At 43.0% G+C, this 72,089-nt stretch overlaps 1 pseudogene; it reads right to left on the bottom strand.

Annotated features, from left to right (window-relative positions):
- Positions 1-53,798: 53,798 nt before the first annotated feature.
- Positions 53,799-53,916, bottom strand: LOC124557159 (annotated as a pseudogene).
- Positions 53,917-72,089: the final 18,173 nt, after the last annotated feature.

Below are 72,089 nucleotides of genomic sequence, written 5' to 3'. Positions count from 1 at the left end.
AGTGGTCAGTTTAAGGTATAGTTCTTGAAGAGAGCCAGCAGACTTTTCAGTAGTTGCAGGGATAATATTCTGGATGATTGACTGGTCTGGTCTTGTAACATAAGCCAGCATGGATTTGTCATGCTGATACTCAGAACGGCTAAAAGCAAGGTGAAACTACAGTCGTACTTTCCCCGAGGACATGTAACTCACTCTACTGTATGGTTAAAATGATGGTGGCATCGTGTTGGGGTATCAGTTCCAGAGTAAAAATAGACCACATTCATACCTCCGGGTGAGGACTACTGAGCAAGAAGTCATCATCGGGAAAAACAACACTACCTTTCTATAGATCGGAGTGTGGAATATTAGATCCATTAATCGGATAGGTAGGATAGAGAATTTAAAAACAGAAATGAATGGGCTGAAATTTTATAAATTGGAAATCAGTGAAGAACAGTGGCAGGGAGAACGGGACTTTTCGTCAGGTGAATACGGGGTTATAAGCTCAAAATCAAATAGGGGTAATGCAGGAGTAGGTCTTCTAAGGGATAAGAAAACAGGACTACGGGTAAGTCACTTTGAACAGCATAGTGAACGTATTACCATAGCCAAGAAAGACACGAAGCCAACACCCGTCACAGTAATAGATATTTATATGACAACTAGCCCCGCAGAATGATGAAGAGATTGAAAGAATGTATGATGAGATAAAAAAAATTATTGAGATAGTTAAGGGAGACAAAAATTTAGTTGTGATAAGGGACTGTAATTAGATGCTCGGAAAAGACGAGAAGGAAACTTAGTAGAACTTGGACGGAGAGAAACGAATGATAGAGAAACCCACCTGGTAGAATTTTAGACAGAGCGTAATTTAATTATAGCTAATAGTCGGTACAAAAATTATGAAAGAAATTTTTATACGTAGAAGAGACCTTAAGACAAAGGAAGGTTTCAAATGTATGACGTAATGGGAAGACACAATTTCAGAAACCAGATTATAAATGTCAGTCATTTCAAGGTGCAAATGTGGATCCTATCATAAATATTGATTATAAACTGCCGATTTTCTACTGATAAACACACATTTTAGTATTCCATACAGTATTTTGATTTTTCACATTAACAAGGACGAAATTGCATTGTTCGCACGTAGTATGCAAAAATCACGTAAGATACAATCTTACGACTCTCACACTCTGCGGAAATAATAAACATTTCAAAGGGCTTACAATTTTTCTTAACAAATGAATTCCTATTAGTTTTCGTTACATTATTAATTTCGCTTATTATTTCATAAATGAATCCAGAAATAAACAGTATAGGATTGCGTAATTAATAATAGAAATTTTAAGTGCGCAAATAATGCGTAATTTCAAATGTTTCTAAAAAAATTATTTTATCTGTACATTCAGAACTAATACTTATCGATTATAACATCGAAACTACAATATTTGATAAAGCACTTAATTTTCATATATTTTAGCTTAAAATATAACGTACTGTGTATAAAATTACATGAAAGTTCTCGGAAAAGCAAATGAGATGATAATGACCTGTCCAAAATTCGACCAATAATACTGGTATCAACAACTACTGGTGAGGAAAAGTAATGCTAGATGAGGATGTTCCGTTACAACAGTGAAGTACGCGTTACAGAACATGCAGAAGATGCGCATGTGCAGAAAAATGATAGAACCTGATTTGTGCATCGAAATCGTGGTTTCCTGTATTTCCTAAAATGAACAACTCTCCAGCTCATTAACAAGCGTCGTTATCACGCTAGTCTTATAAATATTTTCCGGGCCAGTTTTATTTTGCCCACCCTGTAGAAACCATCTCTTAAGATCCCTCTTTACACCGCGTCTACGAATCATTATTATGTAGGCAAAAAAGGAAATCAGTCGTTGATTTTAGTTTATTCATTTGTTGACCAGAAACTGGCAGGTCGAGTGCATACGGTGTCGTCGTCATCAGGTCTGTATCAGTGTATGTGGCCGGAGATGAAGAACTCTGTAATAGATAGTTGTTGATCTGCAGAGCAAAATGACTCTGAGCACCATGGGACTTAACTTATGAGGTCATCAGTCCCCTAGAACTTAGAACTACTTAAACCTAACTAACCTAAGGACATCACACACACCCATGCCCGAGGCAGGATTCGAACCTGCGACCGTAGCGGTAGCGCGGTTCCAGACTGTAGCACCTAGAATCGATCGGCCACCCCGGTCGGCGATCTGCAGAGCATCACACTTACAAAAAAAACTGACTGCACAGGAAGGCACACTTCTGCGGGTTGGTCTTGCATCTCGTGGTACTACAGCGTAGTCTGTTGACAGCCTTCCATGTTGTCCACTTCTCTGACGAATGACCTAGAGAGAGCTAAAACTTCGGAACTATTCATTTCTCCAAAAGCTGACATTAGCCCCGTCACTTTAAGATACTTGATTACTGCGATGTTCCTCCAAGAGCTTCAGTAGTAGCCAAGAAGCTCATTTTTGATTTCAGCCGAAGATGTTCTGGCTGACGGCCATATAAATGGTGGCATTCCGTAGTCATAGCCTTGATGCCTCTCGTGTAATTTCAGGAGATGCTGTGTCAGCAAGACGGGAGTTTATCTACGGGCGCAGGCCTTAAACAACCGGCGATAATACGACAGATCTCATTTAGCGCCGCATCCATATTTTTGGCATCTCTGGACTTGCACCATGCCGAACATTAATATTCAGCACAGGGGTTACACAGCGCTAGCGCGCTACTTTTCACGGTGCATAAGTGACCTCCTCATGTGGTAACTGCCGATTTCCGCACTACGTTGATTCTCGCAGTCACTTTCTGTTCCACGTTTCGATAGTGTTTCTTATATGTAAGCGTATGGTCCAGTGTCACTCCAAGATATTCCGAAGTCGGACAGTGTTCAAGAGCAGTTCCTTCCCGGATGATTTGAAGGGTCTTAGCTGCTTGTTTGTTCCTCAGATAGGATATACAAGTCTGAGTTTTGCCAGGACTCGGCTTTAGATGGTTTACATTACAGTAGGTGGTAAATTCTTCCAGACAAGGTTTGTTCCACCTTTACTGGCCTGCCGACCTGAGCAATCATTGCCCAGTCATCAGCAGAGACAACAAAACCCTGGGTTCCTGCAGGTACTTATGTTCAATATAAAAACATTTTTACTTTTGGCAAGGTATAAGCACACACACACACACACACACACAAACACACACACACACACACACACACACACACCACTCAACAACGGAAACTCCTAGTACCAACTAAAAATAGACGCAGTTAAAATTGCACTTAAAGATTCAAAAGTGCCCCAAGAAATGTAAAAGTGGGCGGGGAGAACGTGATTGGAAACAGTCCAGGCTGTAGCCAGTAATATGTGAAATATTCGCGTATATCTTCACTAAAGCGCAATTTCACTTCTGAAACGGCATCAATCTTGAGGAACTACATTAATCTTATATAATTCGTGACTGACATTAAATGAATGATCGTTTTACAGTGCCAGTTAATGTATTAACATTCGGCGCTCGTCAATGCTGATTATTTATTTATTTTCGAACGACTCTCGAATCCGATCGTATTAAAATACATAAATAATGATCTCCGGCACCATTTGCCGAATGTTAATACATTAACTTCCATTGATATATTGAATGAAGTTAGCAATCGCTGCGTTTGGGTCATTATTATTTAGTGGCATATGAAAGTTGTATGAATGACACTGCCCCCATAAAACGGGTCATCGTTAGTAGTTCAACGACTCTTCGCATGTTCCAGTGTGTCTGATGGTGACTAATTTACAAAGTTTAGTTTGAAATCTACTGGCCTCGTGTCCCTGCTACGTTATTTCATCGTATATTTAGACTTGTCGGTTTAAACTGTTGCAAATGAGACTTTAAACACCTGGGGATTTCTATTTTGCGCGCGTCCTTTGTGTACAAGGGCGAGTGTGATACGTTAATGACTGTTTTCGTGTGAAGTTAGTCGTTTTGTAGAATCCGTAATCACCCCAATACATTCATTGAGATAGCTGTAAATAATGCTACGATTAACCTTTTCGAATAGATATTAATTTTGAATAGAAATATTTTAAATCCACTGGTGTTTGTGAAAATCAGCTTCTCGATAATGCGAACGTAATACAATATGCCAGTTTTACAGAAACGTTATCATCATAATAAATAGTTGCTTATTTACTACGAACGTGGTAAGATAGCAGCGACATGGTGGGAATCTTCATTTGCTTTGACCTCAGCCTTTGATGGAAAAGAAGTGTAATACGGACACACTGCAGCTGTCATTTGCCATGCCATCAGCACTGCTGAAAGAGGACTGATTTTGAGCGAGTTCGTAATTTGAGCCTATTTGTGGGAGGTGGGGCGGAGTGCTACATATGGTCTTATGTATACCAGTGTACAGTAAAATCCAAATATTAACAGACCGAGTAATTAAATCAGTGACGAAGATGGCGTCTTTTCAATACCATAGTTCGAAATTGGCTGGCTCTGAGCACCATGGGACTTAACATCTTAGGTCATCAGTCCCCTAGAACTTAGAACTACTTAAACCTAACTAACCTAAGGACAGCACACAACACCCAGCCATCACGAGGCAGAAAAAATCCCTGACCCCGCCGGGAATCGAACCCGGGAACCCGGGCGTGGGAAGCGAGAACGCTACCGCACGACCACGAGATGCGGGCAGTTCGAAATTGCTGACACATTGCTGAATACAGCCACATACCTGTTTCATTCCTATTTGAGGGTCAACAAACACAAATATGACAACAGGAACATTGGCAAATAAGTCACAGTAATGTCCATTCACTGGTATACGCGCCATTAAATATGTCGATCAAATCCCATCAAAGTTATGTATTTCAAATGCGAAATTAACACTTCACTGATAGAAAAAAATGTGTGGCTGACATACACAGCATGCGGAGTATCATTCTTTCCACTTGACATGACGTATATGTCTCCGGGGGACGGTGAAGCCAGACTGTGCTGCAGAACCACAATCATGAATAAACACACTTTACCTCAGCCCCCTTTACGGACAACACAATAAACATGAAATAAATCTGAGCTGTCAGCACGGCTGACTGCCATGCGGAGCACATGGGTTCGGTTCTCGGAACTGCCAGGAGTTTTCCTTGGTGGGAGGACTGAAACGGGTACACTAAATCTCGTGAGGTCAACTGAGGAGGTACTAGAGCACTTATTAGCGGTTCCAAGGTTAAGAAAACCGACAACGACCGGGAGAGCGGTGTGCTCCTCATGCCCCTCCATACTGCATCCGATCAGGCCGTTGGCAGAGGATGACAGGGCGATGGGCCCGTCAGGGTGAGAACGCGAAATTTTGTGTGTCGTACCTTAGTTGACGGTCATTTAGTAAAATGATAGTGGTGGCTTTTTGTGTTAGTATAGGTAAGTAATTATCTAGCCAACACCCTTGCCGCAATTGTAACACCGGTCCCAGTAAGATCTCCGAAGTTAGGCGCTGTCGGGCTTGGCTAGCATTTGGATGGATCACCGTCCTGTCTGCCGAGCGCTGTTGACAAGCGGGATGCATTCAGCTCTTGTGAGGCAAATTGAGGAGCTGTTTCACTGAGAAGAAGCGCCTCTGGTCACGAAAACTGACAACGGCCGGGAGAGCGATGTGCTGACTTCACGCCCCTCCATATCCACATCCAATCTGACGATGACACGGCGGTCTGTCAGTACCGTTAAGTTTGTGATGAGGTTTAACAGGGCACTTGATAATGGCTTGGTTGATTGGTTAATTTCGGGGAAGGGACCAAACAGCGAGGTCATCGGTCCCATCGGATTAGGGAAGGATGTGGTAGGAAGTCGGCCGTGATCTATCAAAGGAATCATCCCGGCATTTGCCTGAAGTGATTTAGGAAAACCTCGGAAAACCTAAATCAGGATGGCCGGACGTCGTCCTCCCGAATGCGAGTCCAGTGCGCTAGCCACTGCGCTACCTCGCTCGGTTTGATAATGGCCATATGGTCCAAACTGGCTAGTACTGACGCCTAAAAGTTCTAATTGCAGTAACAGACAGGCTCAGTGGACCCATGACAGCTTTTAACTTGTAATAAATTTACTTGCGTTGGTGAGTTAAATCTTGTATCGGGCATAATACAGGGCTAGTAAATACTTCAGACATGACAGGCAATGTCGTCAGACTAGCTTCGTCTCATTAACTGAATTTCAGCTACTTTGTATTTTGCGCCTTTGTGTTCGCGGACCTGCGTGAGGGATGGGTGAAGAACATCCCAGCGTCAGACGTGAGTTGTCAGCGTTGAGGACGGTGGTCTATGGAAAATGGACTGTTCTCGATAGGTGAGAGGTCTGGACAACATGTTGGCCAGGGCAAAATTCGAACACTCTGTTTCAGGCAATATCAGAACAGCACAGGCAACATACAGTCTTGTATAATATTGCTTAAATATAAAGTCACAGGGATCACGAAGGTTGGGCACAGCCACGAGCTTAAGAGATCAGAATTGTAACAGCAGCTGTCCAAATTACCGGCTTATGCGAACCAAAGATGATCGTGTCTTGAACCATGCCAACTGTTGGGTACGCATGGCGATGACGAATGGGTTCTGACAGAGATCCTTCTCCTAGTAGCCTCCACAGTGATTCTGTACTCAGAGGCAGAACTCATCTGAAAAGACAACGTGGTGTCTCACATCTATCCACAGTCGTGGTTGCGTGTACGACTGTCAGCGAGCCCCTCTCTATAGCTGCGTCAAAGGAAGCCGCAACAGTAGTTTCCACACTGATAGGTGGCTACACTGAGCCACTGCGCCAGAGATTGCGCCAAAGAGTATTATTCTGCCGCCTCCACAGTGCTTGGAGAGAACTCGTAGAAGTCAGTGCTTGTTAAGAACTCGTAGCAGAGAGTGTTTGTTGAGATGTGCTAGTAGGCAGTGCTTGCTGAGATGTGATACTGAAGAGTCTTGTTGAGATGTGGTAGTAGAGAGTCGGTGTGGCGATATATTGTAAGGATTAGAGTGATTTTCATCAATATAAATGAGGTAACAAACTCCTTTTTCTTTTTTTCTCATTATTTCAGTGTTCTAAATAATGCGTCATTACAGGTTCAGTCAACAAAGCATCTGGCGTGTGTTCTTGCATTAGAGTGTAATTCTGCTTTCCTTACGCAATTATAGTATTTCTATTTTTTAATTACTTCAGTATAAATGATAGTTAAAATTTCTTGTCTTAGTGAAGAAGAACCGTGCCAGATGTGTACGTTGAATCACACTTCCACACACAGAACAGCTACACTTGAGCTTTGTTGGCTTCGTAGGTTTTATAGTTGCTGGGGACTTAATTAATTAATTGTGTTAACGAAAATTTTCATTTCATTCTTTGTTGTTGTTCCATGCAGTCAGATTGCGTAATAATACTAGTCAGGTCCAACCGTTTACGAGACATAGCGTAATCGGACATACAGCTAAACAAAATATTCTCATTTTAAATAATTAAGCCCCCATGCACGTGGCGACCGCTGCTTCGGATCGTCCCTTGGAATTCTTCTGATTGTAAAAATAGTAGACAGTAGTATTGTTGCAGTAATTTGTAGTTAGTAATTGTAGTCTATTTTGCATGTGTAGATTTGCTAATTGGCATTCTTCTAATGGTATTTTTCAAAATTTAATTTTTATTGCCTTGTATACGCGATTGACAATTTAGTGCAATTATTTCAATTGTTCGTTAATCGTGTTTGAAGGAAACATTTCGTGTGAATGGTATTGTTGGAGATAAAGTGTCATTGTGTGCAATTTTCATATAGTGACGAGTTTTGTAAATTTTGTAAATGATTACGCGATCAATGAAAAAGGCAAAAATGATGAATAGTGAGAATAACGAAATTGTTAACATGGCGAACTCGCCAACAGAGGAGAACAGTATGATGAATAATGAAGTGGAAAACAATTTAATAAGTCGGGAAAATAATCCGGAACCATTTCAAAATTTTTCTCAATCAGAAAATTCACAGAATACGAGATCAACGATAGAAGATTCTGAAATAGTATCGAACACAGATAGCTTTGTGGCTATGCAGAAGGAAGTTAGTTTTGCGGGAAATGTTAGGGGCGAAAAGAATTTCGAACCGGCTAATATGGAGCAGTTGATGGGTGCAATATTAAATCTGGGATCACAGTTGGAATCTAAGTTTAAAACAGAGATGGGAACTTTGCTATCTGAAATTAAAACTTATATAGGAACAATTAGAACTGAGATGGGAACAATGGAAACACGGTTAGACTCACTTGGATCACAGTTAGGATCTGAATTAGAAACAGAGATAGGGACAATTAAATCTGAGATGGGAACAATGGAAACACGGTTAGATTCACGAATAGGGACGTGTTTCAAAAATATGACAGATGAATTAAAGAAAGAAATCAGAGAAAAAGTACAACCGATTTTGAATGCTCACAATAATAGATTAATTGCAGTAGAGATTAGACAAAGGGAACAGGATAGAGAACAGGAGGAAAGAGATCGCGTGATAGTACAGAAATTTTCAGAGTTAAATTTACAACGTGCAAAAGACAAGGAAGAAATATTTGAGAGAATCGAGGTTCAAAATGGCTCTGAGCACTATGAGACTCAACATCTTAGGTCATAAGTCCCCTAGAACTTAGAACTACTTAAACCTAACTAACCTAAGGACATCACACACACCCATGCCCCAGGCAGGATTCGAACCTGCGACCGTAGCAGCCTCGCGGTTCCGGACTGCAGCGCCAGAACCGTACGGCCACCGCGGCCGGCGAGAATCGAGGAATCCGTACCAAATGACAGAATAAATAACCTAACACAACAATATGAACAGTTAACTACCAAATGTGTTAATACTGAAACTCGAGTCGCGACACTTACGGAAGACGTAAGTAAACAGAAAGAACAAATAGGTGATTTATCGGAAAGAGTTGAGGAGATTTCAGATAAACTGACAAGTCTTAGTTTAAGTGGGGACAGAGATTCAGATGATACAGCACCATTGCCATTTGCAGAAACCGAAGAGTATCAGAACATAAATAAACATGTTGAAAATCAGGGAAAATTTAATGAACGCGTTAAAAGGGAAGTTGAGGCATTACGAAAGCAAGTCAAACAAATTGAAGGCGAAATCGTAGGAAAAGACAGCAGAAGAAATTTAGAATCACGGATAGCAGAGGGCTTTGAAGAAAGTAATTTATTTCATTTACGAGAAGCAACAAGAGAGCGCCAGGCGCGTGAACTTGACAATAATCGACATTCGGACTGGAACAGTCGCGGTAGGTCTTTGTCGCCACGAGGCGAAAACTTTGACTATAAACACTATTTGACTGTTCGGAAATTTAAGATCTTCCGCAATTCTAAGAATGACATACATCCATGTGCATGGTTAGATCAATTTATGTACGCACTCCCACCAAATTGGCCACTAAGTCACAAACTGGAATTTATGTGTGGATATTTAGGAAACGAACCGGCGACGCGGATGCGCGCACTCATTAGAGATTGTAATAATCTAAACGATTTTTATCATGCATTTCTATCGGCATATTGGTCCGAAAACACGCAAGACAGAGTCAAGCATAGTCTGATTATGCAGCGTAATTTTAAACAGTCTGAGTTCCGCACGCCGGCAGAATACTTTGAAGACATGATTCGAAAGAATCAGTTCCTTTCCAACCCTTATAGCCCGACTGAATTAATTCGCATTTGTTTAACTAAGCTGCCACAATCCATAAGACAAATTGCTTTAGCTGGAAGATGTAAAGACGACATTGAGACTTTTAAGACTTTGCTACAAGAACTCGAGTATGACAACGATGACGGGACTTCCTGTAATTTTTTCAGTAACAGTAATTACAATAGATTTTCAGAGAAAAGGGATAGTGATCGGAACGGACGTTATAGCGGTAATTTTGAAAATGACAGACGAAACAGACAGGACAATAGATACCAGCCTTATGACAATAACAGACGTTCTAACAGAAATTACACAGACAGTTATAATAGCGGTAATTCGTACCGGAATGATCAATCATACGGAAACAGTAATCGGTATCATCAAGACAGAAATTATTCATACAGTAATAGAAATTCTTACTACAGAAATAACCAGGGTAGTAGATAAAACAATAATTTCAGAAGTGACAGTCGAAATTACACAAGAAGTAGTTATGCAGACAGACAGGAAAACAGAAATTTTAATAACAGACACAACCAAGAATTTGCATCTAACAGACAGGAAGGACCTAATTGGCATCCTCCACGTGACAGAACTTCAGAGAGACAAGTGCAAATCGTAGAAATTGATCCGCGAAATGACGCGAATACTCAAAGACGTGACGCAAACAATCGACAATGACTTGCAGCTTCGGCTTCTGGCAGCAATATAGACGGTTCAGAAAGTAATGACACTACGACTTTACACTACGTACGCCTGGAAGACATGAGAGACATTTTGCTAGACGAAAAGGAAAATAATGTAGACGCGTTTTTACATCCTGTTATTGAAGTATGTGTGGGTAAGAATAAGTTCACTGCAGTTTTAGATTCTGGGAGCCCATTGAACGTCATTAGTGAATCAGTTTTTCGTATATGTGACAGAACTATTGCCTGTCCTGTGTTACCTATTTCTAAAACTACAATTCGAGGAGCGATTTCTGGAAAAAGTGTGGAAGTCAAACAACAGACCAATTTAAATTTCATTTGTCAAGGATACGAATTTTCTGCTAATTTTATTATTGTTCCATTACTCAGTACACAAATTATATTAGGTATGGAGTTTCTTAACGCACATAAGGCAATTTTGAACTTTAAAGAAGGAAGTGTGAATTTGACTGTTGCCGGAATGCCGAAAAGTTTGAAATTTTTCGAGTGTTTAACAAGATCTGAGTCAGATACAAAATGTTTAAGGTTTCTTACTTCTGATGTTTTCGTTGAGCATTATGACGACAGTGTGTTTATTCATGACAATGACAATAGATACAGAGACGCGATGGATGATATAATTAATAGCGAAGATTTAATTACTGAAAAGGTTAAGAAAGCTGAAGTGCCAGATGACGTTGCAAGAGAAGAGCTGCACCACATTTTGACTTCACATGCTACAGTATTTAGTCATCACACAGGAACTATACAAGGCTTACAATATTTATTTAAAGTAAAAGAACACACACCATTTCGCGGGAAAACGTACGCTATTCCTTTGGCTTACAGAGACAAGGTTAAGAATGAACTTCAGTACATGTTAGATCAGGGCATTATTGAGCCTGCAGTCAGTCCTTATACTAGCCCATTACACGTTGTTCTTAAAAAGGATGGATCAATTCGTTTGGTTCTGGATTCCAGACAGATAAATAACATCATCATTCCTGAAACTGACCGCCCACAAAATTTAGATGAACTTCTTCAACATTTCCATGGAATTAAAGTTTTATCCACGATTGATATGCGCGCAAGTTTTTGGCAAATAGAACTCCACCCTGATTGTAGAAAATATACTGCCTTTTTAGCCTTTGGTAACTGTTACCAATTTCGGAAATTACCGTTTGGACTTACTGTATCTTCAGCAGCATTCATTCGTAGTTTAAATGAAATTTTACCTGTTTATCTTCGTGACAATATTACTTCATATGTTGACGACATTCTTATTGCTAAACATTCTTGGAGTGAGCACAACAAAATTTTGGATTCATTGTTACGTATCTTTGCAAGAGTTGGCATTACTGTGAACTTGGAGAAATCTGAATTTGGTCGTTCTCAGGTGAAATTTCTCGGTCACATTATTTCTACAGAAGGTATTCTTCCTGATCCAGAGAAATTAGACGCTATTCGTAACTATGCTGTTCCTACCACAAAACGTGATGTTCGTAGTTTCCTTGGTGTCTGTAATTTTCTTAGACGCTTTGTTAAATTGGACGATTTGGCCACACCTCGTTTATGTGAACTATCTGGAAAGAAATCTAATTGGTGTTGGGATGAGGAAGCTCAGTCAGAATTTGAACAGCTTCGTGATGCTTTAGTTGCTGCTCCACTTCTTTCACATCCGGATTTATCTAAAGATTTTTGTTTGCCGACGGACTCATCATACAAAGGCCTAGGTGCACATTTATTTCAAGAGATAGAAGATGACGGCGTTGTAGTCCAGAAAACTATTGCATTTGGAAGTCGTGTTCTCTCTAAATCAGAAAAGAATTATTCGATAACGGAACTTGAAGCTTTGGCGGTTGTTTGGGCTTTCACAAAATTTCGCACATTTTTGTTTGGCAGACATACTAAGGTTTACACCGATCATCGAGCTCTGGAATTTCTTATGTCAACAAAATTAACTCATGGCAGATTGTCACGATGGGCGTTGTACCTACAGGAATTTGACTTTAGTATTGTTTACATACAGGGTTCTTCAAATATTGTTGCCGATGCTTTATCACGTGCACCTATGGGTTTGAAACAAAGTGCTGAAGAGGACTGCATAGAAAACAATTATTGTTTGATGTATATTCAAGGTGTTGCGTTTGAGAACTTTATTTCGTCTTCGCTCCAGGACATCGCTAAGGAGCAAAATAAGGATCCAATCTGGAAGGACATTAAAGAGAAGTGGAGGAGAAAGGAAAGCGTAGCGATTAGACAGCATTATTTAGTTCGCAATGACATTCTTTTTAAACGAAAATCGGTGGACAACTCTGTTTGGTTAGTTTGTATTCCTGATGAGTGGGTTAATAAGCTGATTTGGTATACGCATTTCAGTTTTGCACACTTTGGTCCCAGAAAATGCTTTCATAAATTACGAGAAAATTGCTACTTCAGTAAAATGGAAAAACGTATTCGATCTGTTCTGGCCAAATGCAAATTATGTCAAAAGGCTAAGCCGCCAACAGTTTCTCACAGAGCACCGTTGTTTCCTATCATTCCAGCGAAATTAAAGGAGATGGCTGCAGTTGATTTGTTCGGTCCAGTGGTTCGTTCTACTAATGGTTTTGCGTACATTTTCGTAGCAGTGGAGTTGACATCAAAATATGTGTGTTTTACACCGTTACGCAAAGCAACAGCTCGTTCAGTATCTAACACTTTCATCAAACATTTTCTTAAAGAAGTTGGTCATGTTGATAAGGTTATATCAAATAATGGATCACAGTTTCGTTCTAAAATTTTGCTTCGTACTCTACAGCGTCGTAAAATTAAACCAATTTTCAAATCACTTTTTCACCCTCAATCTAACGCTTCAGAGAGATGGATGAAGGAAATCAATAAATTGTGTCGTCTTTATTGTCATCAGAATCACAGAACTTGGGATCAGTATCTTCATATTTTTCAAAACATTCTGAATGAACTCCCTAATGATTCAACTTCTTTACCGCATTTACTGATATTAAAAAACAAGGCACCGACAAATCGCATATCTGAAATCGTTCCTTTTCCGGCTTCAAGGAAACTGCGGCATTCTGAAGTTGTCAACCTGGCTCTACGAAATATTGAATCTGCGGCTGCTAGAAGAGAGAAATCAGCAAAACGTCCTGGTCGTTTAAAAACTTTGTCAGTTGGTCAAAAGGTATTAATTAAGTCTCATCGTTTGTCTCACAAAGGAAAAGGCTTGTGTCGCAAATTTTTTCTGCTTTATAACGGTCCATATAGAATTCGCAAAATTATACATGATAACACTGTTGAAGTAGAAACTCTTAAATCACGACGCTCTAAAGGAATACATCATATATCTAACGTTAAAATTTTTGTGGAATGATATACTTTTGAAAAATTTTTGTGGAATGACATACTTGTGAGAAACTAACAGCTACATGTAAACATGCAGAGAATACAAGGATACCGCGCTGTGTTTTGGCGGCGGCACATACTCAAAGCAACAGTCAAGTCTGCGGGCCGCAGAAGGCAGTCGTTGACCGCAAACAATTGCTTCCTACGTCACGCGCCTACAGCTGATCGAGCGCTCAGTGCGAATGCACTGACAGCCGTAAACAAATACACAGTTTAATTTCTCCGATTAAATTCAGTATAAAGCTATAGTGACGTGATGAATTATGTTATTAACGTTCAGTATTTTTCAGGATACGGTTCTATAAAATATTTAAGAACTTCAGGTAAATTCTGTGCGTGTCCGACGTTAAGAGGACTTGCTATCGAGAAATTTTCAGAAAGAATGTAATTTCCAAGAAGAAACTAATAAACTAAAAAGGTAACTATTAATTGAGTTTATTTTTTTCAGGTAACATATTTCCACTTAGGTACGTACTTTAGACGTAATTTGCTGCTCGCGATTACGTGATTCATACTTTGTGCTAATTTCATGTTCTATGAAATTACTTGTGCGTACGTTAACTGTTTTGACAATGATTATTAATGAACTGGGTTGTAACTTGTGTATATTATGCATCGCTTGGCTGCACTGCTTTTTCACTGATTTCATATTTTTTAATTATGTGCCTGCTGTGCTTATTTATTTAAATTATAATTGTCACCTGATTAATTGTGCTGATGTGTTTAGGTATGTAAGTTATACTTTCTGATTTATCTGCTTGCGCCTTCATGTTTACTTATTAAGATGACATATGAACATGTATTTGCTTATGCTGATATGATGCTAATGACCTGTTTATTACATAAGATATATGTTTACTGCTATGCGTATGGATTGCATACTTATACATTTCTGTTTGTCGTCACAACTACTCTTTAATTTGGTATATAGAAATGCTGATATACTGTGTATGAACATAGAGTTTAGGTCACATTATTGTAATAATTATAGATTGTTCGCTTGGCAGAGCCTCGTTATAAGAATTGTGCTGCATCCACTTGTTGACATTCTGTTCTCTACTGGTATATTTACTCGCTATTGCTTGTTTTGCTTACGCTCAGTGCCTTATATTTTAAGATAAGAAAATGAACTGCTATAATTCGACATAAACGACATTAGTACAAGAAACTTCATAGAAGTCACATGAGCTGGAGGTTTTATGAAAGCTGTATAAATTTATGCTAATAGGAAGGAAGCTAACGACATGATATACCATTACTAGGTTTAGACCATTAACAATTATTACACTGCATTCTTCGTGAGCAATTGAAATAGGAAGTGACACTTGACACAAGAAATACTCCACATGTTTGCTTCTGTTTGCCATAATTCTTGATGTGGTGTACACACTGTGAAATATTATGACCATTCACACTCCGTAATCGTACTTAATTACTGAGAGTTATTTGAACTAAGTCTGTTAGAGGTCATGTATGCATTTCTGTTGTTTATAATTCATAATGAGTAGAAGATTTGGGTCAGACGGATTACACAGAGGTTGTGTGTTGACAATGTGTCTTCAGATTGTATGGGATGATGAACTGAAGTTTGCACTAGGATTTTATCTGTACTTGTTCGAGGAGACTGACTACAGGAAAGAGTTGTTATGGAAGTGAGATGATATTGGCAATAAGGTTTATATGTATCGACGTATTGAAGAGGTATTATTGAGGTATTGAGATTATATGAAGTTGATGATTATTGGAGTTTTTGTGGACAAGAGGTAAGGTAAATGATATTGATAATAAGGTTTATATGTATCGACGTAAGAGGTATTATTGAAGTATTGAGATTATGTGATGCTGATGATTATTGGAGTTTTGGTATATAAGAGGTAAAGTAAGTGAGGTGCATATTTTTTTTTTTTTTTTTGTTGGTCTTATGGAACAAGGAGGATGAAGATAGCAGACTAGAACACTAAAGTGGAAGGAAGATTGTCTACACACACTTTGTTAAATCACTAAGCAGTATATAACTTTTTTTTTGGAGAGAGGAAGTATTTGCATATCTTGGCTCACTGACAGTTGTTCAACAACAGTACATTTGATCTGGCTTGGCAAACATTGGTCTTGACATGATGACTATGACGTTGACTTAACTATTATTGACTGTTATACATTGCTGCCACTACTACTTGATACACATGATGAACATCAGATTTTGACAGAATTGCATTTACACAGTTAACACTATTCAGTTACACAATAGTACTTAATGTGGATGAAAGATGAGTGAGTGTGTTTTGTGTGTTTTCCTTTCCTAATCCTACCAACCTATCTCCTAAATATTATTTTATTTGTTTGTTGTGGCTTGCACTGACACCCATAAATATTATAGGTATACTGATATTTGAGTATTTGTAATAGTTAATATGACAATTATCTGATATCATTTGTGTGTTTATTAGAATTTATATGTCTAGTGTGTAAAAGCATTTGTATGCGTATTCAAACTATTGTTCATGCCTGAACTGTCTGATTAGTGATGGTGAATATTATGAACTGTTACCTGCACCTCTTCAACATAATGGGTGCCACTTAGAAACGTTTAATTTCTGCTGATGAACTGTGTGATCAGTGATAGTGAATATTATGGACTGTTACTTGTACTTTTTCTACATGATTGGTGCCACTAGGACATGTTTAATTTCTGCTTATAAACTTTGATGAACAGTGTGATCAGTGATAGTGAATATTATGGACTGCTCTCTGGACCTATTCAACATTGCTGAGTGCCACTAATGGAACTGCTTCTACTGAAATGAAGTCACTTGTTGGTGTCTGCACCTGCTCAACATTACTGGGTGCACAGATGAAGCTACTTCTATGGAAATGATGTCACTTGCCGGTGTCTGCACCTACTCAACATTGCTGGGTGCCACTGTTAGAACTGTTTCTACTGAAATGATGTTACTTCTTGCTGTCTGCACCTACTCAACATTCCTGGGTGCCACTGATGGATTGCTTTTTACTGAAATAATGTGACTTGTTGCTGGGTGTACCTGCTCAACTTTACTGGGTGCCACTGATGGACTGGTTCTACTGAAAAGATGTCACCTGTTGGTGTCTTTTTTCGTATAAACTAATCATAGAAAGCATTTTATGTGAACATTTGTATAAACTAATTTTTTGTGTATTGTGTGAACTCTTATGTAAAGTCACATGTATGAAAAGAAGTTGTATTGCTTACTGTATTTCATATATTAGGTTATTGAAAGGTCATTGCAAAGCCAAAATTTTAACTAATTATGTGATATTTAGGTATTAATATTATCTTTTATTTTTGTCTGTATTTTTGTGGACGAATTTGGTGGTATTTTCACCACCAATGCTGGCAAAAATACCATCAAATTCTGGCCTGTGGAGGAGGGGCACATGAAAGGTGGCTATACTGAGCCACTGCGCCAGAGATTGCGCCAAAGAGTATTATTCTGCCGCCTCCACAGTGCTTGGAGAGAACTCGTAGAAGTCAGTGCTTGGAGAGAACTCGTAGAAGTCAGTGCTTGTTAAGAACTTGTAGCAGAGAGTGTTTGTTGAGATGTGCTAGTAGGCAGTGCTTGCTGAGATGTGATACTGAAGAGTCTTGTTGAGGTGTGGTAGTAGAGAGTCGGTGTGGAGATATATTGTAAGGATTAGAGTGATTTTCATCAATATAAATGAGGTAACAAACTCCTTTTCCTTTTTTTTTCTCATTATTTCAGTGTCCTAAATAATGCGTCATTACAGGTTCAGTCAACAAAGTATCTGGCGTGTGTTCTTGTATTAGAGTGTAATTCTGCTTTCCTTACGCAATTATAGTATTTCTATTTTTTAATTACTTCAGTATAAATGATAGTTAAAATATCTTGTCTTAGTGAAGAAGAACCGTGCCAGATGTGTACGTTGAATCACACTTCCACACACAGAACAGCTACACTTGAGCTTTGTTGGCTTCGTAGGTTTTATAGTTGCTGGGGACTTAATTAATTAATTGTGTTAACGAAAATTTTCATTTCATTCTTTGTTGTTGTTCCATGCAGTCAGATTGCGTAATAATACTAGTCAGGGCCAACCGTTTACGAGACATAGCGTAATCGGACATACAGCTAAACAAAAAATTTAAAAAGTATTTTCATTATATTAATAATTAAGCCCCCATGCAATACTAACGTTCAGGGGTGCTACGTTTTTTACGTGAAGTGACGTGACTATCGTGCACAACCGAGTGAACAATATGTATGTCTTCTCGGGTGCTAGTCGCGTGGGAAAGTTGAGATCATTCAAGGTGGAGAGTAGGTGCTTCCTATACCCTTGTACTCCATATTGACATGATAGTAGGGAGCAGAAATATCGTAGACTGGTAAACGGCAGTAATATAGGCCACAACCCCGCCGCTGTCACATGTGTTGTTATACGTTGCTCCTTATCACACGTGGTATAAAACGACCTTATCACAATCAATCAAAATTAAAATGCGATTTATGAATGGGAAACCCGCTGCGTAATCTTTTCTTACGTACATAACATACAACTTGTTACTCCTACTAAGCTTACGTGGATGTGCTGAAATGCCAGTGATTTGCATCAGCTCTTCTAGTGTGTCCAGTTTCATCCACTGCTCGATCGATCTTTATAAACTTGTGAAGGACACTTCAAACACACTTAAGACTTGTGATGACATGTTTTAAGTATCTTTTGCACGTTTATAGACAGTGGCTGACTAGATTCAAGGAGCAGTGTGCTCAGAGACGCGGAAGGGGCAACATCGGCGCTCTAAGTCAGTGTAAACACTTCCTACTCGGCCAGCGCTCGCGAAGTGGGAAGAATGATAGTTTCGTACCGGTGTTTGACATACTTTGACAGTCTCTAATATCTCTTTAATACTCTTACTACGCTGCAATCACCACCATGAACGGTGGCGGTTGGAACCTCACTGCTTCAGCGTCAAAATTGGTACTGGTGTACTACATGCACCCAGGAGTGAAGTGATTGAATTACCCAACCATCACGTCCCATAACACAGATACACTCAATTTTCCACCCGTTGATGCGACTACAGAAAAGAGACCTGCAGCCCTCCCAGAAACGACAATATGATCTCACGGAGGAGGAAGGACACGACGGCTAACGAAATAAAATAGAGAAAGTATTGCTTGTCGACGCCACCCAGTGTAAGTACTTGCACTGCTAACCTATACGCAATCTTCGACAAACGGCCTTTCACCTTATTTATTGAAAGTAGAGTCAGAAATATAGGCAGGCTCTGGGGAAACTAATTAGACAGGAATGTGCGTCATTATTCGAGCACATAATCAATATTATGGTGGCAGGGAAAAACTGTTTGAAAATCGAGAAGACATCAGGATTAACTGCAGAGGCCTTGGTTCAAAATTCTTTCGTAGGCAAAGCAGATTTGAAGGCTTCTGTTCCGAAGTTCTTCACTACTAAACAAGTCATCATCAATAATGTCGAAACCTCAGCTGCAATGGACGAGCCGGCCGGGGTGGCCCAGCGGTTCTAGGCGCTACAGTCTGGAACCGCGTGACCGCTACTGTCGCAGGTTCGAATCCTGCCTCGGGCATGGATGTGTGTGATGTCCTTAGGTTAGTTAGGTTTAAGTAGTTCTAAGTTCTAGGGGACTGATGACCTCAGAAGTTAAGTCCCATAGTGCTCAGAGCCATTTGAACCATTACAATGGACGAACTGCTAACGAAACTGACGTGTTGCCGCGAAGTTACTGTCATTAAACTATTTGGTAAAATTATAAATCTGAATGGGGTAAGGGTCACAAAACCGACTTCAGTTCTGACAGCAGCTACTAAATTTTCTTTATATTCATGGTGTTCGCTGTCCAGTGGAAGTGTATGTACCTTGTGTTTTACAGTGCAATAATATTTTGAGATTTGGACACGGCAGCAAACAGTGCAGAAATAGCATAATATGTGCATCCTGTGTAGGTCCGCACAGACCTGATGCCTGTGAGAGGGCCAGTCAACCAACCTGTTTTCATTGCGCCGTAGGTCACAGTTATCAAAAACGCTCAAATGTGTGTGAATTCCTAGGGACCAAACTGCTAAGGTCATCGGTCCCTAGACTTACACTCTATTTAACCTAACTTTAACTTTGGTTAAGAACAACACACACACACACACACACACCCATGCCCGAGGGAGGACGCGAACCTCCAGCGGGAGGGGCCTCTCAGTCCGTGACATGGCACTGCAAACCGCACGGACACGCCGCGCAGCTAGGCCGCAGTGCCCTATCCACAACCTGTCCACTGTATCTCTAATACTTGGAGATTAACAGAATTATGTCTCTCAATAGTATTACCTTTAGAGAAGCAGCAGCTGTTTTTTGAAACAGGGGTTATGCGAATGCAGGTGCTTCTTCCCCAAACATTACAAAACGGTACACACAATTCCCGCCCTTCTGACCTTCAAGGCAAATATCAGGGTCGCCACCTATGGTCCACAACAACCAACCCATACCATGACGACAATGACGCAGACGTCAGGAACGATGGCTCTAAAAAATTCTCCATCGATAGCACCGCCTCTCCTGTAGTACAGCATGCCTAACTACACACTCAGTAAAGCGTAAATTCTGTAGACCATAGAAGATCCCATCAAAGCGCGGTAACCAAGGAACAAATGTATCAACGAGAACTTTGTCTTCCTCTTGATCCAGTGCGTTCCAACCCCTACCTACCACCGTATCACAAAAATGGTTCAAATGGCTCTGAGCACTATGGGACTTAACATCTATGGTCATCAGTCCCCTAGAACTTAGAACTACTTAAACCTAACTAACCTAAGGACATCACACAACACCCAGTCATCACGAGGCAGAGAAAATCCCTGACCCCGCCGGGAATCGAACCCGGCAACCCGGGCGCGGGAAGCGAGAACGGTACCGCACGTTCACGAGCTGCGGACACACCGTATCACAGATTCAGCCAACCGACTAATATTGGGAACTACCGGAAACTAACACAAATTCTCATTTCCAAGGCAGATAACACTGTTAAGATATATAAGAGACCCAGTTCATTTCCAGCTATGACACGTTACGTGGTAAAAGACCTTCCTCTGTTTCGAACTGCAAGATCATGTGCGACCGACGTTTTATACGGAATGGAAATGAAGTACCACGCTTCTCGAAAGAGCGTAGGGGAACGATGCGGGAGACCCGCACCGCCGTACTAGGCAAGGTCCTAAAGAAAGTGATATGCCGTTGCCTTCCTCCGACCGTAATAGGGATGAATGATGATGATGGAGACGACACAGCAACACCCAGTGATTACGGGGCAGGTGAAAATCCGTGACCCCGCCGGAATTCGAACCCGGGACCCCGTGCTCGGGAAGCGAGAACGCTACCGCGAGACCACGAGCGGCGGGCCCATTTTATTTAAATGATTCTAAAGATATATAGCATTTTACTATAAAATTACGTACCTGAAGAATTAACGATACATTCCAAATAGCTTCCCTATATTATAGACTACTTAAATATGTAGAACGTGAAGTAGAACCGCTTATGGTGGTCTCTAGCACGCATTCCTTCTTGTGAGTCTAAAATCAGTCACTAGACTCAGTACCGACCCAAAACATCATGTGTTTCTTGGTGTACTATATATACTTCTCGAAGAATGTGAAAAACCAGACGTATTACTGTGCAACATCTCTTTCAGTACAAGACAACTCTAATACATATCCGAGAAAATAATCCGTTGTGATATACTAGACATCAAGAAAGTTCACACCTCTGGAGAAAAAAGTAAAATGCCGAAAGTGATAAATCGCGCGTGGAATAGGAGTCTAGAATGTAGGTGTTGCAATGTGAGCTGGTATTGACCCCACCTGCTACCAACAGTGGGCTGTTGTACGGCTGCCTGTTATGTGGAGTAATATTGTTACTATTGGCTTCACCAGCTAACTCCGATGTACAAATGAACACAGATACTGACAGAATTACAGGCTACATAATCTCCGACATAGCCATACTGGCAGGGTAATCGTGTTGCTTCGCCCGCTTGCCTGCCCTATAAACATGTTCGCTGGCACAACACACAGGCTCGCCGCCCATGGTCCGCTGAATTCTTTGTACGGCTTTCTGTGTCCAACGAAATTTTCTTATTAACTGCTGGCAATATTGGAGATAAGCCACTATGATGTTTGATAGCATTTCCAGGGGAATACCCAGTGGATGACCTCACATTGATTAAAATATTTATTTTTATCGAAGAGAGTGGAATATGCCTTTTCTGAAGCTATGTAATAACGAAGATAGAAAAAATATGTCTATTAATACTGCTCTTTTTCATATTGCTTGACTGAAAACCATAAACATATGGCCGGCCGGGGTGGCCCGGTGGTTCTAGGCGCTACAGCCTGGAACGGCGTGACCACTACGGTCGTAGGTTCGAATCCTGCCTCGGGCATGGATGTGTGTGCTGTCCTTAGGTTAGTTAGGTTTAAGTAGTTCTAAGTTCGAGGGGACTGATGGGTCAGAAGTTGAGTCCCATAGTGCTCCGAGCCATTTGAACCATTTTTTTTTTTTTCACTGATTTCCGAGAAACCGATTGTGAAGTTAATGCAATGGAACTATCGCCGCAATATTCTTTCGACATTAGATTTGTCATTTATGTGGGGTGTTCACGACCTGGAGGAACACACAGAATTAAGGTACACAGCTATTCCCATACTGAGGGAAAATATGTTCAGTAGCATTAACTGACCATCTATCGAATTTAAGTAATAGCGTCATGGGACTACTGAAAGCTGTTGCAATCTGTATTTATTGACAGACAGTCAGTAATGGTCATGAAAAAAATATTCAAATCACGTATTAATATTACATTAGGATAGAGGTAAAGCGTAAAGTTACGCCCCTGGCGTGATCAGCTAAACGTTTGATTAGAGGAAACTGCAGAGGGCGCTAGCGTGTCTTGGTCACTCACAAGAACATGTTAACTAACATCTGGAGGCATCTACGGAATTGAGGAGTACCTTCAGAAGAAGTTATCAATAATGGGACAGCACATCGCCATGAAACCGGTATTTCATAGCGTATACTGACAGTGTGATAACTGTATGAAAAGCTACTTCCGCTTGTGCAGTACTGTTACTTGTGGATTATGGCCAGCGGAAGGGCACGTGTGTTTTATTTTCAATGTGGAAAACGGCCTGTGACGTAAAAGAAATGCGGATTTGTGCTGCGGTTTCCATAAAGGAAGGACATGGGTGTGAGGCTGAGCTGCTAAATCAGTTCGGCGCAGAGAAGAGCCCGAAAGCATACTGGACGACCTTTACCATTCTTCTTTACATCGGCTAGCTTGGAGACCTCGGTAATATTTCTTTTCAGGTGACACGGGCTAAGTTACTTATTATATCTACGATGGCTGTTCGCCTTTCTTTAGAAGTTGAAAACTACAATCAATAAAGTCAGTTTCCTTTTGTCACATTCTTTCACGCAATCATAATGGGAATCTTCCTGTAGTGAGACTTCTGAAGTCACAGGAACCCGACATAATGTTGTAAAAACTGCTGCAAAATGTAGCCGAAATGATGTATATGAGTCAAACTCAGAAAAGTTTTACTGAGAACGTGGACAGCTGTAATGAGCAATGTGTTTGTTATCAAACGTATATTTGATGACATTCCACTGAGTTTATTTCCGATTCTTTAGATTTACGTCAAATATCACCCATATTTGACCCTCAGCAGAACTATTTCGATGACGAAGTTGGATCATTTGCATCTTCCCTAGGTTAGCTGGAACTAAACGCGTTTTCCTTTATAGCTGCCCGGACCACCAGAAACTACTGTTCCGTTGTTTTAGGACTAGTAATTACGCTGAAACAGTTCCATCACGCGATCGCTGCATTCAGCACTAGCTCTCTGAACAGATAGCGGTCAGCAGTGTCGTGTGCTTTGAAAGGGCAAAGATAAAGGTGCAATCAGCAAAGTGGGCATAGCGCGAACAACTCGGCTTTTACAGGCGCCGTGTGCTCACCGCAATGGAGGCTGCCCCTTTCAGTCATGCTTCTCTTTACTCGTCAGATCAAATGCTGGCCTCGTCGGGAATCGACAGTGAGACCACCGCATGCAAATCCCCGAGTCTGCGGTAGGATAGCCCATCCAAGAAATTACGCATGCAAATGCAAGCATGACATTTGAACTCCTCGTTGGGCAACGGTAAATTATGCAATACGAGTTTAACGATAGCAAACCATCGCTTATTGGCAAATTCGAAATGATATTTGAAAAACCTTAGTATGGGTTTCGTAGGCATGGCAGTCTGAGTAATTTTTGAGAACTAATTTTCTTGTGTAATAACTGTAATTAAATTGGAAATAAAATAAGCTGTGACTCCATGGTACACAAAGTCTGAAAAAGTTCTTGGAGTTGCGTGATTAGGGCAAAATACACAGTTCCAAAATGTTTGGTTGGTGTTGCAGAAGAAACGCGGAATTGTGCTGTTCTTTCGCAAAGGAAGGACATGGGCGGGGAAGCGGAGCGCTAAATCAATTCAGGCCAGAGGATGGTCCGACAACATTCCGAACAGACCGCCTTTCAAAATCCAGAATGTGAATAGTTATTTTTCGAGATTAACTTCCCGAGTAGTATGACTACGATAAGTGTAGGAGTGTCAGTGGAACCATAGACTCTCTGTGAGTGGGAACTTGTCAACTACTAGTACTCTTGATCGTTCTCTGTATATAAAAACGACATCAAATAACTGTCACTGGATAATAAACGTGCTTTTATCAAAATCACATTGCATACAATATATTCAGAATGCAGTAGCTTTGATACGCGTTAAATCATAACGAACTCGACACCATGTCGTTGCTCAGACAGTACCTTACGTTAGTTGTAATTTCCCCGGCGACTGAGTGAACGTAAAATATGTCTGTGTTGGAAGTTTTACTGGGAAAGAGAAATATATACTAACAGAATAAAATCGCAACATCAAAAAGTAATTAATGTAGAGAAATGAAACTTCGGGAATATATCTGTGTAGGTAACATATTTAAGTGATTAACACTGCACGATCACACGTTAATGTAAGCGTGAGATAATCCATTGAAGCCGGCCGCGGTGGTCTAGCGGTTCTGGCGCTGCAGTTCGGAACCGCGGGACTGCTACGGTCGCAGGTTCGAATCCTGCCTCGGGCATGGGTGTGTGTGATGTCCTTAGGTTAGTTAGGTTTAAGTAGTTCTAAGTTCTAGGGGACTTATGACCTAAGATGTTGAGTCCCATAGTGCTCAGAGCCATTTGAACCATTTAATCCATTGAAAGTGTGAAATGCTGCTGCATTAATAACAGGTGTAACAACGAGAAAGTTGAATGCAAGCATGCAAGCGTGCATACATTGCGTTAGAAAGGTGCCGGATGTCAGTTTATTGGAAGGAGTTCCATGCCTCTTGCACTGTGTCGGCCGCGCGGAGTGGCCGCGCAGTTTGAGGCACGATGTCACGGACTGCGCGGCCCCTCCCGCCGGAGGTTCGAGTTCTCCCTCAGGCATGGGCGTGTGTGTTGTTCTTAGCATAAGTTACTTTAATAAGATAGTTTAAGTAGTGTGTAAGACTAGGGATCGATGACCTCGGCAGTTTGGTCTCTTAGGAATTCACACGAATTTGAACATTTGCACTTCGTCGATTGATTCAGGGATGGTTAATGCTGGTTATGGATGGCGATGGAGTTGCCAACTGATGAAGCCCCGTATGTACTCGATTGGAGACAGATCTAGTGATCGAACAGTCCAAGGCAACGTATCGACATTCTGTAGAGCATATTGGGGTACAACAGCGGCATACGGACGAACGTTATCTCGTTGGAAAACACCCTCTGTAATGCTGTTGCCCGCATCTCGTGGTCGTGCGGTAGCGTTCTCGCTTCCCACGCCCGGGTTCCCGGGTTCGATTCCCGGCGGGGTCAGGGATTTTCTCTGCCTCGTGATGGCTGGGTGTTGTGTGCTGTCCTTATGTTAGTTAGGTTTAAGTAGTTCTAAGTTCTAGGGGACTGATGACCATAGATGTTAAGTCCCATAGTGCTCAGAGCCTGTAATGCTGTTCATGAACGGCAGTACAAGTTGTATTATCAGACTAACGCACAAATTTGCAGTGAGGGTGTGTGGGATAACCACGAGAATGCTTCTACTGTCATGCGAAGTCGCACCCTACAACATAGCTCCAGGTGTAGGTCTAGTGTGTTTAGCACTCACAATGGGAAGGCCTCAGACACGGCCAACCGATTCAGCTCAAATTTGGCAGGTCGCTTGTGCACAACCTAAAACGAAGGAATCTAAGATATTTTGGGTCAACACCCCCGCAATTTTGAGAAAATTACCCCTAAAGGTTATGACGAGCAATCAACTCAACATTGGCAGGATCGATAGATAATTGTAAATATAGCATTTTTCATCATCAGGTATAGGGTTCGAAAATGCATACTTTTCCAAAAATCGAGGTAAGAAACTTTTACAACTACCGCTTCTGTACCCAAATGGTGAGCGCCTTTCGCCGATCGCACCGAGAGCCCAACGGCCAAGGTAACTGTCTGGGACTCGGAGAACCCGGGATTGAATCTCGAAGAAACCTAGCCGATGTTCTTCTTTTCGTTTGTATTTTTCCGTATCATAATTAGTAGGGATAGGAGGGTTAATAAGATAAGCATTATTATCATTCCTTATTGATTTACTTACCTTATTAACCCTCCTATCCCTATCAATTGAGATATGGAAAAATACAAACGAAAAGAATAACATCCGCTACGTTTCTGCGAGATTCGATCCCAGGTTTACCGATTCCCAGCCAATTACCTTGGCCTTTGCACTATCGGCGCTGTCGGCGAAAGGCGTTTACCATGTGGGTACAGAAGCGACAGCTGTAAAAGGTTCTTTCCTCGATTTCTTGAAAATTTTGCGTTTGCGGACCCCATACCTGATGATGAAAAATTCTCTATTTACAATTATCTATCGATCCCTGCAATTTTGAGTTGGTTGCTCGTCATAACCTTTAGCGGTGATTTTCTCAAAGTTGCGGGGGTGTTGACCCAAAATATCTTAGAGTCCTTCGTTTTAGTTTGTATACAAGCGACCTGCCAAATCTGAGCCGAATCGGTTGGCCGTGTCTGAGGCCTTCCCCTTGTCAGCCAGGTTGGTTGCAGGCCCTCAAATGGCCTCCTTGCAATCAACACACTGGCAGCAAGACAGAACCATAGTCTGTCGATCATAGTTTTCGATACCTGGATCAGACGTAGTGCTTGCATTATTGACCTCGATAGTGCTAATGTAAACACTGTCCATATGTAATAAACATCGCCATCTGCTGTCGTTGTTTCCAACTGTAATATATAATGGAAACTATTTATTTACAGTTCGTACAAAATAGATACGAGTTTCAAAGTTTTAGTGACCTTCAAAGTAGTCACCAGCATTGTGTATAACCTATTGCCAGCGATGTGGAAGTCGTAGGACACTCTTAGCAGTGCCAGTTTTGTTGACAGTTCGAGCAGCACGGTCTATTGCCCGAAACATTTGTAGCAGTTCTGAAGCGAATGCCGTGAAGTGTTTCCTTCAGTTTAGAAATCGAGTTGAACCTACGAATGCTTAAGTCAGGGGAGTACAGTAGGTGGTATAGCACTTAACAGCCCCATCAGTCAAACAAATCAATAACAGTTTGCACTGTACATGCTTGAGCATTGTCCTGCAAAATGATGGTCAAGTCCTGCACAGCGTGTCATCACTTCTGTATCTAAGCGGGTCGTAGGCTTTTTATCCCAAAAAAAAGACCCACTGCTCTATTTTATGCCTCCTGTAACGATATCCTGGCTCTGTACGTATGTCTTTGCGTTTAGCTTGCGAATTCTGTCCGAGAATGCTTCCACAGACTCATAGCGCTGGATCGACAACGTACTTAATAGCTCCCGGAAAAATCGCGCACTGTTCTGCTTTTGGTGCCGCTGGCACAGTCTCGCGATCCAGTCCTGGAACGTATGAGCTTTACTCAATGTCTCGTGGTAGACAAGATAAGCTTTTGCGTCCCCCGCCAAAAGCACATTACCAACGCACAGGGTTAATTCATCCGACCACCCATGCGCTTCCGCAGCGTTCCTAACATCCATAACGACAGCTGTCATGTCCTCCGTTGCCTTGCCAGAGAAAGCATTAATCAGTGCGACCACTGCCGAGTCGTATGCAACAGAACGCACTTTCAATCCTGATTCACTTTCCCGAGACTCCGACTGCTGCTGATTATGACTCTGCTTACGAGCCTCTAATCATGATTAAATTCGAAATTTCTGTTCTTCATGCTCTCAAACTGCTCTGTTAACGCTTGCACCTGATGAGGTAAAGCATCCACTACATCTGCAGTAATATCACGTGTTTCCACCATTTTGTGTACTCTTCTTCCACCTTAATTCAACTTTCTTTTTTGAAAAAAGACAAAACACGAACTCATATTCAGCTATACAAAAAAAAAAAATGTAAACATAAATTAATTCCCCCGGCAAATCAAAGCCCATCTACACTCAGTACAATTACTAGACAGATGACCAGTGCTGTGCCCTTCTGCACCAGACATCACGGCGCCTACAGTATCAGCAACCAAACTGACAGACTGCAGCCGCGGGTTGCCCACTTCGCAGGCACACCGAAACACTACACAACCGACAGGCAATATTGATGAACGGCCACAACAACAACAACAACACAGCAAAGACACCAGCGGCCACCAGGGGCCACTACTGGCCCACATAAACATAAGGAAGAGGCCGCTGCAGATCCCGGAACTATTTTCACACGTCAAACTATGTGATGGAAAATAGTTCCGAGGTACTCATCCGCCGAAGCTCTATAAAGGCCGGCGCTCGGCCGCACATCGGCGGTTCATCGACCGCCAGCAGACGTGGATAGCTGCCGCCCCGGCAGCCCGGCTTGGATCTTCTCGCTGATCTCTGGATTAGGCTTGGTATATCGGAGAAGTCTCTGGCGGTGACTAGTAGGAAACTATTTCAGTTGATTTCTATATGATTCTTGTATGTAGTTGTGATTCGAAGAAGGATCACTGTTTTGTGTTGGTGCTATACTTGGAGAATTTGTTTTGGTTAAATGAGCAGTCCAATACATTGTTTTCGGACTCTGATCGTTAGTTTCTTCTCTATACGCAGACATATCAGCCAGTACCCCTACATACAGAACAAACAGCTGCTACAGCTATGCTACACGGCAAATCATGACCAAATTGCGAAACGGACACCTCATTGGCACTAAATAATTACGTCCACCATTACTTCTGAACAAAGATAAGTCCATGGGTTCCTGTGTCTTCACAAAAGTAACTCTAAACATCTTGTACCCTGACCCACACAACTCTGACAACGAGATAAAAGATAAAAAGTAATATAAATAAAACTTAGACTCACTGCACCACATTGTTCTGAGCCTGTACCTACGTCAAGTGTCACTGCCTCACTCACCACTCACCAAAACGTAATGTTGGATTTTGACGGACACTTTGCAACGGAACGTATTGTGCTCGAAAGCGAAACGACCACTTTCTGACACGAAACTGTTACAACCCCCGAGCTCAGGGAGTTGTAGTATGTCAGAACGACAGAGAGATATGGTATGGGAGAGAGGGAAGACTCACGCCGAATCGTGTAATGGACTTGATTACATCGAGGATACACAGCAGGCCTTCCGCTGAACTCGGCAACGGCCCAACGCAGCGTGCGTGGGTCAGCGCCAGTCGCAAATGCGGGGTCTGCAATGTCGGCGCCCGGTCGCCCAGCCTTGCGCACGTAGCGCTCCTATTCACGCTACGGCTACGTGGCCGCCGCGTGCGTTAGCTGCGCCCGATAGCCAGGAACACGGCTCACTGCTTCCTCAAGCGCGACTCGTTGACTCCATGCAGAGCGCCGAATTGAAGCAACCGACGGCCGTCGTTGTAGTGAGCCTTAGTAGCTCCGGCCGTCCGCCCAGGACAACTCGTTCAGTGCCCGCAGGCAACTCTGTACGTGCGACGCCGCGACACAGCCTCGCCCCTGCGGACGGCAGCTTGCAGTCCGCTCGACGATGCCACCCAGAGAGCAGAGGCTAGCAGCCCGTCCGCTTCTCGCGCCGGTGCACCTCCAAAGTGCGACCCGCCCCGCCCCGCTTTAACAATGACGCGTCTGTACAGCGGAGCTTGGAGGTCGCGTCAGGCGGGCCGGTTGGCCGCTGATACCCATCACAGAAGGTTCAAATGGCTCTGAGCACTATGGGACTTGACTGCTGAGGTCATCAGTCCTCTAAAACTTAGAACTACTTAAACGTAACTAACCTAAGGACATCACACACATCCATGCCCGAGGCAGGATTCGAACCTGCGACCGTAGCAGTCACGCAGTTCCAGACTGTTGCGGCTACAACCGCTCAGCCACTGCGGCCGGCCATCACAGAAGGCTCGTCGTAGTTGGCCTGCAACTTCAACAATCGTTATTCTCTCCGGTTCTAGATGCAGACACAATGGGGCCTCGACTGCTCGCTTTGAGCCTCCGTACTTGTTTATTTTTACATCTGTTCTCTACGAGTCTGACGTAGTTCCTCTGGAGAGGAAAAGTGAAGTGCTCTTTGATAATTACCACGTCAGCTTTCCTCAGTTCGCTTCGGCCCCTACACACAGATCACTAGGTGATGTTGTAACTGCAAGCCGGCCGGAGTGACCGTGCGGTTCTAGGCGCTACAGTCTGGAGCTGGGCGACCGTTACGGTCGCAGGTTCGAATCCTGCCACGGGCATGGATGTGTGTGATGTCCTTAGGTTAGTTAGGTTTAATTAGTTCTGAGTTCTAGGCGACTGATGACCTCAGAAGTTAAGTCGCATAGTGCTCAGAGCCATTCGAACCATTTTGTACCTGTAACGTATGGGTCCTTCACAGTATATCAGTGCCCTGTGATGCTCTAATTATTTCACATTTGTATACAGTGCCCGCCAGGACGGGCCTTATAGCCTGCGAGCGGTGTCGTAAACCTGCCTGTCACAATCATTTGCAAAATATCAGCATCGCCGCGCCTGCCATCCGATGTGCCAGTCGGTCCCTCAACTATTGTCTTCCAGCCGTAGCTGCGCGAGGGTAACAAGAATTCCCCAAATCCACGCCTGTACTTGTTCGTGGCGCAGCATTGCCTTTCTATTGCCGGCCACTGTGGTCAAGCGGTTCTAGGCGCTTCGGTGCGGAACTGCGCGGCTGTTACGGTCGCAGGTTCGAATCATTCCTCGGGCATGGATATGTGTGATGTCCTTAGGTTAGATAGGTTCAAGTAGTTCTAAGTCTAGGGGACTGATGACCTCTACTTAAACCTAACTAACCTAAGGACATCACACACATCGATGCAAAAAAAAAAAAAGAAAAAGGTTCAAATGTGTGTGAAATCGTATGGGACTTAGCTGCTAAGGTCATCAGTCCCTAAGCTTACACACTACTTAACCTAAAGTATCCTAAGGACAAACACACACACCCATGCCCGAGGAATCGAACCTCCGCCGGGGCCAGCCGCACACATCCATGCCCGAGGCAGGATTCGAACCTGTGACCGTAGGAGCAGCGCGGTTCCGGACTGAAGCACCTAGAACCGCTCGGCCACGTGGCCGGCTGACTTGCATTCAGTGACAGCAGCAATTCCATCAGATTTGAATTCGACTGTCATTGGCAAGGTGTGGCACTTACCTCGAGGCCCTGTCGATGAGGATATTTTGCATCGTGTTGCATGACTGCAAATGATGCTCCATTCCTTGTCGACATGTTCGACAGACCGCTCTGATAAAAAAAAAAAGTATTCAGGCAAATTCATTCACGTAGCGGTCGTGGCAACTCCATTTCACTCCCGTGGCATTCGTCCGCTGTGGAGGGCTACATAATCTACTTTTACCAGTCCTGCACCATCTACAGAGCTCGTGCTCCTTTAAGGAACTGACATCCGGTGGTTCATCTTGTGGTGATGCGACATCATTCGTTTAATACAATTTCCAGTTTCATTTCCACGCACAAAGTGACACAACACAATGTGACCACCTTCTGTTCAAAAAATGGTTCAAATGGCTCTGAGCACTATGGGACTTAACTGCTGAGGTCATCAGTCCCCTAGAACTTAGAACTACTTAAACCCAACTAATTTAAGGACATCACACACATCCATGCCCGAGGCAGGATTCGAACCTGCGATCGTAGCGGTCGCGCGACTCCAGACTGTACCTTCTGTTGCTGAGACGTGAAGCACAAGAAAATTTATGAGTATGGCGGGGGTGTACACTCCCATTTTAGAAAAAGGAGGATGGAGGGAGTGAAGAAAATGTCGAATTTAACATCCAGGTGAAAGACAGTAAGGTGGTTACAGGCCGAAGACGAGGTTGGATAGGACAGAAATAGGGATGGAACTCTATTGTGTACTTTTTGAACAAAATATCCTCAAATTTGCCGTTATAGCTTTAGTGAAACCAACAAAACTTGTATGAGAGTGGCTGCACTGAAATTTGAATCCCAGTCCTGCACCATTCTGGCGCGGTCGCCCATTTTGAGTCGGAGTGTTTGCGCAAGGGACTGTTAAGTGCTGTGGCCTTCTTTTGAAAGTATTTAGGCCTATACAACTACAAAATATTGAAGCCTATAATAATTTTTCACTCAAAGTCAGCTCCGTGAGTGCAGGTTGTTATTCTGAGTTGGAATTGGACGATTCTTTTCCACAGCCCTATTTTCTGCTCCTTCTCTCATAACATCACCATCAAAATGGCTCTGAGCGCTATGGGACTTAACTTCTGAGGTCATCAGTCCCCTAGAGCTTAGAACTACTTAAACCTAACTAAACTAAGGACATCACACACATCCATGCCCGAGGCAGGATTCGAACCTGTGACCGTAGCTGTCGCGTGGTTCCAGCCTCTAGCGACTAGACCCGCTCGGCCACCCCGGCCGGTGCCTCGCCATCGACAAGACGTTAGACATTATTCCTTCTTTCTTCAGGTGTATGTCATTTCCAGTTTCCGTGAACCTTCTCTATTTAGGAAATAAAAAGCAAGTATTACTATGCTTCACGTAGAATTCGTGATAAAACGAAGACTGGCTGTCTTTTATTTGTCTTAATAGAATAATTTCCATGAACTGCTAGGTTCAGATTATCAGCAACCACGAATTACTTTATACAATGAGACGCTTGGCCTTTTATTCGTATGAAAACAACGACGATAACAACAACAACACTTGCTTGTGATGGAATGTTTTTAAACCCTTCCGCTTCTTCAGTTGCCTAGTAATTTAACAAATAGTCTTCTGGTTTTGATGGTATCACAAGTTGGCGGCAGGTAAACAACAGCTACTCGTATTAGTCTGAAGAACTCTGAAGCGTCTTCAATATGCTGCGTTTAATTTAGCTTCTTTCTTGTGCATGATGCAGGTGGTCTGAAACCGACTTGTTGCAGGGTACAGGAGAGGCCACCAGCGGGCGTCAGTCTGTTCAATGAGAGTGTAAATATTTTACAGGGATTGATGGAACTGTATCGTCAGTTCCGACGCACGGGGACAATTGCCTACAGCCACTGCACTACCAGTGTCATTAGTTAGAATTATTAAAAAAAGGGTAAACGAAACAGCACGTATCGTGTGTACTCTGTCTAAGCCTGTATATTCAATTTATGAAGCTGAAACACGAAAAGCTCGATAGGAAAAACCGTGTAATTTTTGATACACGTGAGTTTTATTCCAACTTAGTTATCATCATTGTTTTTCAGATATTTTCTCGACTTTGTGATATTCCACAAAAAAGGCCTGACTGATTCGTTTCTAATGGTCCTTACCTTAAATATTTTGCTAAGTTTTAACTAGACTGCCAACTGCGCGTGAAAGAAGGTTAGAGAAGCTCGACCCCACAGGATCCAGAAGTGTAGATGTTACTTACTGTGCATTCAAATACTGCTGACGATTTACTCAGAAGTGTTTACAATGGTGCTGTTTGGTCAATTTGATACTGAACTGCCAGTCTCCTCCAAAAGGAGGCAAGCTCAACTACAAGATAGTGAAAATAAAACTGTCCGATATTTTTTCGGCATTTTGTTACAACATAATATTAAGAACATTAGAAAAATGGTCGAAGCGAGATCTAACACTTGAGAACATTACCAAAGTTTCAGAGAACCTGGAGAACTGTCCAACAAAATCTGGTTAGCTGTGAAATAGGGACTTAAACATGGTCATGTCAGAACATTATGAGAACCGACCTGCAGCCTTATCTTTACGAATTTTCCATTATACATGACATAAAGCGCCCAAGCTATGTGGGCGCATTTTAATTGGTGGCAGTATTTGAATGACATGGGACAGGAACATTCTAAGCCTCAAATTTTCATTTCTTCTGCTGTGACGTGGTGCAGTCCGTCCAGTTACAAGAATTCGCAGAAGACAGAAAATATTCATCAGTACGTTGGGTACGTGATGGTGCGCAATTTCGCAGTCACTTTAATTTCAGCCACCCTGCACTAACATGAAGTATCATTCCTGCCTGGCAATGGTTCAAATGGTTCAAATGGCTCTGAGCACTATGCGACTTAACCTCTGAGGTCATCAGTCGCCTAGAACTTAGAACTAATTAAACCTAACTAACCTAAGGACATCACACACATCCATGCCCGAGGCAGGATTCGAACCTGCGACCGTAGCGGTCGCTCGGCTCCAGACTGTAGCGCCTAGAACCACACAGCCACTCCGGCCGACCCTGGCAATGATATAGCTATTTTTCTAGTAGATACAGTGACAGTGCAAGTGATAAAGCTGCTGTGTTATCTAAAATGAAAAAAAATAATGCGCCAGTTGTCCTGCAATAGTTGGTGGCAGTTTGTTATATACAGGGTGGCAATAACTGAACTACATGAAAAAAACGTGAATTAGTTACAAACTACGGCGTGCACACACATTATTCAACATGTAAACGTCACTACAGATATTCGGATTTGTATTATTCCATGTTAGATATGCCTGCCATCATTGATGATGATGTGACGCAGACCAATAACGAAAAACTGTGCGTGACCCACTGAAGCGTCGGAACATCAATGCTGTCGGTGAACACCTGAATGGCTGTTTTCAGCTCAGCAGTGGTTTTGGGGTTATTGTTGTACACCTTATCTTTAATATAGACCCACAAAAAGGAGTCTCAGCCGGCCGCGGTGGTCTAGCGGTTCTAGGCGCGCAGTCCGGAACCGCGCGACTGCTACGGTCGCATGTTCGAATCCTGCCTCGGGCATGGATGTGTGTGATGTCCTTAGGTTGGTTAGGTTTAAGTACTTCTAAGTTCTAGGGGACTGGTGACCACAGAGCCATTTGAACCATTTGAAAGGAGTCTCATTTGTTCGGATCCGTAGAATGTGGCGGCCAATCGAAGGTCATACCAGTGGCAGCTCGGTACCCCAGAGCCAGAATGAGGTCCCCAAAGTGCTCCTCCAGCACATTAGACACTCTCCCGCTTCTATGGGGTCAGCTCCGTCTTGAATGAACCACGTCTTGTCGAAATAAAAGTCACTTTGGATAATGGGGATGAAATTATCTTCCAAAAATGTCACGTGCCGTTCGGTAGTCACCGTGCCATTAAGGAACATCGCACCGATTATTCCGTGACTGGACATTCCACACCACATAGTCAACCGTTGAGGATGTAGAGACTTCTCGACGGCGAGATGCGGATTCCCAGTCCCCAAATACGCCAATTTTAGTTGTTGACGAACTCATCCAAATGAAAGTTGGCTTCGTTTGGTTAACCAAACAACAGTGCGCATTCTAATTCCCATCATACTCCGCGGCTACCTGTGCAGTTTGAACGTCCTAACGCAAACTGTTTAGAAGTTATGACGATTTTATTTCATTTAGTTCAATAATTGTCACGTTGTATATAGCGGAAACGGCCGTTTCAGGCGATCACAGCAATAATCCGGCTGCTTGCAGTTATCGGCTGACACAGTGTTTTGCCATCGTGGGCACCTTCAATTCGCTAGTTCGACTATTCGACCGTCAACCAGTGGTGTTACCGAAATCCAGGATGCTCCTGCTGTACTGCACAGAAGGCGCCACGTGAGGCCTGGATCATCCGCATGTCAAGGTGCCTGACATTGATGCGTAAAAATACGGGCCACCCAGCCGGCAAGGGGCATCGAATCATCGATCACTTTGGATCTGGCTACAGCAGTGTTGACTGGAGAAACATCATGTCCCTACCGTCATCCTCTGGAGCAGCCACTTCGTCCTACAAGACCTCCCAACGCAAGACTCCGAATCTGCTCCTTTGGGACGAGGGTCGAACTAGGACCGTTGTAGCCACTAGTAAACTTGTGTTCTATCATCGCCAAGTGCCGCCAGACTTGGTGATCTGGGGTTCGCTTCCTGGATGCCATTTCTTTCGTCGCCCGCTATTGCTGGTCAGACCACCAGCACGCCCAGCTCGCAGTTTAGCGTGCCACTTCTACAATACCAGCGCCTGGTACAGCTACTCCATTGGCCGGAAATGTTTACCACCGAAGGTTGCTACGATCCCAAGCCGCACTGTGCTGTGGCGGCTGCAGATGACAATACAACAATGTACGGCCGCAAAGGACTGAGTTCGATGCCCACCCCCGCTTGTTGCACGTGGGAACAGGATCTTCGTTGTAGGCCAAACCTAAGAAATACGAGATCGTGCTGAAACATAATGCCTTCGAACTTTTTATATGAAAAATCTTACAGATTTTTTAATAAAATGGACATTATTAACATTTTACATCCTTGTTCTTCGTGTCAAGATATTTCTAGCCCCTGCTGCTAAGGCCGGCCGCTGTAGCCTAGCGGTTGTAGGAGCTTCAGTCCGGAATCGCGCTGTTGCTACGGTCGCCGGTTCGAATCCTGTCTCGCGCATGGATGTGTGTGATGTCCTTAGGTTAGTTAGGTTTAAGTGGTTCTAAGTCTAGGGGACTAATGACCTCAGATGTTGAGTCCTATAGTGCTTGGACCCATTTGAACCTGCCGCTAAATGTCTCCGAACTCTATCGTCTAACATGGCGGTGTGTAATATACACTACTGGCCATTAAAATTGCTACACCAAGAAGAATTGCAGATGATAAAAAGAGAATTTCATTGGACACATATGTTGTACTAGAACTGATATGTGATTACATTTTCACGCAATTTGGGCGCATAGATCCTGAGAAATCAGTACCCAGAACAATCACCTCTGGCCGTAATAAAGGCCTTGATACGCCTGGGCATTGAGTCCAACATAGCTTGGATGGCGTTTACAGGTACAGCTGCCCATGCAGCTTCAACACGATACCACAGTTCATCAAAATTAGTGACTGGCGTATTGTGACGACATTTCCTTGGCCACCATTGGCCGACGTTTTAAACTGGTAAGACATTTGGAGAATGTGCTGGCCGGGGCAGCAGTCGATCATTTTCTGTATACAGAAAGACCCGTACAGGACCTGCAACATGCAGTCGTGCATTATCCTGCTGAAATGTAGGGTTTCGCAGGGATCGAATGAAGGGTAGAGCCACGGGTCGTAACACATCTGGAATGTAACGTTCACTGTTCATAGTGCAGTCAATCCGAGCAAGAGGTGACCGAGACGTGTAACCAATGGCACCATCACGCCGGGTGATACACGAGTATGGCGATGACGAATACACGATTCCTATGTCCGTTCACCCCGATGTCGGCAAACACGGATGTGACCATCATGATGCTGTAAACAGAACCTGGATTCATCCGAAAAATGACGTTTTGCCATTCGTTCACCCAGTTTCGTCCCTGAGTACACCATCGCAGGCGCTCCTGTCTGTGATGCAGCGTTAAGGGTAACCGCAGCCATGATCTCCGAGCTGATTGTCCATGCTGCTGCAAACGTCATCGAACCGTTCGTGCAGATGGCTGTTGTCTTGCAAACGTCCCCATCTGTTGACTAAGGGATCGAGACGTGGCTGAAAGATCCGTTACAGCCATGCGGATAAGATGCCTGTCATCTCGACTGCTAGTGATACGAGGCCGTTGGGATCCAGCACGACGTTCCGTATTACCCTCCTGAACCCACCGATTCCACATTCTGCTAACAGTCATTGGATCTCGACCAACGCGAGCAGCAATGTCGCGATACTATAAATCGCAATCGCAATAGGCTACAATCCGACCTTTATAAAAGGCGGAAACATGATGGTACGCATTTCTCCTCCTTACACGAGGCGTCACAACAACGTTTCACCAGGCAACGCCGGTCAACTGCTGTTTGTGTATGAGAAATCGGTTGGAAACTTTCCTCATGTCAGCACGTTGTAGGTGTCACCACAGAAGCCAACTTTGTGCGAATGCTCTGAAAAGCTAATTATTTGCATACCACAGCATCTTCTTCCTGTCGGTTAAATTTCGCGTCTGTAGCACGTCATCTTCGTAGTGTAGCAATTTTAATGGCCAGTAGTTTAACTATATCGGTTCTTGAGAAATAGCGTGCTGTAATCGAGTTTCGAATTCATAGAGTTCGTTCACACATGGAGCACCCTCTCCTTTAGCATGAAAATATCAGACCACACAAGATTGCTGAGACATTTGCAACAATTCGACGCCTTGGGTTCCCTGCCATCGATCACCCCCCATACAGTCCCGATTTGGCACCATCAGATTTTCATCTGCTTCTAAAACGTAAAGAACTTCACTTTGGTAGTGCTGAAGCGGTGCAAGCTGAGTTGAGGTTGGCCGGCCGAAGTGCTCGAACGGTTCTAGGCGCTACAGTCTGGAACCGAGAGACCGCTACGGTCGCAGGTTCGAATCCTGCCTCGGGCATGAATGTGTGTGATGTCTGTAGGTTAGTTAGGTTTAAGTAGTTCTAAGTTCTAGGGGACTGATGACCTCAGAAGTTTAGTCCCATAGTGCTCAGAGCTATTTGAACCACTTTTTGAGTTGAAGTTGTGACTCCGTCACTCTTGTTGGCAGTAATATGTTCGTCAGCAGGGTGATTATGTTGAGAAATAAATATGTAGCCATGAAGAATATGGATGTAGAATGTTAATAACATTTGTTTTATTTAAAAAGTTTTAAGGAGTTTTCGTATAAAAAAAACGGCAACATCACTTTTCAGCACGACCACGTACTTCCGGTGATGAAGTTTATTGTTTGTCTATAGATGTTAATGACCTGAACAGTTCTTGCAACTGAAGCTCATACTTAGTTTGTACAGAGCAACTGTTTACGTGATCCCATCGTTCTTCGTACACTAAGACAAGTGTCAGTGACTTTATTTTCCCAGTAACAAAGAGTGCGCTCTTTTAGGTGCGTTGGTAATACGGCTAGAGCCCTCGTAAATCCATGTCTCCTGTAATACTGGCTACTAAGCAATATATCTGTAGATAAGATCTATCGCGCGGAGTGGCAGCGTGGTTTGAAGCGCCATGTCACGGAATGCGTGGCCCCTCCCGCGGGAGGTTCGAGTCTTCCCTCGGGCATGGGTGTGCGTGTGTGTTGTTCACCGCATGAGTTTGTTTAAGTAGTGCATAAAATTCACACACATTTGAACATATGTAGACAAGATCAGATTTATGAAACGTTATTCGAACAGTGGAGTTACTATGACAAAATGATAAAATTATCGAAAGTAACTGAGATATTACTATACTCTTCGATGTAAACCGAAATGTAATTATGAATATAGGCGGCCGGGATGGCCGAGCAGTTCTAGGCGCTACAGTCTAGAACCGCGCGACCGCTACGGTTGCAGGTTCGAGTCCTGCCTCCGGCATTGATGTGTGTGATGTCCTTAGGTTAGTTAGGTTTAAGTAGTTCTCAGTTCTAGGGGACTGATGATCTCAGAAGTTAAGTCTCATAGTGCTCAGAGCCATTTGAACCATTTGAATACTGAAAATACTTGGAAAGTTGGTTCTTGCTGACAACTTTAAGACATCGAGTATTCGTATTTGAATTATTTCAGCTTATAGTATGGATCAGTTATCTGCTGTCTTTTACGTTTAGTAGACTGATTGCTTATACCATGTCAACTGACTCAACCCTGCAGATAGGAATTGCTTTGGCTCATAACCTACATTCACTCAACAGTCACGCTAGATTTAGACAGCGTACAACATACTTGTGACAAACTACAATTTCGTGCGCAATTTTCTGCTTTATTTGATGCCCGACACGTTCAGTCAATTTACTGGTATGGGTGTGTTAATGAATTCGGTTGCACGTCCAGTTCTCTGTTGTGTTGCCCACCAAATAACGCCAGAATTTATTGGAAGATTGGAGAACTTACAATTCTTAGTGACATAAAAAGCTTTCTATGTCGCTGCATTTCACTGAGCCATAAGACCTGATATTTTGTGATTTGCGTAGGTCATATTGCATCAATATTATTACATCTGATTAGAGTTTTAGGAGTGTTCTGTTTCAGACAATTCAGGGTGCCAAACAATGTTTTTTACAGCCAGTTGCAATTAAGAGGCTGTATATTGCCTGACAACGAATTAATTAATATATCACATTCAATGCAACAAAGATCCCAAGTTTGATGTACCCCTAAAAATCAGTTGAGTTCATACAATACAACGACCAGAAAGCTGACTAAACCACGATCTTGATAGCAGTGAGATTTTTGGAATAAATCTCAGAGAATATGGAAAAAATAGGATAATGGAAAATGCAAGTGGTGTATTTATTGCTACGGACAAGAACTCAAATCCAACGAGTTAAAAATTGAAGCTGCTTGCGAAATTGTTGGGCAAGACTCGGCATCAAGGTTGGCCATAAACTTGTGACTGGATATTTCTGTCGAACGCCAGGCTTACGGCAAGGTACAACGGAAAATTGTAGAGGAAACCTCAGTTCGTTAGTATGTATATTCCCGTCATTCCTCTGTCATTGGAGGAGACTTTAATCGTCTGATAACTGATTAGGACGTGATCTCTCAGATTTTCATGGCGTAATTGATTAATGGTGTACTTCCAGGTACACAATCGAGCTGTTGTTTCCATATTATTCAAAATTTTTGAACGACTGGCCCAGTTGTCGTCTTCAGATGCAGCGGTTCTGCTGTTATTTTTATTTGCTGCCTGGACTCCATCGAGACAGGTCGTCTAAATGTTGTGCACAATATGGAAAACAAGTCTGCGGTACGCCTGGAAGAGCACCATTAACTGGTGAGGGGTGACTACAGTCTGGTATGTGACGGGCGTGAGGAGACGTCCGGCGAAATAGTACTTAATACCTTCGTTGTAAAGCTAAACAGAAGACACAGATCCAAAATCACGTCTGGTGGAAATATTTTAGATCTAATGACAAAAAATAGAACTGAACTCTTTGACAATGTCCACGTTGAAACTGTCATTAGCGAACATGAGGAAATTGTAACAACAGTGGTTACTAACATACCTGGTGGCTATAATTAAAGTGCTGCTACTGACAGGTTCAGTGCGGACTGTAACGTCGCATGGCGCGCATTACTGCGGAACCACTTTACGATGGAAAAAAATTAGTTCCAATGTTGGCCACCAGGTGCAAATCTGACGCTGTGAATTCGAGAAAGACGTACAGAAAAATATTTCCGTACAAAATGATTTAGGAACTGGACTAGGAGGAAAACGTCCGAGTGAGAAAGGCGTAACACTGATTTCATTATTAACCGAATCTTAAGCAATTTGTTCAGTACGAGCGTCGGCGACGTCGACGAGGCGTTGTACAGCGCCAGATTTGTACCTAGTGTCCAAAATTGGAAGTGCTTTTTTTCAGTACTAATTAGTTCCCCATTAACGTTTGAGTATATCTACAAAGTGTCTCTCCCATGGGATAATTTCAGCCCATTCTGAACCTCCGTGAGTAATTGCTTTTTGATTGTAACCACCCGGTACAAAAAGTCAACTGAAACCGATAGAAAGATTTACACTATCAATAAGACTGATAAACAAGTGGTGCCATACATCAACGAGTGAAAGAAAAAACTTATTTCTTCGCAGGAACATGTTGACAAACTACGGCTGTCTTAGGTAAAGCAGATGACAGGCTTCAGATCATTGGTAAGAAACTGAGAAAACGAAGAGAGTTTACACAGAAAATGGCTTCTCTATACAGTATCATTCAAGTGCGTAAGTCCCATGCCAGATATGACTAGGCCGGCCGAAGTGGCCGTGCGGTTAAAGGCGCTGCAGTCTGGAACCGCAAGACCGCTACGGTCGCAGGTTCGAATCCTGCCTCGGGCATGGATGTTTGTGATGTCCTTATGTTAGTTAGGTTTAACTAGTTCTAAGTTCTAGGTGACTAGTGACCTCAGCAGTTGAGTCCCATAGTGCTCAGAGCCATTTTGAGATATGACTAGCAGGGAATACTGAACGTACACAAAAAAGAGCAGTGCTGAGGATCGCAGCTCTTTTGACTCGTGGCAGTTCGTCACGGAGACACTGACAAGTCTGGACTGGTAGATACTTGAAGATAGATGCTAACTATTCCTCCGATACTGAAGTACTAAGTTTCGACTACTGTTACTAAGTGAGGAACTTAGCAGTATGCTATATCGCCAAAAGAAGAATTTGTCAATTACTCGCAAGTAGACGCATTTAAGCAATCATTCTTCCCGCAATCCAAACTCGAGTGAAACGTGAAGAAAGCGTAATACGTGATACAATGGAAAATACCCTCATCTATGTATTACAAGGAGGTTCGCAGGGTATAGATCTGCATTCAGGTCCGCCACCGTAGCCAAGTATCGGCGTATCTGACTGCAGTGAGGACGACGCTCTCTGTTTCCAAATCTTTCCTTGGAGGGGGGAATAGAACAAAAATTACTCTATTTCGTAAAGTCAACTCAGGAGCTTCATGGTCGGAGAAATTGTCAACGTCCGGAAGAGCGCATGTTCCTGCATACCGCATTAGAATCACGCCATTGTTTGGCCATTTCCTTAGTTTTACATTCGATGGATCGTAGTTAATTTTAATGGCGTAGAGGGAATCATTTTAAATTCGTATGTAAATATGCCTACATGCTATACATTTAGAACTGTTTGTTTTAATAGAGATGTGAATTGGCAGTTCTTACCCGCCACCATATACAGGGTGTTACAAAAAGGTACGGCCAAACTTTCAGGAAACATTCCTCACACACAAAGAAAGAAAATATGTTATGTAGACGTGTGTCCGGAAACGCTTGCTTTCCGTGTTAGAGCTCATTTTATTACTTCTATTCAAGTCACATTAATCATGGAATGGAAACACACAGCAACAGAACGTACCAGCGTGACTTCCAACAATTTGTTCCGGAAATGCTCAAAATGTCCTCCGTTAGCGAGGATACATGCATCCACCCTCCGTCGCATGGAATCCCCGATGCGCTGATGAAGCCCTGGACAATGGCGTATCGTATCACAGCCGTCCACAATACGAGCACGAAGAGTCTCTACATTTGGTACCGGGGTTGCGTAGACAAGAGCTTTCAAATGCCCCCATAAATGAGAGTCAAGAGGGTTGAGGTCAGGAGAGCGTGGAGGCCATGGAATTGGTCCGCCTCTACCAATCCATCGGTCACAAAATCTGTTGTTGAGAAGCGTACGAACACTTCGACTGAAATGTGCAGGAGCTCCATCGTGCATGAACCACATGTTGTGTCGTACTTGTAAAGGCACATGTTCTAGCAGCACAGGTAGAGTATCCCGTATGAAATCATGATAACGTGCTCCATTGAGCGTAGGTGGAAGAACATGGGGCCCAATCAAGACATCACCAACAATGCCTGCCCAAACGTTCACAGAAAATCTGTGTTGATGACGTGATTGCACAATTGCGTGCGGATTCTCGTCAGCCCACACATGTTGATTGTGAAAATTTACAATCTGATCACGTTGGCATGAAGCCTCATCCGTAAAGAGAACATTTGCACTGAAATGAGGATTGTCACATTGTTGGATGAACCATTCGCAGAAGTGTACCCGTGGAGGCCAATCAGCTGCTGACAGTGCCTGCACACGCTGTACATGGTACGGAGACAACTGGTTCTCCCGTAGCACTCTCCATACAGTGTCGTGGTCAACGTTACCTTGTACAGCAGAAACGTCTCTGACGCTCACATTAGGGTTATCGTGAACTGCACGAAGAATTGCCTCGTCCATTGCAGGTATCCTCGTCGTTCTAGGTCTTCCCCAGTCGCGCGTCATAGGCTGGAATGTTCCGTGCTCCCTAAGACGCCGATCAATTGCTTCGAACGTCTTCCTGTCGGGACACCTTCGTTCTGGAAATCTGTCTCGATACAAACGTACCGCGGTACGGCTATTCCCCCTTGCTAATCCATACATCAAATGGGCATCTGCCAACTCCGCATTTGTAAACATTGCACTGACTGAAAAATCACGTTCGTGATGAACACTAACCTCTTGATCCTACGCACTGATGTGCTTGCTGCTTCCCGCGTCTCGTGGTCGTGCGGTAGCGTTCTCGCTTCCCACGCCCGGGTTCCCGGGTTCGATTCCCGGCGGGGTCAGGGATTTTCTCTGCCTCGTGATGGCTGGGTGTTGTATGATGTCCTTAGGTTAGTTAGGTTTAAGTAGTTCTAAGTTCTAGGGGACTGATGACCTAAGATGTTAAGTCCCATAGTGCTCAGAGCCATTTGATTTATTTTGCTTGATGCTAGTACTGTAGAGCAATGAGTCGCATGTCAACACAAGCACCGAAGTCAGCATTACCTTCCTTCAATTGGGCCAACTGGCGGTGAATCGAGGAAGTGCAGTACATACTGACGAAACTAAAATGAGCTCTAACATGGAAATTAAGCGTTTCCGGACACGTGTCCACATAACTTCTTTTCTTTATTTGTGTGTGAGGAATGTTTCCTGAAAGTTTGGCCGTACCTTTTTGTAACACCCTGTATACAAGGTTGTCAGAAACAGTATGAAAAACTTGTAAGGGTACTGCATTGGACGTTGTGCTGAGAAATAATTGTTACGAAAAAAATATTATACGGTGCGCCGTTTCCGAATTAATTAACACTGAAGTTAGTCAATCAGCCGTTGCGTGCGCAAATTCAAGCGGCTCGCCAGACACAATTAGTTTCAGTGGTCCTCATGGCGTAGACGATAGAGCACGAGACTGCTCAGCCTTTGGCTCAAGTTCTTTCCTTACTACCGTCCCATGTCCAGTTTTTGTATCGCTTTCTTGTGTGGTTTTAGAAAAACAAACGAAGTACACTTTTGGCGACTCCGTCTCCGGCGGGCTGCTCGAGTTTACGCGCGCCACAGCCTGGCTGGCTGACTTAAAATGCTAATTAACTCGGAAACGGCGCAACGTATACAATTTTTTTCTTAACAATTATTTCTCAACTCAACCTATGCTGCAATACTCTTAGATGCTTTTCAGACTGCTACAGACCACTCTGTATATTCCACAATTATTAAATAAAATTATATATTTACTATACAATTTTTAAATCAAACTAAGAAATTTAAAATAATTTTTCCTAGCACTATACAGATTCCTAACTCCATATGGGTGGTTCCGAAAATTGGTGATTGTCAGTTTTTAACGACTAAGAAAGTACTTGTAAGATTTGTAACGAAAACGTGGGTCCCATGAAACAGATAATAGGAGGCGAACTGTTCGTTCATCAGTTATGGATTGCACGCCCCTCACGTTTTCCGTTATTAATCTTACAAGTATTTTCACAGCTATTAAAGATTCACAATCACAAGTCTTCAGAATTATCTGTATATGGATATGAATGCGAATGGGACTAGGACAAATTGATTTAAACCTTTTATTCCGATTTAAAAACGTGTTATATTAAAAATTAGATTTTATTTTAAAAATTACTTTCTGTTTTGTAGTCTTGGGCGTATGAATCTTCCAGTCATTTCAGATATACTGATGAGATTGCAACGGAGACATGTGGTAAATTTAAATTTTGTTTCGGTTTCTTTTCACCAATATATTGCTTCGTCCTACGCGTATAGGCTTTTTAGCAACTGTTACCAGCGTGAGCTATTCTTGGTTGGGGTAGGTAAAGGGGGAAATAACAGTGGTGCTCATAGTACCCTCTGGCACACATCAGACAAGAAAACGAGTTAGTACTGGATTGTCACTCAGTTTTGAGATACGTTGAAAGTTTCAAGTCTCTAGCTCAACGGAAAGTTAGCTTAACATCAACTGCAAAATTCGTCTCAGACGGACAAGGAACAGACCAAACGAAAACGCGGTAAAATGAATCGAAATTCGCCTGCAGAATGTAATATGCTGTCAAGGGAAAACTTTTCTTAATTGGTCTTCAAATTTTACTTTGCTGTATGTCAAAGAATTAATATCATTAGGTAAATGATCCAAAATTCTGGAAGCAGCATCGTGCAACCCTTTTCATGCAAAATGCAACGTTAATGTGGGATATTCAGTGTCTTTTTTTTCTCTTGTTATAATTATGTATATTATTGCTCCTATTTAAATTTAATAGGTTATTTACAAGGCATGTCACAGAGGACTAAATGTACTATGAAGCGGTAGTCAAATCGTATAACTCCTTAAACAAAATGTCCAAAAGTTGATGGTGGCAGAGCTCAACATGTTATCCTTAAAGTACGTTCTTGGACAATGCAAACTTTCCTTCTTACAGACGAGTTATCTCAGAACATTTTTCATACGACATTATTGGATGAAAGAGGCACAGACTGACACCGATGCATGACGATACTAAATGGTTTGTCAGAGTCAGTAGCGTGGAAGGCAGATGAACGGTGATGAACCACACGGTGTTGTGGTCTTGAGTCCGAAGACTGGTTTGATGCAGCTCTCCCTGTTACTCTATACTGTGCAAGCCTCTTTATCTCCGAGTAACTACTGCAACCTACATCCCTCTGAATGAGCTTGCTGTATTCTTCTATACGATTCTTACCCCACACACGTCCCTCCAGTACTCAACTGGTGATCCCTTAATGCCTCAGAATGTATCCTACCAACCGATCCCTTCTTTTGGTCTGGTTGTACCACATATTTCTCTTCTTCCCAGGTCTAAGCAGTAACTCGTCATCAGTAACGTGATTTACCCCTCTAAGCGTCAGCATTCTTCTGTAGTACGTTTCAAAAGAAAAGCTTCCACTCTTTTCTTTCCATCCTCCATGTTTCACTTCCATACATGTTAACACTCCTTACAAATACTTTTAGAAAGAACTTCCAGACACTTAAATCTATACTCGATGTAGCAAATTTCTCTTCTTCACAAACGCTTTTCTTGCCATAGCCAGTCTGCATTTTACAAAAAAATGGTTCAAATGGCTCTGAGCACTATGGGACTCAACTGCTGTGGTCATAAGTCCCCTAGAACTTAGAACTACTTAAACCTAACTAACCTAAGGACAGCACACAACACCCAGCCATCACGAGGCAGAGAAAATCCCTGACCCCGCCGGGAATCGAACCCGGGAACCCGGGCGTGGGAAGCGAGAACGCTACCGCACGACCACGAGATGCGGGCTGCATTTTACATCCTCCGTACCTGGACCATCATCAGTTGTTTTGCTTCCCAAATAACAAAACTCGTCTACAACTTTAAATGTCTCATTTCCTAATCTAATTCCCTCAGAATCACTTGATTTAATTCGGCAACATTCCATTATCCTCGTTTTGCTTTTATTGATGTCCATCTTATATCCTCCTTTCAAGATACTGTCCATTCCGTTCAACTGCTCTTCCAAGTCCTTTGTTGTCTCTGACAATATTGCTATGTCATCGGCAAACATCGAAGTTTTTTATGTCTTCTCCTTGGACTTTAATTCCTATTGCAATTTTTTTCTTTTGTTTCCTTTACTGCTTGCTCAATATACAGATTGAATAACATCTGGGATAGGCTACGGCCTTGTCTCACTCCCTTCTCAACCACTGCTTCCCTTTCGTGTCCCTGAACTCTTATAACTGCTATCTGGTTTCAGTACAAATTGTAAATAGCCTTTCGCTCCACGCATTTTACCCCTGCCATCTTTAGAATTTGGAAGAGAGCATTCCAGTCAACTTTGTCAAATGATTTCTCTAGATCTAGAAACGCTGTAACAGTAGGTTTGCCTTTCCTTAAGGGCTGTACTAGGCGCTCAGTCCGGAACCGCGAGACTGCTACGGTTGCAGGTTCGAATCCTGCCTCGGGCGTGGATGTGTGTGATGTCCTTAGGTTAGTTAGGTTTAAGTAGTTCTAAGTTCAAGGGTACTGATGACCACAGATGTTAAGTCCCATAGTGCTCAGAGCCATTTGAACCATTTTGAAGGCCTGTAGGACGTCAAACGGGCCGACTTGGAGCAGGAGAGGCAGCTCAGGACATTTTAATTCCCACTGTCTATACTTTTACAAATAAATTCAGAAAACTTTCTCTCTATGACCAGGAAGGACTCATGATTTACGCCCATAACGGTGGAAGTTCAAAGACATAACAAAATAATTTTTTTTGCTTGTTAAATTTCATCATTTTTTCACTTACTATTGGCTACATTTGTTGCTATAGGTACACTTTTCTTCATAAGTAAGATATATTCTTCGATGAATTTTGTACAGCATACAAATCATACTTACAGGTGTATGAAACTCTAGAATTTTCCAAATCTATTAAAAACTGTAGTAAAAATTGAGATAATTAACTATAAAAGTTAAGTTTTTTCTAAACATGAAGTTTAAAATGTAGCAGCTCATTAATTTTTTCATAAGTTAAATAAATTCTAGAGTTTCATACACCTGTAAGTGTGGTTTGTATGCTGTGCAAAATTCATCGAAGAATCTCTCTTACTTACGAAGAAAAATTTACCTATAGCAACAAATGTAGCCAGTAGTAAATTAAAAAAATTATGAACTTTCACAAGCAAAAAAGAAAAAAAAATATTTTGTTGTGTTTTTAAACTTCCACGGCTATGAGTGTGAATCCTGAATCCTTCCTGGTCACGCTGACAAAGTTTTATGAATTTATTTGTGAAAGTATAGACAGTGGGAATTAAAATGTCCTGTGGTACCTCTCTTGCTTCGAGTCGTGCCGTTTGAAGTCCTACCCCCCTTAAGCTATCTTCTGTGAGAAGATTAACCACGTAGACTTAGACTGTGTTGTATTGGAATAGAACCGTTTCTGAGAGAAGCGGCAGTCGTTACTGATTTGTAGACTTGTGTTTGCTATCACCGACAGGAGTTGATTTTGTCCAATATTATTATGTTGGCAGCCACTCCCAAAAAAAAGCAAAACCAACATTTTTGCATCAAGATGCTTTACTCTTGATCGGTATTTTAATAAATTTTCATATGTTTATTCTGCCAAATCACGATTTTTCAAATATATTTGACACATCGCTACATTAATGTAATGAAGATAGTTATCTATTTCCACTAATCTGTAGATTCGTTAACTTGCGGAATCCGCCGGATATAATTCGAGACAAAAGAGTGTAGAAACTGGGAAAGACAGTCAAAAGTAATTGTAGCGAGCAACGTAAATGACTTAAACAGACACTGTAATTGGTTAAATATAAAACAATGTGAAATCACTGATGCAATCATTCTAAAATAAGAGGCTTATTCGTGGACCCTGCGCGTTAAACGAAGTCACCGGAGCAATTACTGCGGAGCCAAGTTAATCTGTTGGTGCCCGTGTTACCGCACGGCCGAGACGAGAAGTTAACGAGGCCCCAGGAGGAGATGTATATTACGGTGTATGAGCGCGATAGGGAGAATGGAAAAGGGTCGGTAGGTACGAGTGCGGCGGCAGCGGCGGCGGCCCGGGCGCAGGCAAGCTGTTGCGACGCACCGTCACCGTTCCACCCCCGCCTCCACCCCCGCCGACGCCGTTCGATAACGCCCTCCGGGTCCCGCATTCTCCCAAATTTCGGACGCCAGTAAACTACGGAGCAAAGTTGAAGGGCGAATCAATGCTAATGGCCGTCGCGGCTACTCGCAGATAAAGAGGAAAGGCGACACCGCTGGTCTGCTGGACGGCGAGAATTGGCCACACTTTTACTAACGTGCGTTTGTGCTCCCACATTACACGCTCACGGCGTCTCAGTCACGGTACTCCGTTTGTGTTTTGGGACGCACTTATCACAGATCTGTTGGCGACAACCCCGGGCCCGTTGATACTGAACACGGAAGCGAGCGAACGATGTAGGTCTCTTTGGACAACGAATACCATTCTGTTACTAAACAGGAGAGCCGGTTTCGACGCTGCGAATAGATTCAAGGTAGTTAAATTTTCAGGCTCCCGATATTGCGAAGGCGTGTTATCGACAGCTGCAATGAATCTGTAAAGAAACTGAATACGCTCCTAACACCACAATCGTGTTAACTAAGTTAAAAGGAAAATAGACGAGTGAGAGCGTAACACAGCAAATTTCGATGGACGGGGAGTTTGAAGTGACGACATGTACCCACGGACAGTTCTCGCAATAAGCTAAAACTGCCGCAGCTATTGTAGTTATTCTGTAAATATTTCTTAAACTAGGAATGTGGAAGTGACATCGTTCTGAAATACACCCGGGGCTTACACAAAAAGGTTGACTCTTAACTGTTACACTTTTAGTGGGAGAGAGCGAGTTTTCAGTCTTTACTGACGAGATCGTTCGTAATTTACCAAAAGTAAAACTGACATGTTGTTGTTGTAACGATTTAAAAACAAATGATAGTATCTGAGTATTATTTTCACGTGCAGCACCCAGCAGACTTCACTCGATTACCCAGATCCAGAGTGAGAACCTACTGTTTCAAAAAGACCATTCAGAACTGTCGTTTCCTTCAGGAAAGGATTCAGTACCCGTGTGAGACATTCATCACAACATTAATACACTCTTAAACGTGTAATACCCATCTGTTTCCTCAGGACGACATCGTAGTTATCGTGAAATTTCTGGTGGGTGATAAATTAAATCACAGAGGGTACCTAAAATTTATTGCAATTGAAATGCATTATCTGAAGTTAAGCTACTGCCCGCTATAGCTATCCTTATTAACCTATGATCCATCAAATTATCCTTACTAAATTTTTACATCAGTATTGCACTTCACGTCGTCTCTCACTGCTACTGACTATGGGTGTTTTATTGTTACCAACTTCCAGTATTTGATACCATTAGCTGCAAAAAAGGAGAGTTAACAGTAGTAAATGATAAGACCATTGCTCGAGTTATATGGCAAATTACGAATAGCATATTACAATTTAAAATGTAAAGACTGTTTAGGCGATGACATTGTACTAGAAATTTTTTTCGAAAGGCCTGCTTATTTTTACGACTGGGGATTGTTTCTTGTACAGCGGAGCCATTACACGATAGTTTCTCTCCTGAGCTATAAACGGCGTAGAGTGCAATCACGTAGGCTCACTCCGAAGATTGGATTGGATGTTTTTTGGGGAAGGAGACAAAACAGCGAGGTCATCGGTGTCTTCGGATTAGGGAAGGACGGGGAAGAAAGTCGCCCGTGCCCTTTCAAACGAACTATTCCGGCATTAGCCCGGAATGATTTAGGGAAATCACGGAAAACCTAAATCAGGATGGCCGGACGCGGGATTGATCCGTCATCCTTCCGAATGCGAGTCCAGTGTGCTAACCACTGCGCCACCTCGCTCGCTCACTCCGAAGACATACATAATACTGATGAGATACAAATTCAAATACTCGACAGTAATGTATATGCGTTTGGTTCAAATGGCTCTGAGCACTATGGGACTCAACTGCTGAGGTCATTAGTCCCCTAGAACTTAGAACTAGTTAAACCTAACTAACCTAAGGACATCACAAACATCCATGCCCGAGGCAGGATTCGAACCTGCGACCGTAGCGGTCTTGCGGTTCCAGACTGCAGCGCCTTTAACCGCACGGCCACTTCGGCCGGCTATATGCGTTTGAAGAGCATGTATTTTGCCTGTTCCGTTTAGCTCAGACTGAATAAAGTCCAAAGCATCCAGGGTAGACTAAAAGGCAGCACTGTGCCAGAATGGCTTATGATGAAGTGGTGACCTCTACAAGGACAACTGCTTCAATTTTTATTCGTTCGACTAAGATATTCCTATATTTATTTTATAGTACTGGCAATCGCAATTTTGCGACTTCCTTGCATGATGTTCTTTGACACGCAATGAACGAAAATGTCCTGATGATGATGACTGCTCTTTTCCCAATCAGTGGCCTTTAGAACTGTTGTTGCATTTCCGATTACTGAGTGGAAATGACTATGATAAGATGATTCGAAATAGCAATGCCTGAGTTATTAAGAGGTACGATACATTGTTCCTTCGGACATGCGTGCATGAAACACTTAGCACTTAGTCATACTGAGAATACAAACGTAGCCCTCACGTAAGGTAGTTTACTACTTTCACTCATTCAGAGGAAACTGCAACATTCATTGAGTGAGCACTAGACTGAAAAATGATATCCACTTGGCTAAAAGTTCCTCAAACACTGCACAGAAAGGTGTGCACTATTCAGTAGGTTTCATTTTCAGTAGGCTTCCAGCGGACCAGAAAAGACCTGAAGACGAACTCCAAGTTTTCATATTCAAGATGAAAGGTTTCCTTGTGGCATGCTCCTTACTCGCAATAGTTGAGAACTTTGGTCTGTAACGTGCTGTTTATTCATATACGCGCTCACAATTTGTCATGTTTTATTAATTCTTTACTTTTTTATGTTTATGAATTTTCTATTCAGTTCTATGAGCTATGTATTGATTCGTTCCATAAACAAGTAGCTTTTGCTGGCATGGTTCCACGGAACCCGAAAACAATAATAATTATTATTATTATAAAAAAACTGCGAATACTAGTATATTTCGCCTTGAAAAACAGTTCTTGGCAATTGTCAATGTCAATTAAATTCGCCAACAGCACTGTAACTTAAGATGTTATTTTATTTTATTTTATTTTGAAGGCTACCAGTTTCAGCATTTCATTATGCCATCTTCGGGCTCCATATGCATCTCTCCAAATAAACTAAAAGTCAAATAGAACCATAAATCTCTGGATATCGTGCATTCAATCGTTACACTAGTGCTTCATTCGAAGACTTGATGACATAATGAAATGCTGAAACTGTTAGCCTTCAAAATAAAATAAAATAACATCTTAAGTTACACGACTGTTGGTGAATTTAATTGACATTCACAATTACTTAACTGGCCGATGTCCCCTGTTCATGATGGACCAACAGAGAGTTCTTGGCATTGCCGAATTATGTTTTCTCGAGTTGACCAATTTCTTTTTTCGAATCCCTACCAGTTGCGATTTTTCAGCATTTTCGTTATGGTTTCCTTCAGAGTCCAACTTTCTATGGACTTGGATATCCCCTGTAACTTCTCCCTGACAGGCAGGTGGATAGTTGGTCAGAATTCTGCAATAGGCCGTCATAATGCTTCTTGGGTAGCCTCTTTTGTACAGAAGCTGAAATGTCCCAGTGTCTTATCAGCAGGAGGAAGCCTGCGGATTTGTACTGAATTTTACGCTTACTAACGCAGAAGCTAGTTGACATGGTAATGGTTGAGTTACTGTGGCTTAGTACGTGGTGACAGAGCAGAGGGTTAGCAGGCCTGGAGACTTTTAACAGCCTATAAATTATTGCTTACCAGACATTTCAGATTTGTGAGGTGCACAACAGAGATACGGGTACATCATGTTATATGTCCACAATGCCTTTGGTGCTACTAATGTAAGTAAACAGAAGGGTTCGCTTCCAGCATAGATAACTACAGATGCGCATCTGCAAATGAAACAAAAATGAACTACATATGGTATTAACATACAAATTTGTGTAATGGTAAGGAACTAGAATATAAACGTGTTGCGTTTTCCGGAATATACAGCAAACAGCCATACGTAGAAGAGCGCTGATCTGCCTCCAACACTAGGCGTCACTGGATGCGGATATGGAGGGGCATGTCGTCAGCACACCGCTATCCCGACCTATGTCAGTTTACGAGACCGGAACCGCTACTTCTCAATCGAGTAACTTCTCATTTTGCCTCACAGCATATGAGTGCACCCTGCCTGACAACAGCGCTCGGAAGACCGAATGGTCACCCATCCAAGTGCTAGACCAGCCCGACAGCGCTTAACTTCAGTGATCTGACGGGAGCTGGTGTTACCACTGTGGTAAGGCCGTTGGCAAATAATACTCAAATGGACACCCATCAGCCGACGAAAGGTGTCACTCAGTGTCATTTCCGCGCAGTATAAGTACCAAGAGTACCTCACGACAGCATTAGCTGCCAATGGACAAGTGATCCCAGTCATCGTTCACTGGGTTCAGAACTAGACTAGAGTTAGAGACAATACAGTGCAAGTCTACTGCATCCTACAGCCACCCGCACCATCTTCAGACTAAAGTCAAATAGTATATGGTCTCTCTTTATAAACAATTAAACCCAAAACCACTGATTCTGTAAAGAATCGAACGCCCGCTCAACGCACCTGTTGATGAGTAGATAATGACAGAATTTATAATTCGGTCAGTAATTATATAAATTATTGAAAATCAGTATTTTGCTGCCCCTGGAAGACGTTAGATAGGCAACCTGCAACTTGCATTGTGCACCATTTTAACCGTTCAGTAATATAGATTATTAAAAATTATCGCTAATGTTGCCAATACACTCGCTGACAATAGGAGTGGAACACTCAGAAGAGGTCAGGTGTCGGTGAAACTAGGCTTACATACACAACATTCGACGGCTATGTAAATGGTAAGAGTTGCAGTTCTCTGTGACAGGTAGAACGGCCACCGGAATGAATTATTGTTGTTCGTGTTTAGTGTTGTACTAGGCCTGGTAGTGTATAAAAGGTATGTGAACAACGTCAGAAGTTGAGTGATCAAAGTGAAAGTATGGAGATGCCGCATGCTGTTGCGAGACAGCGTTACCAGAACATGACACAGTTTTAAATGGGTTTCATTGTGGCCTCCATTTGGCTGGTTGGTTACATCGTTCAACATTCAGATTTGCATGGTATTGAAATTTGACAATGGTTCGATGTTGGACTGCATTAGAACTTCAGGGCAAAAATATCCGTAGTCAAGGTTTCTGTTAAAGACTAGCAGCAGCTGGAACATGGAATTACTGTCCCGTGTGTAGGCTACCCGTGACACCACAACCCAGAAAGTTGCGTTCAGAGTGATACCGTTGTAAGACGTCGAGGTCTTCTGACCTTCATTGCTTACATATTCCGCCCTCACAACATATTCCGCACATCAAGACGCCTCATTCGAACCCAAACTCGATAAGATAAAGTCAATGTTGTATGAATTCATGTAAACGATATGCAAATAACTAGTAAATCGCCAATGCGCACCGAGATTGAAATACTCGAGGCTGGCGTACAAACATACATTCCAGACACAACGGTCACAGGAGCTTTTAGTTCGGGAGACGCAAACCACATGCCGGGGGGCCGTTCCCTTCAGAGGACGACTCAGCCTATCTATGTCGGCCGGAGACCGCCCATAGAGTGGACAGCATTTGCCCGAGTGAAAGGAAGAACGACCCCGTGTTCGGCTTAAAAGCAAATTCCGCTACATTATGTGGGAGCGCCCAGCCTATGCATTCTTTACAAATATAGCACGCAGTTTCAGAGATTTTCACAGGGAGACGGGAAACGCCAAACGCCGATGCTACAGATTTCTGGATTGGTCGCCTTAAACGAGACTTCATTCTCCCGTTTTAAAAGAGCAATGCTGATTGGCAGACGATATTTCTGACGCCTTGAGCTGAAGGAGTAATGGAAGAGACCGAAAGATATACTCCTTCACGTCTGGCGTGGAGAGGGGCCGTTCCGTTGTCGCTCTTGGAGCGAGAACACGTAACGAGAGCGTGCGCGCTCGTACATGTATTCAAAGAGCGAGGAACAAGTCATTCCTCAGTATTTCACTGGGAGAGCACCTCTGTCGAGAGCGAATCGGAGTGCGACTCTATATCGAGTCCTTGCGATTAAGCGTTGTTCACTGTGTTGGCCGCCACACTTATTGTGCGGTGTGAACAGACAGAGTTATAGTTAAACGCCTGCGAGCGAATTTTTGTATGGCATTGCGGTGGATTGGTTATCTGACTGGTGTATCATGCCAATAGTTAGACTAGGGGCGAATAGGAGTCCTTGACTTCATCAAGGCTTAGGGAGAGTTTGATTGGTGAAGGTCCATCCAAATAGAACGAGAGTTATCTAATTTGTCAGCAGCGAGCGGCGCAGACAGCAGTCATCGCAGCTTATGGTATTGTGCGCTACAGCTCTTGCGAGCCCCATATTTGGCTCTGAGCACTATGGGACTTAACTTCTGAGGTCATCAGTCCCCTAGAACTTAGTACTACTTAAACCTAACTAACCTAAGGACATCACACACATCCATGCCCGAGGCAGGATTCGAACCTGCGACCGTAGCGGTCGCGCGGTTCCAGACTGTAGCACCTACAATCGCTCGGCCGGCGCCCTGTATTTCCTCCACAACAGTACACTTCACTGCATTTCACACGGGACAGCCTCGACAGTACCTAGCGACTTTCTAACCGATCATTATTCAAGTTGAGTAGGTGCGGCTCTCAGCCATTCTGTCAAGTCAATAACAATATTAAACTTTGTATAGAAATTTCAGTAGCGAATCCTATCCTTGAGAGGTAACTTCACATTCCGAAAAGAACCCGGAAATAGCTTGTTCAATTCATAACTAAAGGTGTCATTGTGATTTCTCAGAATTTTAGCAAAATAAATAATAATTTTCGTTAGTTCCTTGTTTTTCTTACACTAACTATCACTACTCCAGTGACCCAAGTATCCCACTAGTTACGTAAGAAATTTTGTGAATTTTTGTTTCATTTCCTTACAGCAGACGACTCCAGAAGATATTTATTGCTGAAAGTTTATCAGGCATTTCTCTTTAGAATGTTAAGAGCGTCTGTCTGACTTCTGTAGTAGTGTGGAGGTGGAACTTGCATCTTGCTGGAGCCACAGGGTAAAGGGTACATCTGAGATTAATTGTTGTGCAGAATGACAGAATAGCACGCACACGCTCACACCGTCACTGGTAACATCGAATGCCGATGAATGGCATCGCACTGTGTTCAGTGATGCATCGTGGTTTTACACTTCCCCGAATTACCACTATCGGCGAGTATGGTGGCAACCAGGAGAGATCCCATTCTTTCAGTGATCTGGAGAGGACAGCGGTGTTACTCTTGGCGTTATGGTATGGAGAGCCATTGCGTATGACTTTAGGTCTCGGGTTGCAGTGACTGAAGGAACTATGACAGCGTGAAAGTACGTCACAGACAACCTGCCGCCTAGTGTTTTGGCTCTCATGCGACAATGTCGTGCTGCAGTTTATTAAGAGAATCTGGCACCTGTCTGTATGAACAGTCTGCGTAATGCTGAGGTACTCTCGTGACCAGCAACGCACCCAGATCTGCCCCTGATAGAACTTGTGTGGGATCAGCTTGCACGTCAAATCCCCCCCCCCCCCCCCCCCAGCATCAGTGTCCAGGCTATCAAGGACCAGTTACAAAAGGTGTGGGCCAGGATGCCTCAGGAGAGGATACAAGGTTTGGTGTCACTCTTCCCAGCCGAATCAGTTCTTGCACCGAGGCCATAGGGGTGCAACATCATAACAATGATTATTATGAATATTCGTCAGCTTCACTGCTATGTAAATTGTATTTTATATCATTCACGATGAGCCCATTTCGGCATATTGTCATCGTCTTATGCTCTGTAAATACATAAGTAAGCGATGGTCTTTATATAACGGTGTTGTAACTACGATCTGAAAAGCTATAGCACATCATAATGTGTTTTTACCTTACACGTAACATCGTTGCTGTCACGTCCTGTCTTTTTAGAATTATTATTTTCTCCTAGGTGTATATCGAATTTTACTGGTTTCCATGTGTGTTACTTTTCTGACAGTATAGATGACAGTGGATCAGCTACATTACGTAGTTACCATTACAAATAAGTGATGTGTGAAATTCAGTTTCTTTGTATTAATTTTATAGGTTTGGCTCTAATTATGGTTTCACCAAGAGATTTTTTCAGTTTCAATTGAGATTTGTGTTTTACATTTTTAATTTTTAAAACTTTTTTCTAATAATTGTATTACTGTCTATAGTGACTATATAGATATAGAGCCGGCCGGAGTGGCCGTGCGGTTCTAGGCGCTACAGTCTGGAGCCGAGCGACCTCTAAGGTCGCAGGTTCGAATCCTGTCTCTGGCATGGATGTGTGTGATGTCCTTAGGTTAGTTAGGTTTAATTAGTTCTAAGTTCTAGGCGACTGATGACCTCAGAAGTTAAGTCGCATAGTGCTCAGAGCCATTTGAACCATATATATAACCTATAAATGAAGCACCAGAAATCCTCTATATGACGCAGAAGGGAACATTCGTGAACATCCTCGAGGGAATGAAGATATATTCACATGCATACTGCAACCCGACGAATTTTCTGAACTAACAGACCGACCTAAAGCACAAAAAGTGCACAGAAAACTTTATTCACATTATAAATCGAGCAAACGGGTAAAGTAATAAATCAGAGACGCTAAATAACACATATCCATAGTAACAGCGATAACAACATGAAGAGTATAAAACACAGACATAACACCAACGTAGACAATAACAAAATAGTTACGAAAAAAATGTAAAATAATAATCTCAAATGAAATTAAAACAAACTCTAGGCAAAAATATAACCATCTCATTAATAGACATATTTTGCATAGAGGGCCCCAAAGAACAAAAGCTATCATAACAATGCATGGGCTCATACTGTAAAGTTCATTGTAAATTTGTCTTGATTTTATATTCATTGAAATAGCATTACACACATTCTTAGCCTGTCAAGTTTCATTTCGTTTGCCCTTCCGCGTATTTCGCTTTTTTTTTTGTTAGGTAGTGTATTTCCTTTTATCTGTGGCCTAGTCCTATTTGACACTGTAACGGGCGGCCGGAGTGGCCGTGCGGTTCTAGGCGCTACAGTCTGGAACAGAGTGACCACTACGGTCGCAGGTTCGAATCCTGCCTCGGGCATGGATGTGTGTGATGGCATTAGGTTAGTTAGGTTTAATTAGTTCTAAGTTCTAGGCGACTGATGACCTCAGAAGTTAAGTTGCATAGTGCTCAGAGCAATTTTGAACACCGTAACGAGGCTGTACAATTGCTGCGTGCAAGGAAGCCATTTCATAATAGCAATTACTTCTGTTGGTTAGGGGTTCTCTTCCTGTCACATATTTATGTTTGACACCAAGACTACTTTATGAACACCGTAAGACCTAACAGAGAACTGTATGTAGGGCTCAGAGTAGTAATGAAACGAAACTAAGAGATCATACAGTGACGCAAGTTCAACTACATCTTCTGTGACACACGAATAATGGCGATTTATACATGTGACTCAGTTCGCAGGTGATAAGTTTACCGGGCTATGGAGTAAATCTGACCAATCAGTTTTCAACAAATTGTGTCAATTTTTGAAATTCACTACTGCAATATATCTCAGGGAGAAGTAATGTATATTCAGTCCACGTCCTTGGTGACTGTTTCGGTATGTCATTAACTCAGAATAATGCTTCTTGATACGACATTGCTCATAGGACTTTTCCCGCTGCCGCATGCGGTTGATGCACGGAAAGCTTTCATTTCCCATTTTCGCACTCTCCTGCCTTTGATTTGCCTTTGTTCATTATGAACGACGCCGCGCCAAATTTTCATTATTTGACTCTATGCGCGAAATACAATTGGGCGAGTGGCACTTCAACATGCAGCGTAATGTCATTACTTAATGGACTCCTCCATTCAGAAGTCGCATTCCAGTTCCGTCCTGCTGACGAAGTTCCGCTGCGATTGTGCTTTTGTAATCCTTACGCGGCAGTTTTCACCTGGCCGGAAGCATTCAGTATTAAAACTCATCTCTGCGTAGTTGATGGACCGCATTGTGTGTACTGTCCAGCGGAGTTCGCTACCCTGCTAAAATATCTCGCTGTCCTTTTGAAGTGAAGTTAACGAATTTCAATCCTCCAGTTTCCGTTAGAAGTGAAATTTGTGGCACTATGAAAGAAATTACGTCTCTCGTAGCGTATAAATGCTTCAGATTTACAGTCATTCTTATATCACTCACGGATAAAGCTATTGAATGATAAAAAAGGTATCCAATATTACAATATTAGACTACTGCGTATCCCTCCGAGTATCGTCTCTGCAAGGAAAGAAAGGTAAACATCGGTTCCATTGCCGTAAGATTTGTACCATTTCCTCATAACCGTTGCTTATGTTTCAGAACAGTACAAAACTGTTATGCTCTTTCTTCATCTAGATTGTTTTTAGCAAAACCAGAAGCAAGTAGTCGTCTCAGCTTTCGTCTACTGATACCTTTAACACGATCCAACAAAGAGAATCATCGTTGTGAACCCATTAACAGGCATGAGGTACGTTTTGTAAATTCTTCCTCTTAGTTTCCAGTTCTCGCAATTGTCAATGATACACTGGGTATTTTCATAATGATGGACCAGGCGTTTTTAAAACTCAATCGCAGACAAAAAATATCTCAGTAACTTTTAAGTGAACGTTGCATGTGCATTCCACCAGCTTCCAACAGAGCAGTGCATTTTACCTAATCATTTCGGGTAAGTTGATGCGTCACTTCGTAGAATAGATGCACCACATGTTTACGTGTTGAGGAGTCTGCAGTGTGTGCTGGTTCGTTTGTTTGTGTGTGTGTGTGTGTGTGTGTGTGTGTGTGGTGAGAGGAGCGGGGCGGACGAGGGTGAGATATCAGTGAACAGAACTACAGATCAATACAATCAGTGAACTGGTATAAACCCCTCAAGCAAAAAGCTGATATTGTACTTGTTAACACATACTGAATAATGGAAGCAAAAGAATGGCTGTATCGTAGAAAACACCGACGTAGGAAACATTTGAAGCACACTGTCTTCTGTCACTTCATCAAAGTTTACGGAAAACTCTATAATTTGTTCAAATCAAATGGCTCTGAGTACTATGGGACTTAACTTCTAAGATAATCAGTCCCCTAGAACTTAGAACTCATTAAATCTAGCTAACTTAAGGACATCACACACATCCATGCCCGAGGCAGGATTCGAACCTGCGACCGTAGCGGTCGCGCGGTTGTAGACTGTAACGCCTAGAACCGCTTGGCCACCCCGGCCGGCCTATAATTTGTGACAATAGTGTCTCGAAAAAGGGCCAAGGGCAACAACATGAATTCCTGACATTTAAGAAACCGAGCTTATTCGGGAAAGCTAACCGCCGAGAATAAGCATGACTGTGTCCTTTGACTTTGTTTGAAATGTGCTGCTAGAACAGCATACGTGCCAGCGCTCTCATGTGTTAAGTTTTGTGCATAGATTTAGAGTTCTGTTCAGCAGATGACTAAACACCTTAAGCATGCCCATATACTGATGAAGTTCCTTGCATTAAAAGGAGGAAACGTAATAATACATACATTTGATTTTTGGGAAAGTAAATTTCAAAGCTAAAGATATAAGGGGGCATTAACCAAGATTTTTGTTGAATATGTAGGCGTCCGTAGTGAACAATTACGTCACGAGCCTTCATCTACTTCAGCAGTTCACTGCATTGGGGCACTCTAGATTGTGAACCGCCAACTCCGCAAATTCTAGAAACGTGGTTCTCTAAGTTGTTTGTGGCTTCAACATAATGTATGATTGTAGCTCCATCCTGTTTACACAGGACGCTTGTTAGTAAATTCACTTAATCTGCCATTAAGTGTGAATCAGATAATAGTGTCTATACCCCTCGACCGCACAGCTTACATGACATGAACGTGATAGACCATTTCTCATAGAACATGCTAAATGTGTTGAGTGAGAGATACCGATAGAGAGTGCATAAATACTGTGGGCAAACATCTTTACATTCTGCGATCTTCTCCCATCCTGGGCTGTTTGAATGAATATGTTAGCAATGGTCGAGATTTTCCAGTTCTGTACAGTGACACAGGGAGACGGTTAGAGAGTGAAATTTTAACCAACGTCTGTGACAATGAGAACAATGACAAAAAAACCGAGCGAGGTGGTGCAGTGGTTAGACACTGGACTCGCATTCGGGAGGACGACGGTTCAATCCCGCGTCCGGCCATTCTGATTTAGGTTTTCCGTGATTTCCCTAAATCGCTCCAGGTAAATGCCGGGATGGTTCCTTTGAAAGGGCACGGACGACTTCCTTCCCCGTCCTTCCCTGATCCGATAAGACCGATGACCTCGCCGTCTTGTCTCCTTCCCCCAAAACAACAACAAAAAACAGAAAAAGGCCCTCTTTGATAACTCCGATTCTGTAGAAGAACTTTCGTTACTGCAATGTATAAAAGGTGGTAAGTGTGAATTACTAACTCAGATCTGTGTATTTAGAAAAATCTTGTATGTTCAGGATGTACCCATATTTACAAATTAATTTGTGCTGTCAAGGTAAAATGAGTCGTTCAACATCATTACGATTTAACGCGCAAAGTGATCCATGGAACATGAAATTAACTTGCTGCTACTATACGGTGGTGGTTTCGGCAAATATTTCTAGACATAAATTTGACTGAGACGTCTCTAGACAAATCTATGTCTTTTTTCATGCATTTGGTTTCCCGTGAACGCCTCTACGATAATGAGGTAAAATTCGAATTCGCGCTCCATTTCGTAAGGATTATGTTGTCTGGAAAATAGTTTAAAGTACTACAGCGCTAGGCAATTTCATAAGCTACGAAAAATTACCGTCATCCTCAGAAAACTTTATAAACGAGAACCACAGGAAAATTATTCCTAAATATCTTTGTTTCTAGGATTGAATTCTCCCTGACAAGGAGGATTTCAGTGCCTGAATCTTGTTACCTGTGACAAGAGGAAGGGAACAAATTGATTTCAGTACGACGGCAAGAGCTAATGCTGTGTTTCCAGACAGCTTAAATGCAAAGGAAACACAGAAACACTACTGCAAAATGGTTCAAATGGCTCTGAGCACTATGGGACTTAACTTCTGAGGTCATCAGTCCCCTAGAACTTAGAACTACTTAAACCTAACTAACCTAAGGACGTCACACACATCCATGCCCGAGGCAGGATCCGAACCTGCGACCGTAGCGGTCGCGCGGTTCCACACTGTAGCGCCTAGAACCGCTCGACCACTTAGGCCGGCCCTAACACTACTGCAACTTATTACAAATTCATTATTCCACTTAAGCCCACTTCCTCGCTTCGTACTTTGTATAGGACGGGAAGGAGACATATTCTTCCTTGGTCAGATGATAAATAAGTCGACAAGCAGTAACTTAATTTCAGCAAAGATTAGTTGCCGTGTTCAAGAAGAGCATTTATAGAGCAGGCTTATTTGTCCTGTAACTCGTTACAATTATCTGAAAAGTAGCTAACTCTCTTAAACTCATATTATTTCAACACAAATTTAGTAATTACTAAAAAAACTGCCTAAATGTAGGATATAAGAAGGAGACTTTTGTTGTGTTGCCGAAATACGTAGTAAGGAAATCACTTACGGAAAAATATAGTTCAGTTTATGTTTATAGTATAACCACATTGCGTGTTGAGCCAAAAAAACTCAAAATATTAATTGTAAATGGTTCACTTAATGACAGAATTGATATCATCTTGCTAACGTGCGCCATATACACTCATGGAAATGGAATAAAGAACACATTGATACCGGTGTGTCAGACCCACCATACTTGCTCCGGACACTGCGAGAGGGCTGTACAAGCAATGATCACACGCACGGCGCAGCGGACACACCAGGAACCGCGGTGTTGGCCGTCGAATGGCGCTAGCTGCGCAGCATTTGTGCACCGCCGCCGTCAGTGTCAGCCAGTTTGCCGTGGCATACGGAGCTCCATCGCAGTCTTTAACACTGGTAGCATGCCGCGACAGCGTGGACGTGAACCGTATGTGCAGTTGACGGACTTTGAGCGAGGGCGTATAGTGGGCATGCGGGAGGCCGGGTGGACGTACCGCCGAATTGCTCAACACGTGGGGCGTGAGGTCTCCACAGTACATCGATGTTGTCGCCAGTGGTCGGCGGAAGGTGCACGTGCCCGTCGACCTGGGACCGGACCGCAGCGGCGCACGGATGCACGCCAAGACCGTAGGATCCTACGCAGTGCCGTAGGGGACCGCACCGCCACTTCCCAGCAAATTAGGGACACTGTTGCTCCTGGGGTATCGGCGAGGACCATTCGCAACCGTCTCCATGAAGCTGGGCTTCCCGCCCACCGTTAGGCCGTCTTCCGCTCACGCCCCAACATCGTTCAGCCCGCCTCCAGTGGTGTCGCGACAGGCGTGAATGGAGGGACGAATGGAGACGTGTCGTCTTCAGCGATGAGAGTCGCTTCTGCCTTGGTGCCAATGATGGTCGTATGCGTGTTTGGCGCCGTGCAGGTGAGCGCCACAATCAGGACTGCATACGACCGAGGCACACAGGGCCAACACCCGGCATCATGGTGTGGGGAGCGATCTCCTACACTGGCCGTACACCACTGGTGATCGTCGAGGGGACACTGAATAGTGCACGGTACATCCAAACCGTCATCGAACCCATCGTTCTACCATTCCTAGACCGGCAAGGGAACTTGCTGTTTCAACAGGACAATGCACGTCCGCATGTATCCCGTGCCACCCAACGTGCTCTAGAAGGCGTAAGTCAACTACCCTGGCCAGCAAGATCTCCGGATCTGTCCCCCATTGAGCATGTTTGGGACTGGATGAAGCGTCGTCTCACGCGGTCTGCACGTCCAGCACGAACGCTGGTCCAACTGAGGCGCCAGGTGGAAATGGCATGGCAAGCCGTTCCACAGGACTACATCCAGCATCTCTACGATCGTCTCCATGGGAGAATAGCAGCCTGCATTGCTGCGAAAGGTGGATATACACTGTACTAGTGCCGACATTGTGCATGCTCTGTTGCCTGTGTCTATGTGCCTGTGGTTCTGTCAGTGTGATCATGTGATGTATCTGACCCCAGGAATGTATCAATAAAGTTTCCCCTTTCTGGGACAATGAATTCACGGTGTTCTTATTTCAATTTCCAGGAGTGTATTTCCTGTTTTAGAGGTTAACGATTACATGGTTGTTGTGGGAAACCAGTTCCTAGTTAATTGTGGGATTAAGATACTGGCCTCTTATTGCGGACTACAGCAATTAAAATTCCTGTCGAGATTTTCCTAAAATCCTTTATCCATTCCTTTGAAAAGAACACGGCCTCTTTTTTTCCTCAGACCGAGCTTGAGTTTCCTCACTAATGTCCTCGCCATTGACTAGATGCTAAACCTCAACATTCCTTCGTTACGTTTTAGAAACCAAGAGGAGAACAATCTCTCCAAGCACCTAATCAACCTAAACAAGACTTTCTTAAGGATGTACAATAGGTGCAGTTAAGCGGAACTGGGGTTCGCTGTGGAAAGAAGCGTTATATGACAGTGCCTGAACACGGTATGACGGGCAATCATCTTTTAAATTTAGGAAATTAAGTGTGAACTAAACAATGCGTTGATTACCCCCTTATGAACTATGGTCCTTGCCGTTGGTGGGGAGGCTAGCGTGCCTCAGCGATACAGATAGCCGTCCCGTAGGTGCAACCACAACGTAGGGGTATCTGTTGAGAGGCCAGACAAACGTGTGGTTCCTGAAGAGGGGCAGCAGCCTTCTCAGTAGTTGCAGGGGCAACAGTCCGGTGACTGATCTGGCCTTGCTGTGCTGGTACTGCGAACGGCTGAAAGCAAGGGGAAACTACAGCCGTAATTTTTCCCGAGGGCATGCAGCTTTAATGTATGGTTAAATAATGATGGCGTCTTCTTGGGAAAAATATTCCAGACGTAAAATAGTCCCCCATTCGGATCTCCGAGCGGGGACTACTCAAGAGGACATCGTTATCAGGAGAAAGAAAACGCGTTCTACGGATCGGAGCGTGGAATGTCAAATCCCTTAATCGGGCAGGTAGGTTAGAAAATTTAAAAAGGAAAATGGATAGGTTAAAGTGAGATATAGTGGGAATTAGTGAAGATCGGTAGGAGGAAAATGGTTCAAATGGCTCTGAGCACTATGGGACTCAACTGCTGTGGTCATCAGTCCCCCAGAACTTAGAACTACTTAAACCTAACTAACCTAAGTACATCACACACACATCCATGCCCGAGGCAGGATTCGAACCTGCGACCGTAGCAGTCGCACGGTTCCGGACTGCGCGCCTAGAACCGCGAGACCACCGCGGCCGGCCGGTAGGAGGAGGAACAAGACTTTTGGTCAGGTGAATACAGGGTTATAAATACAAAATCAAATAGGGGTAATGCAGGAGTACGTTTAATAATGAATAAAAAAATAGGAGCGCTGGTAAGCTACTACGAACAGCATAGAGAACGTATTATTGTAGCCAAGATAGACATGAGGCCTCCGCCCACCACAGTAGTACAAGTTTATATGCCAACAACCTCCGCAGAGAACGAAGAGATTGATGAAATGTATGATGAGATAGAAGAAATTATTCAGATAGTGAAGAGAGACGAAAATTTCAATAGTTAAGGGTGACTGGAATTCGATAGTAGGAAAAGGAAGGGAAGGAAACGTAGTAGGTGAATATGGAATGGGGGTAAGGAGTGAAAGAGGAAACCGCCTGGTAGAATTTTGCACAGAGCATAACTTAATCATAGCTAATACTTCATTCATGAATCATGAAAGAAGGTTGTATACATGGAAGAGGCCTGGAGACACTGGAAGGTTTCAGATAGGTTATATAATAGTAAGAAAGAGATTTAGGAACCAGGTTTTAAATTGTAAGACATTTCCAGGTGCAGATATCGCCTCTGACCACAATCTATTGGTTATGAACTGTAGATTAAAACTGAAGAAACTGCAAAAAGATGGGAATTTAAGGAGATAGAACCTGGATAAACTGAAAGAACCAGAGGTTGTAGAGAGTTTTATGGAGAGCATTAGGGAACGATTGACAAGAACAGGGGAAAGAAATACAGCAGAAGAAGAATGGTTAGCTTTGAGAGATGAAATAGTGAAGGGAGCAGAGGATCAGGTAAGTAGAAAGACGAGGGCTAGTAGAAATCTTTGAGTAATAGAGAAATATTGAATTTAATTGATGAAGGGAGAAAATATAAAAGTGCAGTAAATGAAGCAGGCAAAAAGGAATACAAACGTCTCAAAAATGAGATCGACAGGAAGTGCAAAATGTCTAAGCATGGATGGCTAGAGGACAAATGTAAAGATACAGAGGCATATATCCTAGGGGTAAGATAGATATTGCCTACAGGAAAATTTAAAGAGACCTTTGGTGCAAAGAGAACCGCTCGCATGTATATCAAGAGCTCAGATGGAAACCCAGTCCTAAACAAAGAAGGGAAAGCAGAATGGTGGAAGGAGTATATAGAGGATCTATACAAGGGCGATGTACTTAAGAACAATATTATGGAAATGGAAATGGAAGAGGACGTAGATGAAGATGAAATGGGAGATATGATACTGCGTGAAGAGATTGACAGAGCACTGAAAGACGTAAGTCGAAAAAAGGCCCCGGGAGTAGACAACATTTCATTAAAACTACTAATAGCTTTGGGAGAGCCATCCCTGACAAAACTCTACCATCTGGTGATCAAGATGTACAAGACAAGCGAAATACCCTATGACTTCAAGAAGAATATAATAATTCCAATACCAAAGAAAGCAGGTGTTGACAGATGTGAAAATTACCGAACTATCAGTTTAATAAGTCACGGCTGCAAAATACTGACACGAATTCTTTACAGACGAATGGAATAACTGGTGGGAGTCGACCTCGGGGAAGATCAGTTTGGATTCCGTAGAAATGTTGGAACACGTGAGGCAATACTGACTCTACGAGTTATCTTAGAAGAAAGATTAAGAAAAGGCAAACCTACATTTCTAGCATTTGTAGTCTTAGAAAAACCTTTTGACAATGTTGACTGGAATACTCTCTTTCAAATTATGAAGGTGGCAGTGGTCAAATACAAGAAGCGAAAGGCTATTTACAGTTTGTACAGAAGCCAGGTGGCAATTATAAGAGCCGAGGAGTATGAAAGGGAAGCAGTGGTTTGGGAGGGAGTGAGATAGGGTTGTAGCCTATCCCCGATGTTATTCAATCTGTATATTGAGCAAGCAGTAAAGGAAACAACAGAAAAATTCCGAGAAGGAATTAAAGTCCATGGAGAAAAAATTAAGACTTTGAGGTTCGCCGATGACATTGTAATTCTGTCAGAGACAGCAAAGGACCTGGAAGAACAGCTGAAGTGGCCGCGCGGGTCTGGCGCTGCAGTCTGGAACCGCGAGACCGCTACGGTCGCAGGTTCGAATCCTGCCTCGGGCATGGATGTGTGTGATGTCCTTAGGTTAGTTAGGTTTAACTAGTTCTAATTTCTAGGGGACTAATGACCTCAGCAGTTGAGTCCCATAGTGCTCAGAGCCATTTGAACCATTTTCCAGAACAGCTGAACGGAATGGACAGTGTCTCGAAAGGAGGATATAAGATAACGAGGATAATGGAATGTAGTTGAATTAAATCGGGTGATGCAGAAGCAATTATGTTAGAAAATGAGACACTTAAAATAGTATATGAGTTTTGCTATTTGGGGAGCAAAGTAACTGATGATGGTCGAAGTAGAGAGGATATAAAATGTAGACTGGCAATGGCAAGGAAAGCGTTTCTAAAAAAGAGAAATTTGTTGACATCGAGTATAAATTTAAGTGTCAGGAAGTGGTTTCTGAAAGTATTTGTATGGAGTGTAGCCTTGAATGGAAGTGAAATATGGACGATAAATAGTTTGGACAAGAAGAGAATAGAAGCCTTCGAAATGTGGTGCTACAGAAGAATGCCGAAGATAAATGGGTAGATCACATAACTAATTAGGAGGTATTGAAGAGAATTGGGGAGGAGTTTGTGGCACTACTTGACTAGGAGAAGGTATCGGTTGGTAGCACATGTTTTGAGGCAGCAAGGGATCACCAATTTAGTATTGGAGGGTAGCGTGGGGGGTAAAACTTGGTGAGGGAGAGCAAGAGTTCAATACACTAAGCAGATTAAGAAGGATATAGGTTGCAGTAGGTACTGGAAGATGAAGAAGCTTGCACAGGATAGACTGCCAGGATGGACTGAAGACCACAACTACAAAACAACACAACATGCGCTGAATTTACGTGAAAAATATAACTGTGTGCCAGACCGGTATTCGAATTCAGAACTTATTCTTTTGTGGGAAGTGCTCTTACCGACTGCCAGGCATGGCTCTCGAACAGCTTTCATAGGTTCATTTGAAAATAAAACTAGACTGTGGTTAAGCCATATCTCCAAAAATCCATTTCTCGAAGGGTTCAAATTCAGCAACGCCCACAGTAGTGCTTCTGTGCAGAAGGAGAGAGGTACTGGCAGATTTGAAACTGTATAACTAAGTAGGTAAAAGCATTGCTCGAGAATAATAAAGTTCCATGATCGAGTCCCCGTTCGGCACACAGTTTTCATCTGTTGAGACGTTTCAAAATGGTGCACAACTCGCTTTAGACTGAAAGATTCATTCGGGAATCTTGCACCTACTGAAGAATCACATTACTCGATTGAAGACTGAAATTTTGCCATCCAATCGTTTCTGTGTCATGTATATTGTACTACTCTTTTAATTAACTGTAGTGCCCGAAGTGGGCAAGAATGAGGAAAGACATCGGCCACGAATGATACAATGGAGCCACCTCTGTATTCTCAAGGAGTGATGTGCGGAAGGCTCGGAAAACCTTAATACGAAAAGCAAAACGAGGATTCGAACTACGGTCCATCGCAGTAGGTCTCTGTACGTGTCTAGGATTCCGCCATCTGCACCAACTCGCTCGGTAATGAGATTAGCTAGCCTACTCTGGTTCCGTCGGCAGGCCATCGGGCACGATTTTGTGAGAACGTCGGAGGTAGCAGTCCGTACAGGCATGACAGAAACAGCCTTTGTTGCACTGGGTAAGCTTCTATTTGACCCTGCGGCGTTCACTTGCTATCCAGTTCCTGTTCCCGCCCTCATCACAGTACAGAATTCATAGCGAACCGTAAACGTGTCTGACGCGAGTCGACGCGGATTAAATTTTGCCGGGGGTGCAATGCAGAGCCCCGTAATAGTATATCCTCGGATGACGTGACCCTCCACAGGTTAAAGGGCCCGCCAGGCACACGCGGGGTACAGCTGTGTCACAGAGTAAAGAGCAGCCCGAGAGCCGCTTCGTGACGCGCTTCTTCGGAGCTGCCCATTACGGCAGCATCGCCTGCCCCGACCCCGCCTCAACTAACTTCAATTAATTCAAAGCCTGCCGGCAAGTTTGGCTAATACCAAGCGAAAACCATTATCTCGGCGTTTAGAGTTTAAGTTAAAATTCCCCTGCCGTGCTTGAGGAACACCAAGACACCGGCTGCTCTTTACGGACGCTGCCCCTTCATTACAATGAATTTTGGTACGAACGGTAAACGGGAAGGCCTTCAGATTGAGAGAAAACAGATAAGTCATTATAATTGTCGTAACAACGGCCAGCGAGAGCTGAAACTGATTTAATCGATTTGTGCACGTGCCAAAGGCAAGCGGGCCTTCCTGTTTTCTTCAGTCTGTCATTTTGGTGCTCTGTATTCCTGTCTCGAATCTCCTATGATACCTCACAGTGTAACTGTATCGTCACAGGTTGTTATTTCAACAAAAAATTTGTAAATATTTCACCTTCTAGAAGGACTCGACTGGAATGCATTCCACGAATGTCTGTGCCGCGTCTGCCATAAGATAAAAGGCACAGTCACAAAGAAGGCGAGGCCGCACGCAACACGGATTATAGGAAGCGCAAATACACTACTGACCATTAAAATTGCTACACCAAGAAGAAATGCAGATGATAAACGGGTATTGATTGGACAAATATATTATACTAGAACTGACATGTGATTACATTTTCACGCAATTTAGGTGCATAGATCCTGATAAATCAGTACCCAGAATAACCATCTCTGGACGTAATAACGGATTTGACACGCCTGAGCATTGAGTCAAACTGAGCTTGGATGGCGTGTACAGGTACAGCTGCCCATGCAGCTTCAACACGATACCACAGTTCATCAAGAGTAGTAACTGGAGTATTGTGACGAGCCAGTTGCTCGCCCACAATTCACCAGACGTTTTCAATAGGTGAGAGATCTGGAGAATGTGCTGGCCACGGCAGCATTCGAACATTTTCTGTATACAGAAAGGCCAGTACAGGACCTGCAACATGCGGTCGTGCATTATCCTGCTGAAATGTATGGTTTCGCAGGGATCGAATGAAGGGTAGAGTCACGCGCCGGATTAGCCCAGCGGTCTACGCCGCTGCAGTCATGGACTGTGCGACTGGTCCCGGCGGAGGTTCGAGTCCTCCCTCAGGCATGGGTGTGTGTGTTTGTCCTTACGATAATTTAGGTTAAGTAGTGTGTAAGTTTAGGGACTGATGACATTAGCAGTTAAGTCCCATAAGATTTCACACACATTTGAACATTTTTTTGAAGGGTGGAGCCACCGGTCGTAACATATCTGTAATGTAACGTTCAAAGTGCCGTCAATGCGAGCAAGAGGTGACCGAGACGTGTAACCAATGGCACCCCATACCATCACGCCGGGTGATACGTCAGTATAGGGATCACGAATACACGCTTACAATGTGCGTTCACCACGATGTCGCCAAACACGTATGCGACCATCATGTTGCTGTAAACAGAACTTGAATTCACCCGAAAAAATTACGTTTTGCAATTCGTGCACCCAGGTTCGTTGTTGAGTACACCATCGCAGGCGGTCCTGTCTGTGATGCAGCGTCAAGGGTAACCGCAGCCATGGTCTCCGAGCTGATAGTCCATGCTGCCGCAAACGTCGTTTAACTATTTGCGCAGATGGTTGTTGTCTTACAAACGTGCCCATCTGTTGACTCAGGGATCGAGACGTGGCTGCACGATCTGTTACAGCCATGCGGATAAGATGCCAGTCATGTCGACGGCTAGTGATACGAGGCCGTTGGGATCCAGCATGGAGTTCCGTATTACCCTCCTGAACCCACCGATTCCACATTCTGCTAACAGTCATTGGATCTCGACCAACGCGAGCAGCAATGTCGCGATACGATAACCGCAATCGCGGTAGGCTACAATCCGACCTTTATCAAAGTCGGAAACGTCATGGTACCCATTTCTCCTCCTTATACGAGGCTTCACAACAACGTTTCACCAGGCAACGCCGGTCAACTGCTCTTTGTGTATTAGAAATCGGTTGGA

Source organism: Schistocerca americana, chromosome X (assembly GCF_021461395.2).
Source record: "Schistocerca americana isolate TAMUIC-IGC-003095 chromosome X, iqSchAmer2.1, whole genome shotgun sequence".
Lineage (NCBI taxonomy): Eukaryota > Metazoa > Arthropoda > Insecta > Orthoptera > Acrididae > Schistocerca > Schistocerca americana.
This window is presented reverse-complemented; position numbering and strand designations above follow the sequence as displayed.